The sequence below is a fragment of the Neoarius graeffei genome, chromosome 7 (assembly GCF_027579695.1).
Source record: "Neoarius graeffei isolate fNeoGra1 chromosome 7, fNeoGra1.pri, whole genome shotgun sequence".
NCBI lineage: Eukaryota > Metazoa > Chordata > Actinopteri > Siluriformes > Ariidae > Neoarius > Neoarius graeffei.
Window position 1 is genome coordinate 100,258,641 of NC_083575.1, and position 72,089 is coordinate 100,330,729.

The 72,089-nt window shown below is 42.2% G+C and overlaps 2 protein-coding genes across 2 annotated transcripts; both read left to right on the top strand.

The window, feature by feature from the left end:
• The first annotated feature begins 30,072 nt into the window (after positions 1-30,072).
• Positions 30,073-45,165, top strand: LOC132888961 (mucin-2-like). The gene is made up of 8 exons (XM_060925043.1): positions 30,073-30,119; positions 35,239-35,326; positions 36,809-36,965; positions 38,808-38,923; positions 40,340-40,399; positions 41,900-41,978; positions 44,337-45,012; positions 45,105-45,165. The coding sequence occupies exons 1-8, from the start codon at positions 30,073-30,075 to the stop codon at positions 45,163-45,165; spliced, it is 1,284 nt and encodes a 427-aa protein (XP_060781026.1).
• Positions 45,166-46,089: 924 nt separating this feature from the next.
• On the top strand, positions 46,090-54,076 carry LOC132889816 (uncharacterized). Its single transcript, XM_060926671.1, has 10 exons — positions 46,090-46,164; positions 46,250-46,404; positions 46,509-46,630; positions 48,270-48,331; positions 48,431-48,526; positions 48,761-48,939; positions 49,031-49,152; positions 49,252-49,313; positions 53,444-53,723; positions 53,981-54,076. Exons 2-10 carry the CDS (start codon positions 46,278-46,280, stop codon positions 54,074-54,076), a joined length of 1,146 nt encoding a protein of 381 aa, XP_060782654.1. The 5' UTR covers positions 46,090-46,164; positions 46,250-46,277.
• Positions 54,077-72,089: the final 18,013 nt, after the last annotated feature.

Genomic DNA, 72,089 nt, shown 5'->3' on the forward strand with positions numbered 1-72,089 from the left:
TTTCTCAGCCAGCATTGAGGAAAACAGTTGATAAGATGTCGCTGATGGACATAGTTACAAAAAACAATACCTCTGCAAAGACAAAACAATCATCTTTGCAAGTTGTCATCAAGGACACACAGACATCTGATCTGCCAGACTGCCAAGATTCAAAGACAGACTGCCAAAAATCAGAGACAAACTGCCATACAAAGAACTCACCAATTTCTCACTCTTCTGACTTCACTATGCCATCTTCATCTTCCACACGCATGGATTTCCCAAATAGTATGCAGAGATTGCTCCCAATGGCTACATTCTCTTTTTCCAGCCCAAATCTGTCGCGACAAACAGTGTACCCAGTTCATCAAAACTGTGTTCGCCCAGGACTTTCAGCTGGCTCACCATCTAAAAGATACATGTCATCTCCAATCCTTTCACCCTCAAACCAAATGGAACATTTAGAAAGTCTTGTTTGATGTACTCTGGGTCCCTGCAAATGGGTGTAGTTTTGAAAACCAGCTGGGACCCAATATGCCTATGCCATTCTTTATTCCTGTGTTGATAAGAAATAGAAAACATAGAGCACATTTAACCCAGGGGGTAAACCAATCTAATCTCCTTCCTGTTTTAAAACAATATCAGAGTGCACAAGCAGATATTACTTCTAGACTTTCTGTAAAGCTAGCTCTTCTGAACATTAGATCACTTTTAAACAAGTCATTTTTAATTAATGATATTATCTGCAAACACAATCTTGATTTTTTGCTTCTAACTGAAACTTGGCTGGATCAAGCAAATAGTGCTACCACCCTTATTGAAGCAGCTCCCCCAAATTTTAATTTTTTGAATATTACCTGACAAGGGAAAGGTGGAGGGATCGCAAATATATTCAAAGTCTCTTTTCAATGTAAACAATCCTCACTTGGTGATTTTACATCCTTTGAACACTTATGTGCACTTGTTACATGCTCTCCTAACATATTATTATTAACTATTTACAGGCCTCCGAGACATTCAGCCAAAGTCTTTCTTGAAGAGTTTGGTGAACTGTTATCAGTCATTTGCTTAGAGTTTGATTGTCTTATTATATCTGGGGATTTTAACTTGCATGTAGATAATACTGAAAACACTTATGCCAAAGAACTACTTGCACTTATTGACAATTTCAACCTAGTACAACATGTACAGGGCCCGACCCACTCTTGTGGTCATACCCTTGACCTTGTCATCACAAAGGGTCTTACTGTTTCTACTACTGTTGTTGACCTGGCCTTATCTGATCATTTTTGTGTTTTCTCTGATGTTTCTATGTCCCCTCACATTCAGAACAGCTCAACGACTATGGGTAGGAGAGTCATAAAAGACAACACATGTGCTCTCTTTGAGCAAGCTCTCTGTCAGAACTCAACCAAAATGTCAGACACTGTAGATGATTTACTGGAAATTTTTAATTTAAATATGACCCAAATTATGGATGAGATTGCTCCATTCAAAATCAAAAGAGTCAACGATAAGCAGAAAGCACCATGGAAGCAGTACCCGGCTGTTAAACTGCTAAAGAGAGAATGTAGAAAGACTGAAAGAAAATGGCGCAAATCTAAACTTCACATCCATTATCAAATCCATAAAGAGATGCTTTGTAATTATAATTATGAAATTCGTAAAGCAAGACAGTCTTTCTTCTCCAATATCATAAACAGGAATATGAACAATGCCCGTGTGCTATTTTCAACAGTAGAGAAGCTAACTAATCCCCCACCACAATTAGCACCTGAACTTCTCTCAGTTAATAAATGCAATGAGTTTGCATCCTTCTTCAAAGGTAAAATTGATAAAATATGGCAGAATATTGCTCATAATATATCTCAGCTGCAAAAAATTGAAAAACTGCAATCACCAATGACACAGATAGATAACTTCAACACAATGTCAGAATTTTGTTTAATTGATTATGAGACTCTTGAAAAAACTGTACAAAATCTCAGTTCCTCAACATCTGAATTGAACATTCTGCCCACCAACTTTTTTAAGTCTGTTCTTCATCTTATAATTACAGATGTGCTTCAAATTATAAATACATCCCTAGAGACTGGCGTTGTTCCTGTGTCCCTGAAAAAAGCCGTTGTAAAGCCCATACTTAAAAAAAAATAATCTGGATCCTTCAGTATTAAATAACTTCAGGCCAATATCAAATCTACCATTCATCGGGAAAATCCTTGAAAAAATTGTCTTCAATCAATTAACTGCCTTCTTGATATCAAACAGCCGTTTTGATAATTTTCAGTCAGGTTTTCGTGCCAATCATAGCACTGAAACAGCGCTGATTAAAGTTATAAATGACATATGTCTTAATACTGATGCAGGCAAAACATCGGTCCTGGTATTACTGGACCTCAGTGCAGCTTTTGATACTGTTGATCACAACATACTGCTATATCGACTTGAACACTGGGTTGGATTGACTGGTAAAGTTATCAATTGGTTAAATTCATACTTAAAAGATAGAAGCTTCTTTGTTACCATGGGAAATTGTTCCTCAACGTCAATGTCCTTGACCTGTGGTGTCCACCAGGGGTCGATTCTTGGACGATTACTTTTCAACCTTTATATGCTCCCACTTGGGCAAATTATCAATAACAATTCAATTTTGTATCACTGCTATGCAGATGACACCCAAATTTATTTTGCTTTATCACCTAATGATTATGCCCCCCTTGAATGTCTCTACCAGTGTATCGATCAAATCAACAACTGGATGTCACAAAATTTTCTTCAGCTGAACTCAGATAAAACAGAAGTAATTCTATTTGGAAAAAAAGATGAAAGACTCAGGATTACCACTATTCTTGACACAAAAGGGATTAAAACTAAAGAAATGGTTAAAAATCTTGGTGTTTTCATTGACAGCGAGCTAAATTTTGACAGTCACATGAAAGCAATCACTAAAACGGCATTCTATCACCTAAAAAACATTTCTAAACTAAGAGGACTTATGTCAAAAAATGATCTGGAAAAATTAATACATGCCTTCATCTCTAGTAGGGTTGATTACTGCAATGGCCTTTTCACAGGCCTGCCAAAAAAGACCATGTGGCAGCGGGGGCGTGGTCAAGCGCCGGTCTGTGACAGGAGGGTGGAGCCGGGGAAGGTGAGTGGCAGAATCGCGACACCTGAGGATAATTAACCTGTTTGTGTGTGTGTTTTCCCAGTAACCGCTCCCTATTTAAGGAGGCTGAGAGAGAGCAGAAGCAGCGCAACCCGGGATCGGATGCAGAGTGTGTTTATGTGTGTGTGTTTTGGCTTACGCTGTTGAGACTGAAAAGTTTGGGAAAATAAATAAGCTGCCTCTGCATCTAAACGTTGTCCTGCCGTCCTCTGTGCTCCACCCACACATTATCCGCACTACAGTGGTGCCGAAACCTGGGAAAAAGGTGGAGCACCAACACAGCAGCCCCATGGAATCCTCCCCGTTCGCGGACTTGGTCCACGCCCTCGCCACGGCTCAGCAGAGCCAGCACCAGGCACTTGTCATGCTCCGAAAGGAGCAGGAGCGCCGCTTCGAAGCCCTGGTGCTGGCCCAGCAGGAAGATCGAGAGGCGTTCCGGCGTCTCCTCGCGTCGGCGGGGTCCACCAGCGCCCCGGCTGCGGGCCCGTCTCCCCTCACCGTGACCAAGATGGGCCCGCAGGACGACCCCGAGGCGTTCATCACATTGTTCGAGCAGGTCGCCGAAGCCTCGGGGTGGCTGATGGAGCAGCGCGTGGCACGCCTCCTCCCGCTCCTGACGGGAGCGGCGCAGCTGGCCGCACTACAGCTCCCCGCCAATCGCAGGCTGGCCTACGCCGACCTTCGCCGGGCTGTCCTCCAGCGCGTGGGGCGCACGCCGGAGCAGCAGCGCCAGCGCTTCCGCGTGCTGCGGATGGAGGAAGTCGACAGCCCATTCGCGTTCGGCCAGCAGCTCCGGGATGCCTGCTGGTGGTGGCTGAGGGCCGAAGATCGCGACGCCGAGGGAATCATCGACCAGGTGGCGCTGGAACAGTTCATCGCCCGCTTACCAGCTGGAACCGCGGAGTGGGTCCAGTGCCACCGCCCGGCGTCGCTGGATCAGGCCGTGGGACTGATCCGGCAGCAGGACAACGGACGACAGCATCTTCTTTCTCCTCTTCTCTCTCTCTTTCTCCCCCCCCTCCTCCCGTGTCCCGTCCTCGCCCCATTCCCCCACCACGGAGGCGGGGGCTGGCTCCACCCCAGCCGGCCCGCTGCACCCGTGGTGCCCTCCCATTTCTCCCTTCTGTGTCTGTCTCTCTCCCCCCTCAGGTGAGTGAGCCCCAGAACACAGCTGCAGAGGGAAGGCCCGGGCTGGTTTGCTGGCGCTGCGGGGAAGCGGGCCACCTGCAGCAACAGTGTGCAGCGATGGAGGTGGGGGCGGTGGTGCGGATCCCCGACGCGCCAGAGGCTGCCCTCGATCGGGCCGGAGCGTATCGCATACCGGTAAGTGTACAAGGGGCTACGTATCAGACGTTGGTGGATTCAGGTTGCAATCAGACCTCGATCCGCCAAAGCCGGGTGCAAGACGAGGCATTGGGGGGAGCACAAGGGGTGAAGGTGTTGTGTGTGCACGGGGATATTCACAGCTACCCGTTGGTGTCGGTCCACATACATTTCAGAGGGGAGAAATCGATAGTGAAGGCGGCGGTTAATCCTCGCCTTACCCACTCTTTGATCTTGGGGACTGATTGGCCGGGATTTTGGGGTTTAATGGCACGCCTAATAAAGACTGGGTCCTGCCGGTTAACAGGGGAGGGTCCCGGTGTCACTTTGGCTGGAGCTGCGGTTGCAGAGCCGTCTACGTCATCTCCGCGACAGAGTGAGGAGCCACCGGCCCCTCCTCTTTCTACTGGGGAATCCCTCGCGGATTTCCCACTGGAACAATCGCGAGACGAGACTCTGCGACACGCATTTGACCAAGTGAGAGTAATCGATGGTCAGACGCTCCAGCCGGGCGCCACCCTGTCCTTCCCATATTTTTCCATTTTGAAGGATAGGTTATACCGAGTGACGCAGGACACTCAGACGAAAGAGCGAGTCACCCAATTGCTAATTCCAAAGAGCCGCCAGGAATTGGTATTTCAGGCGGCTCACTTTAATCCCATGGCTGGACACCTCGGGCAGGATAAGACACTCGCCCGGATAATGGCCCGATTCTATTGGCCGGGGATTCACGGCGACATCCGTAAGTGGTGTACGGCGTGCCGCGAATGCCAGTTAGTAAATCCAGCGGCCATTCCAAAAGCGCCCTTGCGCCCCCTACCATTAATCGAGACCCCGTTCGAAAGAATTGGGATGGATCTCGTCGGGCCATTAGATCGGTCAACACGAGGGTACCGCTTTATATTGGTTCTGGTGGACTAAGCAACACGATACCCGGAAGCGGTGCTTCTTCGCAATATCTCAGCACGCAGTATTGCGGAGGCCCTCTTCCACGTCATCTCCCGGGTTGGAATCCCGAAAGAGATTCTGACTGACCAAGGCACCTCGTTTATGTCACGAACATTGAGCGAACTGTATGGGCTACTGGGTATTAAGCCGATCCGCACCAGCGTTTATCACCCACAGATGGACAGTTTAGTTGAACGGTTCAACCGCACCCTCAAGAATATTATCAAAAAATTCGTAAGTGAGGACGCACGTAACTGGGATAAGTGGCTCGAACCCTTGTTGTTTGCAGTGCGAGAGGTCCCCCAAGCCTCCACGGGGTTCTCCCCGTTTGAATTATTATATGGGCGTAAGCCGCGTGGCATCTTAGATGTACTGCGGGAAAATTGGGAGGAGGGACCTTCACCGAGCAAAAACGAAATTCAGTACGTTATGGATCTGCGCGCAAAATTCCACACGCTCACCCACCTAACTCAGGAGAATTTGCGGCAGGCCCAGGAACGGCAAGCCCGCCTGTACAACAAGGGCACGCGCCTTAGAGAGTTCACTCCGGGAGATAAGGTACTCGTCCTGTTGCCCACGTCGAGCTCCAAATTAATCGCCAAGTGGCAAGGACCCTTTGAGGTCACACGGCGAGTCGGGGACGTCGACTATGAGGTTAGGCGAACGGACAGGGAGGGGGCGCTACAGATCTACCACCTCAATCTGCTGAAACTCTGGAACGAGGAGGTCCCCGTGGCGTTGGTGTCGGTAGTTCCGGAGAAGGCGGAGCTGGGGCCGGAGGTCCAAAAAGGGTCATTGGCATCACGTACCTCTCCGGTCCCCTGTGGAGACCACCTCTCCCCGACCCAACTCACGGAGGTCGCCCAGTTGCAGGCCGAGTTTTCGGATGTGTTCTCGCCCCTGCCCGGTCGCACTAACCTCATAGAACACCACATAGAAACGCCCCCGGGGGTGGTAGTGCGGAGCCGTCCTTATAGATTACCTGAACACAAAAAAAAGGTGGTTCGGGAAGAACTTCAGGCCATGCTCGAAATGGGCATCGTCGAGGAGTCCCACAGTGACTGGAGCAGCCCGGTGGTCTTGGTTCCCAAGGCCGACGGCTCGGTCCGGTTCTGTGTGGACTATAGGAAAGTCAACGCGGTGTCTAAATTTGACGCGTACCCAATGCCTCGTATTGATGAGCTGCTCGATCGACTAGGCACGGCTCGCTTTTACTCGACATTGGATTTGACGAAGGGATATTGGCAGATCCCCTTGACTCCATTATCCCAGGAAAAAACGGCCTTTTCTACACCGTTCGGCTTACACCAGTTCGTCACACTTCCTTTTGGGCTGTTTGGGGCGCCTGCTACGTTTCAGCGGCTGATGGACCGGGTCCTCCGGCCCCACGCCACCTATGCGGCCGCTTACCTAGATGATATCATCATTTATAGTAATGATTGGCAGCGGCACCTACAACACCTGAGGGCCGTCCTTAGGTCGCTGAGGTGGGCGGGACTCACTGCCAACCCGAAGAAGTGTGCGATTGGGCGGGTGGAAGTACGGTATCTGGGCTTCCCCTTGGGCAACGGGCAGGTGCGTCCCCAAATTAATAAGACAGCAGCGATTGCGGCCTGCCCGAGGCCCAAGACCAAAAAGGGGGTGAGGCAGTTCCTGGGGCTGGCTGGCTACTATCGTAGGTTTATACCTAATTATTCGGACGTCACCAGCCCACTGACTGACCTCACTAAAAAGAGGGCGCCAGATCCGGTCCAGTGGACAGAGCAGTGCCAGCGGGCTTTCTCTGAGGTAAAGGCTGCACTGTGTGGGGGGCCACTTTTACTCTCCCCTGACTTCTCTCTCCCTTTTGTGTTGCAGACCGATGCGTCGGACAGAGGGCTGGGGGCCGTTTTGTCCCAGCAGGTGGAGGGGGAGGGCCGCCCGGTCCTGTACATCAGCCGGAAGCTGTCAGTGCGTGAGGGGCGCTACAGCACAATTGAAAAAGAGTGCCTGGCGATTAAGTGGGCGGTCCTCACCCTCCGTTACTACCTGCTGGAGCGCTCTTTCACTCTCTGTTCGGACCACGCGCCCCTCCAGTGGCTCCACCGCATGAAGGATGCCAACGCGCGGATCACCCGTTGGTATCTGGCACTCCAACCCTTCAACTTCAAGGTGGTCCACAGGCCGGGGGCGCAGATGGTCGTGGCGGACTTCCTCTCCCGTCAAGGGGGGGGGGGAGTCGGCTGCGGGCCGGACGAGCGCCCGGCCTGAGTCGGGCGGTGGGGGTATGTGGCAGCGGGGGCGTGGTCAAGCGCCGGTCTGTGACAGGAGGGTGGAGCCGGGGAAGGTGAGTGGCAGAATCGCGACACCTGAGGATAATTAACCTGTTTGTGTGTGTGTTTTCCCAGTAACCGCTCCCTATTTAAGGAGGCTGAGAGAGAGCAGAAGCAGCGCAACCCGGGATCGGATGCAGAGTGTGTTTATGTGTGTGTGTTTTGGCTTACGCTGTTGAGACTGAAAACTTTGGGAAAATAAATAAGCCGTCTCTGCATCTAAACGTTGTCCTGCCATCCTCTGTGCTCCACCCACACATTATCCGCGCTACAGACCATCAAACGACTTCAGCTGGTGCAAAATGCAGCGTCTAGGGTTCTCACATGAACAAAAAGAACAGAGCACATTACTCCAATTCTAAGGTCCCTTCACTGGCTTCCAGTAAGCTACAGAATTGACTTTAAAGCATTGCTGCTGGTGTACAAATCTCTAAATGGTACAGGGCCCAATTCCCTCTCTGATATGTTGCAGCAGCCTAACCCAATCAGATCTACCAGATCAAAACAGAAAAATTTACTATTAAAACCTGTTGTTAAAACAAAGTGTGGTGAAGCAGCTTTTAGCTACTATGCAGTGCAGCTATGGAACCAACTGCCAGAGGACATTAAAAATGCTCCTGCTGTTTGCAGCTTCAAATCTAGGTTAAAGACCAAGCTGTTCTCAGATGCTTTCTGTTAAATAATTAATATTGTCTTCTTTACATGTTTTATAATCTGTACTTTTACAGTTTCTGCATGTTTCAAATTTTACTTAACTTTTATTCTATTTTATTCTGCTGTTTTTTTTTCTCCCCCTATTTGAACTTTGTGGCAGCGGGGGCGTGGTCAAGCGCCGGTCTGTGACAGGAGGGTGGAGCCGGGGAAGGTGAGTGGCAGAATCGCGACACCTGAGGATAATTAACCTGTTTGTGTGTGTGTTTTCCCAGTAACCGCTCCCTATTTAAGGAGGCAGAGAGAGAGGAGAAGGAGCGCAACCCGGGACCAGACGAGTGTGTGTGTGTGAATGAATGAATAAGATTATTAGACTGAAAAGTTATAAAAATAAATCACCTTGTCTGCCTCCAAACGCTGTCCTGCCGTCCTCTGTGCTCCACCCACACTCGATACACGCTACAGTGGTGCTGAAACCCGGGACAAAGGTGGAGCACCAACACAGCAGCCCCATGGAATCCTCCCTGTTCGCGGACTTGGTCCACGCCCCCGCTGCCACAAACTTCTACTTCATTTTATTATTTTATTTCTACTATTGTTTAATTCTTATTATATTTTTCCCATTTATTTTATGTAACTTTATTTTCTATTGTTTACTGTTTTGCTTTTACTTCTGTAAAGCACATTGAACTGCCACTGTGTATGAAATGTGCTATAGAAATAAACTTGCCTTGCCTTCTTCAATAACTTTTTTTTATTAAACTCATATCAATATCATTCCAGTCAGTGGAGGTTTTACTTTCACTTCTCCTTACAATGTCTATGACCTCTTTTATGCCAACTGCACCAATGAATATAGATTTAGGATTTCTCTCCCATTGAGCAGCCTCCGCCCCTCCAGGTGTGTCTGTATCCTGAATCTTTTCTGCCAAATCTGGTCCCACATTTACAAAGAATCTATTAAAACCATTTACCACTTCTTCCATATTATTTAGTGATCTGTCATTCTCAATATAATGATCAGGGTAGCTTGTGTTTGTGTTTTTAGCTCCATTCCTAATAATACTATTCAGTACATTCCATAGCCCCTTCATGTTATTTTTATTACTATCTAATAATTTATTATAATATTCCTTCTTACATGTCCTCATAATGCTGGTTAATTAATTCTTGTATTTTTTATATTTAATTTCTGCCTCTAAGGTTCTTTTTTTATGAATTGTCTATACAGTGTGTTCTTTTTTTTACAGGCATTTTTTAATCCTTTGGTGATCCATGGACCATTTGCTTGTTTTTGTCCATCATTGTATTTCCTTACAGGACAGGTTTTATCATATAGTGTTTTAAAGATATTTAGAAATCCACTGTATGCTTTGTCAATATCTTCTTCCTCATATACGACTCTCCAGTTCTGTTTAAGTAATTCACTCTTAAGTATCCTTATGTTTTCTTCGGTTCTTACCCGTTTGTATTTCAGCTGATTCATATCCTTAGGTTTCCAGTAATTACAGCGATAGACAATAAATACAGGCAAATGGTCACTGATGTCATTATATAAAAGCCCACTTTCTGTATTATTTTCCATACTGTTTGTAAATATGTTATCTATTAATGTGACACAATGAGAAGTAATTCTACTAGGTTTAGTGATTTTTGGGTATAAACCCATACTGTACATTGTAACATAACATTACACAGAAAATAGTAGGAGTAGTAATATATACTCACTGGCCACTTTAATAGGAACTTGTTTTTGATTCTCAGATTCCTGTTCTTGGCTGCAGGAGTGGAACCTAATGTGTTCTTCTGCTGTTGCATGCTGAGATACTTTTCTGCTCATTACGGTTGTAAAGAGTGATTATAATATATAGATTTAGGCACTGCCTAAAAGCGGAGCTCCCATCTGTTTCTGGGTTGTAGAATTTTCTTATATCATAGCCAGCCTCTTTTGTTTTATTTTTCTACCGTTATATTTACTATACTGTTTCCTTGTGTTGCACAAAATGTCGGGGAACAACAGTGGCAAGTTACTCACTACTATACTGCCCCGACTACTACTCTACTTCACTAGTTGTTGGGTTTCCTGTGGTGGCAGGCACACACACACAGGACCGAAACCATCAGAAAACAACTCAATGGGTTTTTTTATGTATCCACACTCTGTGCCTATGGGGCTCCACTTGCGTGGGCCAAAGGAGCTCCACTAATATGAAGATTTAAAATTTAATTACAGACAGGAGTGTGGTTCAGTTAAAGGTTAAACTGGTTTCCGTGGTGAGTAAATACTGATAGAGCTAGTTTTGGTGTGGGGATGTTCTAAAGCAGCCTGCAAAGCATGTAATCTCGAATGACGAATACACACGACTTGCAGTTGCTGCTCTCTAATAGCTCCAATATAGCTAGTCAGCCGTTTGACACAGAACACGACACATCGGGAGTTGTCATTTTCATCTTCGGCACTATGTCCATCTTAGAAAATCACTGCGCTAGCGAGATAATTTGCTCTCTGATGTTATTTCTGTGGATTGAGCATGACAGAAACCACCCCTCCCCTGCCCAGTTTTTTCCCTCTGCTGTACATCAAAATCATAGGTGACACATACTTGCCAACCCTCCCGATTTCAGCGGGAGGCTCCCGATTTTAGCCTCCATCTCCCGCCTCCCGATTGTATTTGTTAAAAACTGGATAATCTCCCAGTTTTGGGAAATCCCTACCGCCAAGTTAAAAATACTCCCGATTATGTCCAATCAGAATCATATGAGAAACACTGCTGACATCAACTGATTTTTAACCAATCAACAAACAGAACGACAGTCACTTCCGTAATGTAGGATTCACCCAGGCTGTCTGACATTTTTTACAAGCAGTCATTTATCATGGCCACTAAACCCAATACCAAACGGCAAAAACATGAATGCAGATACCAGGTTGCATGGGAGAATGAATTTCCATGGATAAGCTAATGTTCGACCAGCCAGTTACACATTTTAAGATAAAGACACCTTAAATCAGAATATAACAGACATTCGAGTGTGAAATTAAACTAGTCTTCCGTAGCATTTCAGAAACAAACTGTACAACTTCTAAAGTGCTTAGTGAAATTTTGCATGACAGAGAATGTGTTTGGTGAGTGTATTTGAATAGTGTGGTCATGTCTTAGTGCTATTTTGAATTTATGTTTGAAAGTTTTTAGTGAAAGTTTACAAGTGAATTATCTGGAAAGTGATTGATTTTGATCAAGTTTTGAGGTTTTAAGTGAAAGATTACTAGTGAGTGTATTTTGGTCGTGCTAAAATGTTGCATTCGAGTGAATTTCTTTGTGGAGTACATTTTGATAGTATGGTAGTATTTATAGCGCCATTTTTACATTTTGTTTGAAAACTTTCAAAGTTTGCAAATGAGCAAATTCCTTTGGTGCATTCCGATCGGATTTTGATAGGATTTCTAGTGCTTTTTAAAAATTTTGTTGGAAAGTGTTTAGTGAGAGAGATACATTTTAGTTGTACTAAGACAGTGCAGTATTTATTTAATTGAGTTGTTACTATTTCGGTTAAATCTTATTAAAATTTTATTTATATGATATTATAGTTCTGTGTATTTTTACATGAGCTTACAGAAGGAAAACATCTGATGCGATCCAATAATACTTTCATTCACTGACTATTTTAAGAAATGATAAACATTCTTCTAAAGCATCACTTGTGTTATTTTCTGTGGGTCTCTGTATGGATACAATATTCAGGCAGGAGATTTTTCAGCTCAAAATCTGATTTCAGACTTCCCTTTCATTGTTATTATATTAAAATTCAAGACGAGTATTATTTCAGATTTTTCACTCTGAGCTCTCTCATGCCTGATACATGAATCCCATAACCTATAGGAACTGACAGAACAATATCAACAATTCAAAAACTTCTTAATTGTATAAATTTCAAATGGTTTGCAATTAATCAGGATCCACTGTTTTTATCGTTTCAACCGCGCATCAGACCCTCGGCCAGCTGAAAATGTTGTTCACGCACTTTTCTCCGCCATGAGAATTTTGAAAAGTTGGCAAGTATGGTGACACACTTTCTTATTTTGAACACAGAGTGGCAAATTTCGCCGAAAAGTAAAGGAAATATATAAAGTTTTCAAGGTCTTTGGTTGAAATGTTTCCCCTCGTTGGCCAAGTTGCAACAGGAGCCAAACCATGCAGGCGACATAAAAGCTAAGCTAACGGAGCATGCACAGTGCGTAGGCAGCCTTTTGCCATGACTTTACCATCAGCTGGCCTGTCACTAGTGTATTGCTATTTTCGTTCCTTGTCCAGACCGTTTGAATTGATCAGTATAACTGGTTTCATAAGCCATGCTCGGCATTAATCACTGTTTGCCATCACTTCATTTTCATGCATTTAACTGTGCTGTGGGGAGAGCAGAGAAAGGCCTAGCATTAACTGTGCTGTGGGGAGAGCAGAGAAAGGCCTAGCATTAACTGTGTTGTGGGGAGAGCAGAGAAAGGCCTAGCATTAACTGTGCTGTGGGGAGAACAGAGAAAGGCCTAGCATTAACTGTGCTGTGGGGAGAGCGGGGAAAGGCCTAGCATTAACTGTGCTGTGGGGAGAGCGGGGAAAGGCCTAGCATTAACTGTGCTGTGGGGAGAGCAGAGAAAGGCCTAGCATTAACTGTGCTGTGGGGAGAGCACAGAAAGGCCTAGCATTAACTGTGCTGTGGGGAGAGTAGAGAAAGGCCTAGCATTAACTGTGCTGTGGGGAGAGCGGGGAAAGGCCTAGCATTAACTGTGCTGTGGGGAGAGTAGAGAAAGGCCTAGCATTAACTGTGCTGTGGGGAGAGCGGGGAAAGGCCTAGCAGTGTTTTTGGATACCAAATGTTTGTCATGTCTCATTTAAAATGCTCATTTCATGCTCACTGTCATTTACATCTCTCATCTGTGTTAACTTTCTCTAATATCAAGAAATGCAAATGTACACACGGGCTGTGAAAAACACTCATTTATTGGGTAAAACTTTGTGATTATATTTCCGTATTCACTTTACTCACCGGCATTCAAACTCCGGCACTTCCTGGTTTACGTGGGGGAAACAGAGGGAGTGTACCACTTAGGTCAGATAGAGGGGTTTCATGGGTGGATGGTGGGTTGAACCATTTTGACAGGGGTGGGATTTATAGCAAAATGTTTTGAAAACAAAAGATAGACGATTCATGAAAACACTGATTGGATTCAGGTCAACTTGTCAGATCCCGAAGGATTTTGCAGTGATTTCAAAATCAACATCAAGTTTATTTGTATAGCGCTTTTAACAATAAACATTGTCACAAAGCAGCTTTACAGAATTTGAACGACTTAAAACATGAGCTAATTTTATCCCTAATCTATCCCCAATGATGAAGCCTATGGCGATGGTGGCAAGGAAAAACTCCCTCAGATGACATGAGGAAGAAACCTCAAGAGGAACCAGACTCAAATGGGAACCCGTCCTCATTTGGGCAACAACAGACAACATGAATAAAACATTAACAGTCTGAACATAAAGTCAGCTTCACTGATGCTATAAACCCCCCACCGACAGAAACCCGAGCGCAAAACTGTTCACGACAACCACAGTCCCAAAGTCAGCAAGTCAACTGCAGCCCTAAAGTCAGCAAGTCAACTGCAGTCCCCAGCCACAAAAGCACCACTGCAAGAGTCCAGAGCGTCCTCCAGGCACGACCCCCAACTGTCCACATGGGGCCGTCCTCCACAGGAGCGATGAGATGAGAATCCAACCAGACACAGGGCACCAGGATGGATCAGGCAGGTCCGAGGAGCAGAAGAGGTCAGCATCTCGATCCCAGGACCGACATGTAACTCAGAGGGACAGATTTGGGGGAGAGAGAGAGAGAGAGAGAGAGAGAGAGAGAACACAGGTTGTTAGGTATACACAATGTCACCTGAATAAGTAGGAACAGTATACATATTGCACTGAGTACAAGCAGGGACTCCGGCAACTAACTCTGACAGCATAACTAAAAGGGGAGAGCCAGAAGGTAACACAAGCATGAGGGAGCCCCGGGACATGAAGCAGCAGCCACTACACCATCAACAAACTCGAGTGAGCAAGCGAGTGGGGACTGACAGCATCCATACATCCCAGTTTACCAAAACACTCTGTCTGAGGACCCTCCAGATCTACTCCTTTACCTCATAAACACCATTAACAAAAGGCTTGACTAAACAGATATGTTTTCAGCCTAGACTTAAACACTGAGACTGTGTCTGATTCCCGAACACTACTTGGAAGGCTGTTCCATAACTGTGGGGCTTTGTAAGAAAAGGCTCTGCTTCTTAAGTAGGCGTGACGGGTCATAGAGGACCAGAAGTTCACTCAGGTACTGTGGTATGAGACCATTCAGTGCTTTAAAGGTCAATACTAGTATTTTATAATCAATACAAAATTTGATTGGGAGCCAATGCAGTGTGGATAAGACAGGGGTGATGGGATCATATTTTCTAGTTCTAGTAAGGACTCTTGCTGCTGCATTTTGAACTAACTGGAGCTTGTTTATGCACTTATTGGAACATCCAGACAGTAAGGCATTACAATAATCCAACCTGGAGGGAACGAAAGCATGAACTAGTTTTTCCACATCATGTAGTGACATTAAATTTCTTATCTTAGCAATATTTCTGAGATGAAAGAAAGCTATCCAGGTGATGTTATCAATGTGAGTTTCGAATGAAAGACTGGGGTCAATAATCACTCCGAGGTCTTTTACTGCTGCACGTGAAGAAACAGAAAGGCCATCCAGAGTTACTGTGGAATCAGAAAACTTACTTCTAGCTGCATGTGGTCCTAGTACAAGTACTTCAGTCTCGTCAGAGTTAAACAGAAGGAAGTTAATAAGCATCCAGTGTCTAATGTCCTTCACACATTCCTCAATTCTATTAAGCTGGTGTCTCTCATCAGGTTTTGCAGAAACATACAACTGTGTGTCATCAGCATAACAGTGGAAACTAATACAATGTTTACAAATAATATCATGCAGAGGTAACCTATATAAAGAAAAAAAGCAGTGGACCCAAGACAGAACCTTGTGGAACACCAAACTTTACCTCAGTATGTCTAGAAATATCACCATTTACATCAACATGCTGATAGCGATCAGTTAAATAAGACCTGAGCCAAGAGATGGCCGTTCCCTTAACTCCCACAACATTTTCTAGTCTATCCAGAAGAATGGAATGATCAATGGTATCAAATGCTGCACTAAGGTCAAGCAACACAAGCAGCGAGACACAGCCCTGATCAGATGCTAACAGTAGGTCGTTTACTACTTTAACCAGAGCTGTCATCACTATTTAGAATTAAATTCCTACAACTCATCATTTCTATTAATTCATTTTTTACACGTTTTCTTTCTCTTTCAGCTTGTTGCTTTTCTTGTGAAATATTTCTTTGCCTTTCTCTCACTCTTTCATGGCTTCTTTCCTTTTCTTCCTCTGTCAAAACTCTCTTTCTCTTCCCGGTTTTGACTTCACCTTTCTCTCCTTGGTTCACTTGTTCTGACATCTTTTTAAAGTTTGTAAAAATGATTATTATTTTGTTGTGCTGTTTGAGTTGTTCTCAGTGGAAAAACCTGATAAATATGAAATTATCTGTAGACAAAAATAAGTTATGTAGGCATGCTTGTGCTTCTAGTTCCCACCAAAATCAAACAGCCAATCAGAATCACGATGGGCATGGATGTACGGACGTACATGGCTGGGATCCCTGTGTCCATGAAAAATCAACTCAGTGGGTTACCAGATTTTCTTAAATATGGACCTCCGCTATGAGTTACTATATCCTTCTTGGCAAAAAACTCAAAACAATCTGTCCATTTTCCTCTGACCTCTTTTATCAACAAGGCGTTTGTTTCCACCCACAGAACTATTGCTCACTCACTCAATGTTTTTTTTGTTTTTCGCACCATTCTGTGTAAACTCTAGAGACTGGTGTGTATGAAAACCCCAGAAGATCATCACTCACTCACTCACTATCCATTTTGAGTCAGTTGACATGTCAGACGTGTGTGTGACTAGCAGTCTTCAGCAGAGCTCTCCATTCAGCATGGTCTTGAGTTGCCTCCTCTGTGATATTCCATAGCTTCAAGTCAGCATGGACAGATTCTTTCCAGCTTTTTCAAGGTCGGCCACGGTTGTTCACTCCTTCAATTTCAAAGGTAGTACATCTGTTGATCCAAGAATTACTGAATTGGACGTGTCCAAACCAATGGAGATGTATGCAACTGAGGACAGTGTCAAGGCGACGGAGGTTCAGCATCCGCAGAAGAGAAGATTTGCTAATTCGCGTTCCTCATTTGACATTGCACATCCATAAAAGCATGGCTCTTTCATTACGCTCAAGCTGTTTTTGGTCATCTCTTTGGAGTGGCCAACATTCAGATCCATATAACATGGTGCTACGCACACAACTGCTGTATAGATGACCACAGGTATGAAGTGAGACAGCTTTGCAGGTTAACAATGGCAGCAGCTCTCTAAACTTTCCCCAAGCAGAACGAGTTCTGATAATCATTGCCAGTTCACAACCATGTCCTGGGCAGATATCATCACCAAGGTATACGAAGCTATCGACGATCTCTAGTTTGCTACCTGCCAACATTACCTCACTGCATGGTCTTGAATCAATCGGCCAAGCTCCTCCAAGACAACGCTGACACTTGTAATCTGGGTTTTCAACTAACCTCCCCTGCACACCAGAACATCTTTTGTGTACCCACATTTTGCAACCACTACAGACAATTGAATTCTGGCCAACCCCTTTTCTGCACACACCACAAGGGTATTTTCCAGAGATTCTCAGTGTGTTTAGATCATTACCAGAGATCATGACTTTGGTCTTCCTCATGTTGACTTTCAGGCCCTTTTCCTCAAGACCAACCTTCCAGTGGTTCAGCTTCTCAAGTACTGTAATTTATCGTTGAGCGGGGAGTAATAGGCGTGCACGATGTTATTCACCGCCACAACGCAAGGGGGCACGAAGTCGCGAAATCGCTAGGAGTAGTTGGTGGGTGTGGTTAGTGGAGTGTTTATCCTCTGGTTACTTATAATGACTAGAACTGGAGTCGTATAGATGTACGTACTTCCTCACTTCCTCAATCAACCGCTCTTCGTGCTGCTCCATCTTCACTCGTGTTTTTAAAAATGGCGGTCGTGAAAACAAACCAAACCGGGAAAGTAGGGAAGCAGAAGTGCGTGTACAGCGGATGTAGAGTGGACCAATCAGAGCCCTCTTGTCTGCGACGCTGTCTGCGAGGCTTCTGCGGTGGTCACAATTTTTGGGAGGTGCGCGCAGAGCATCTGCGAAGGTGGGGGGGCTACGCAGACGTTATCTGCGAGCACTGGGTTGTCAGCATAAATTGGCCTTTACTGCCTGGTTCCTCAATATTTGGTGAACTTGAGCTGATTAGGAGCCCAAGTGAGCAGTTTCACATATCCATCACAGAAGCTGAATGTTCAGTTTTCATACAACTCATACAACACACAAAATGGATACAGGACAAACCTGCCACTCTCTAAAGGATTTGCTTGACAACCATCCAGCAGAGATTTTCCACAATGTCAGTGTACTGCTAAAGGTTATTATAACCTTTCTAGTGACATCATGTACAGTGGAGATACTTTTCTCAGTGGCAAATTGGTTAAAAACAAGACTGAGAGCCTCAAATTCAACACCATGCCTGAACAACTTCAGCCTTTTTTTCTTTGGAATGGGAACTGTCAGACTCATTGCACTACACTGAAATCATATCTATCTTCAACAGTAAGCCACAACATCTACTCCTCATCCTGTAGGCCTAATTATGAATTAATATGACCCGAAGAAGACATCAAATGCAGGCCTAAAACAACTTTTTTTTTGCTGTAGTTAATTTGTAAGGCTGTTGTTTCACCTGTTGTGTGTCTCTGCATCATACCAAAATAGTGATGATGTTAGCGAAGTTGGTTGTGCAGTTTGTGGAAGTTATGTCTGTAATGTTCATGGCTTATCATGGCATGTAATATTCTTATGTTGTAATTTATATCTATCTATCTATCTATCTATCTATCTATCTATCTATCTATCTATCTATCTATCTATCTATCTATCTATCTATCTATCAGTCACGTATGTAATGTACTATAAAAGCTATTGAACTATATTGAATTGTGTGGTCCACCCAATTTTGTTCAGGCTGAGCCACAATTTACAACCCCATTTCCAGAAAAGTTGGGATATTTTCCAAAATGCAATAAAAACAACAATCTGTGATTTGTTAATTTACCTGAACCTTTATTTAATTGACAAAAGTACAAAGAAAATATTTTCAATAGTTTTATTGACCAACTTAATTATATTTTGTAAATATAAACAAAGTTAATATTTGATGCCTGAAACACACTCAAAAAAAAGTTGGGACAGAGTAAAAATCAGACTGGAAAGTTTATAGGATATTCAAGTAACACCATTTTGGAAGATTCCACAATAAGCAGTTTAGTTGGGGACTTGATTGGTTATAAAAGGAGCAGCACCAAACACTCAGTCTTTGCAAGTAAGGATGGGGTGTGGCTCACTGCTTTGTGCCAAAATTTGTGAGAGAATTTTTAGTCAATTCAAAAAGAACACTTCTCAACACAAGATTGCAGACAATTTAGGTACAGGCATCAAATTCTCATCTCATTATCTCTAGCCGCTTTATCCTTCTACAGGGTCGCAGGCAAGCTGGAGCCTATCCCAGCTGACTATGGGCGAAAGGCGGGGTACACCCTGGACAAGTCGCCAGGTCATCACAGGGCTGACACATAGACACAGACAACCATTCACACTCACATTCACACCTACGGTCAATTTAGAGTCACCAGTTAACCTAACCTGCATGTCTTTGGACTGTGGGGGAAACCGGAGCACCCGGAGGAAACCCACGCGGACACGGGGAGAACATGCAAACTCCGCACAGAAAGGCCCTCGCCGGCCCCGGGGCTCGAACCCAGGACCTTCTTGCTGTGAGGCGACAGCGCTAACCACTACACCACCGTGCCGCCGGCATCAAATTCTAACTTCATTTATATTTACAAAGTGTGTATTACATTCACAATGTATGAATTATGTCACATAGTAGCACCTAATTCCTGGAACCATATTTAAGCCAGTGCTTCCACAGACATAATTGTGATGTATTGATCAGTGGAAGGCGGCACGGTGGTGTAGTGGTTAGCGCTGTCGCCTCACAGCAAGAAGGTCCGGGTTCGAGCCCCGTGGCCAGCGAGGGCCTTTCTGTGTGGAGTTTGCATGTTGTCCTTGTGGGTTTCCTCCAGGTGCTCAGGTTTCCCCCAAAGACATGCAGGTTAGGTTAACTGGTGACTCTAAATTGACTGTGGGTGTGAATGGTTGTCTATGTGTCAGCCCTGCAATGACCTGGCGACTTGTCCAGGGTGTACCCTGCCTTTTGCCCGTAGTCAGCTGGGATAGGCTCCAGCTTGCCTGCGACCCTGTAGAACAGGATAAAGTGGCTAGAGACAATGAGATGAGATGAGATTTTAATTAAAAGAGAAAGTTGTTATTTAACAAGTAGCATCTAACAATGTGTTATAAAAAATGTACAGCATATTATAGTATATACATACAGTATACAGTGTACTACATTGTTCCTTAGGTAACTCATGATCCCATAGTTTGTGAATGTGTGTAAGATGGAGACTTATCACTTTGTGAATTCCTGTAAATGTGTAAGTGTGTGCAAGACAGAATGAGAAAGGAAAGTTTGAGTACAACAATAGATTTGACATGTGAACACACCCTAAACAACATGTAATTGTTACTGCATTGATAAGATGCCTTTTATGTTTATGTTTGTGTGTATGACTAAAACAGACAGAATTTGGATGTCTAAAAAGAAACACAGTAAGAACATTCCAGTACATCTTACATTTCAGGTAAGATGGAAACATTTGACCTTTGTATTGTCAGCATGTTGTGTGCAATAGTGATGTGATACAATGAGAGAGACAGTTGGGTCTAACAAAGGATGTAAAAAAGAGGCACTATATCAACAGGCTGCAGAGTGTTCTTATTTAATTTTAACATTTCACATATAACTTTCTTATTATTCTTGTCTTGTTTTTATTTAAGGTCACCAGTTCATTTAAGTCTACACACATCTCCAGGTCTTTCTTATTAATTCCTTTCACTGATTTTGTTGTCCATTATACTGTAATATTATTCAGCATTTTTTACTCTAAATTTGAAGTGGAAAAAAACTTCTTTCAAAACCAATATTAACTTAAGAAAACTATCAATAAACAGGTTTTATTTAAAAAGATTTGGGGTTAGGGTTAAGGCAATGAATAGACATTTATTAATGAATGTAAAAAAATTCTAAAAACTTTAAGAGAATATTTTCATGTTATAAATAGATATTACTGCACACATACACTGTAAAAGCAAGGGTTTTTGGACACCTGATCATCACATCCATATGCAGGAGCCTTCCACAAATTGTTGCCACAAAGTTCGAAGCACACAATTAAATATCTTTGTATGCTGTAACATTAACATATATCATGTCACTGGAACTAAGGGTCTAGCCCAAACCTGTTCCATTCGTCACCCTCTCGAATCCTGACCAGGTTATATGTGCTACGGCATTCTAGTTTGGAGAAAATCTTGGCTGAAGTTGTGAGGAGGACTTGTACCTGGGAGGAGGTCTACGGCACAGTCATAGGGATGATGAGGAGGCAGGCCACTGGCTTTACCCTTGCTGAACACTTCTTTGAAATCTAGGTAGCATGAAGGAACATTATCTAGTGAATTGGACATTGGGCTCTCCACAGAGTTTTATCACAACAGGTATCTTAAATGAGGGAAACTTGTGAATAGCTTTGGAACTCACCAAACTAGAAAGACTGATTACTTAGTGGGTCTGACCCTCCTGCGATGGGCGAACTGGACACTTAGCAATCTGATGACTGGACTCACCACAGTAGAAGCAGAGGCCCTCACGGTGTCTCCTATCTCTCTCAGACCATTGTAAGTGAGCATGAGAGACCTCCATGGGAGTTGGGGAGGTTTATCCCCAATGAGCAAGCCTGTGGTGACGGTGGCAAGGAAAAACTCCCTCAGATGACGTGAGGAAGAAATCTTGAGAGGAACCAGACTCAAAAGGGAACCCATCCTCATCTGGGTGATAACAGATAATGTGATTATAAATAACTCACTTCTATAACTGTGTTCTATAGAATCACAAAGTATAACTGTGAAAACAGGGAAAATCATTATAATTTTAACATGAAGACTCTTTCATTTAAGTTATAAACTGTTCATTGATGGAAACTTGAGTGCAAAACTCTTCATGACAACTGCAGTCATAAAGTTAGCAAGTCAACTGTAGTCCTCAGTCATAAATGTATTACTGTAAGTGTCCAAAGCCATCTTCCAAGTGCAACTTTTGACTGTCCGTATGGGGCCATCCTCCAGAGGAACAACGTGATGAGATTCCAGGCAGACGTAGGGCATCAGGATGGATCAAGACATAAGAAAACCCCACACAACACAATCAGATGGAGACGCACTGGAGAACCTACTCTGCATCAGCATTCTGAGGATTCTGTGCGGCCATGCCATGGTATCACTTAGGTTCCACACCCACCTGGAGGTTCTGCAGAAGTGGTGTGCAAGGAAGAAGAAGTGCAGTAAGTGAGCTGAGATTCACAATAGGTTCAAGGCTAACCAGAGCAGGCCCACACTCCCTTCTCTTCTCCTCTCCAACATGCGCTCCATACACAATAAACTGGACTTTAAGACTGCTTCTGACCTCTGAAAATGAGAAAAGATACTGCTGTGCTCTCATCTTCACCAAGGCATGGCTGTATGAAGGCATCAGTGATTCTGTGATCCGGCTAGATGGGCTAGCCGCCTTCTGCGCTGACAGAACTGCTTCCTTGTCAGGTAAGACACATAGTGTTGGCTTGTGTGTTTACATCAATAACAGCTAGTGTATGAATACAGTGATCATCTCTGTGTACTGGTTGGCACTCATGGAGATTTTAGCAATTAGATGCAGACCTTTTTATATTTCCATATAGCTCACTACAGTTATTATCACTGCTGTTCGCATCCCACCAAGCACTAATACTAATGCTAGCAGTGCCCTCAATGAACTCTATGGAATAATTAGCAAGCTTCTGACAGCTCACACCAATGGCTTCTTCTTTCTCACTGGCGACTTCAACACATCACTCAAGTCAGTTCTACCTAGATTTGATCAAAACATTGACTTTGCTACATGAGGGGATAACATGCTAGATCTTCTATACACAAACATCCAGCACACATAAGGCTACACCCCTCGTCCACCTTAGACAATTGGACCATATTTCCATACTTCTCACAGCTGCCTACAGACCCATTCACAAATGAATCAGATCAGCCTTGAGAGAGGTGAGATCTTGGCCACAAGATACTTTCCATATCTGCCCTACAAGACTGTACTGACTGGAACATGTTCAGGGAAACTGCCACCTATGAATGTTCAGTGGATCTGGAGGAGTATACAGCCCCAGTGACTGGCTACATCAGCAAGTGCATTGATGTCACTCTCTCCAAACTGTTATCTCCCATGCAAACCATAAACCCTGGTTTTCTACAGAGCTACACACCCTGGTGAAAATCAGGGATTCTGCCTTTAAGCCCAAAGGCAGAGAGCCTTAGACGACAGCTAGGACCAAACTGTCATGGGCCATCAAAGAGACAAAGTGAGCATATGCAGAGAAGATAAATGGTCATGTCATGGACTCAAAATGATATTCAGCACATGTGGCAGGGCATTCAAAACATCACAGACTACAAGTCAACACATCAGACCTGCAGCCATGAGCCCTCCATGCCAGATGTACTGAATGACTTCTTTGCACATTTTGAGACACAGAACAAGGAACCAGCAAGAAAGACACCCCCCTCCTCCAATGACCAGGTACTCTGTCTTTCTGCTGCTGAAGTCAGGAAGACTCTTCACAGAGTGAATCCATGGAAAGCAACAGGCCCTGACAACAAAACTAGCCAGGTGCTCAGGGAATGTACTCAGCTTGAAGACATCTTCACAGATATCATCAACACATACCTGAGCACAGCTGTGGTACCTGCATGCCTCAAAACCACAAAAATCATCCCAGTGCCAAAGAAACCTACCATGTCCTGTCTCAATGATTACCGGCCTGTAGCACTCACACCCATCATCATGAAGTGCTTTGAGAGGCTACTATTGAAGCACATGAAAACACAACTACAACAGGAATTAGACCCCTTACAGTTTGCCTACTGCTGAAACTGCACCAAAGATAATGCCTTTTCAACTGCCCTCCACCTGTTCCTCTCAGACCTGGTCAAAAAGAACAGAATGCTGTTCACTGCCTGCAGTTCAGCATTCAACACAATCATCCCACAGAATCTGGTGCAGAAGTTGGACTTGCTAGACATGAGCATCTCTCTCTGGAATTGGATCATGGACTTCCTGACTGAAAGGCTCCAGTTGGTCTTCTTAGGACACAATACATTCAGGGTCCTCAGACTGAGCACAGGCATCCCCAGGGTTGTGTGTGCAGCCCGATGCTGTTTACTCTGTTAACGCATGACTGCACTGTCCATCACAGCTCAAATTACATCATCAAGTTTGGAGACGACAACAGTGAGTCTGCAAACAGAGCAGAGGTCAAACACCTGGTGAAATGGTGTCAGGACAACAACCTGACTCTTAATGTCCAGAAGACTAAAGAGATGGTTGTTGACTTCAGAAAGAATCCTGCTGCTCACTCTCCACTGCACATCAACAACTCTACTGTTGAAACAGTCAGCAGTGTGAAGTTCCTTGGAGTACACATGGAAGAAAACCTCTCCTGGACCCAGAACACCACTGCCATCACCAAGAAAGCTCAACAGCATCTACATTTTCTGTGAAAGCTGAAGAAGGCCAGCCTCCCTCCTCCCATACTTCTACCAAGGGACCATTGAGAGTGTTCTCTGCTGTTATAACACTGTCTGGTCCAGGAACTGCAACTTCACTGAACAAAAGTCCTTGCAGCAGATAGTGAGGAAGGCAGAGAGGATCATCGGGGTCTCTCTCCCACCATCTCCCAACTCTATAAGAAGCACACTGTCCGCCATGCTAACAGCATAGTGCAGGACAAGTCCCTCCCATCACATACACTGTTCTCCCTCCTGCTATCTGGCAGGAGGTGCCGAAGCATCTGAAACCTCACTGCCAGACACTGCAACAGCTTCTTCCCCAGGCAGTCAGAGTCCTCAACTCACTGTTACCCCCAAAGAACTGAAAGTAGTCAAACAGCTCAAACTGAAACCACGGTTTCTCAGCCACCTCTCATCCATTTGAACTACACTGTCCATTTGCATATACATGCACAAAGCTCACTTTGCACCTGTCTTTTCTTGTTGTTGATATTGTGGTAAAACTTGAACTCTTCAAACTGAACTGCAGTCTCTTCTATTTTTACATTAAAATCCATTTCACACAAATGCACAATGTCACTTTGCACCTGTCCTTGTCTTGTCATTTATGTTGTTTATTGTATTTAGATAGCTATATGTTTAGATCACTATATGTTTAGGTAGTTAAATGTTTTCCTACATAGCTATATATAGAGGTATTTATAAACTGTTGAAGTTGCATTTGGAATGAGAAAACTGACAACTTCTCACATTTCAGACTCAGAGCCGTGAGTCGTTTTTATTAACACTAAAAGTATATCTCAAACATGGCGCTGCGCATGAACAGAAAAGCATTGTGTCAAAACATAACCAGGTTCCTTAAAGGGACTGCAACTATTATCGGAAGCACAACATTCAAGACGGTGAATTTATAAACAAGTGCTTAACAAAGAGCTGAGCAAAACCTGCATGACAATGCTGTAACAAACAGCTGAGCAACCTGCATGGCAATGCTGTAACAAACACAGTTATGAAGGTGAATTATGCATACATTCATGAGTGCACTACACACGTCCCCCCAGAATTCACCCTAATAGAAACATTAAAAAAAAAAATTAACGATGTGGGGGTTGGGCCAGCTCGACTGGCTTGGCTAGATCCAGGTGAGCTGGTTTAAGACGATCCACGGACACACTGTCCGGTTTGCCCCCAATGTCTACCACAAAGTGCTTGTCCCCTGCCTCCACAATACGGAAAGGGCCTTCGTAAGGTGGGTGGAGTGGTCCTCTGTGACCATCAACGCGAATGAAAACATAGCCAGCTGACTGAAGACCACTGGGGACATGAGAGTTCGGCAAACCGTGACAGGAGGTAGGCTTCGGCGTGAACAGCCTGGCATTGTCCAAAAGGGAAGAACGCTGGAGTGTGGCTGACCAAGGGGTCGTGGTGCTGGGGACGAAATCCCCTGGGACGCGCAGTGGCTGACCATAGACCAGCTCTGCTGAGGAGGACTGGAGGTCTTCCTTTGGTGCTGTCCTGATGCCCAGCATGACCCATGGGAGTTTGTCAACCCAGGAGCTGTCCTTCAGACTGGCATGCAGGGAGGCTTTCATTGATCTGTGAAAACACTCACAGAGGCCATTACTCTGGGGGTGGTATGCTGTGGTGCGGTGGAGTTTAACTCCCAAGCTTTCAGCGACCGCATTCCAAAGTTCAGACGTTAACTGTACGCCGCGGTCTGAGGAAATATCTGAGGGGGTGCCGAAACGGGATACCCAAGTGCCAATAAATGCCCGTGCTACATCAGCCGATGTTATGGACGACAGTGGAACAGCTTCTGCCCACCGTGTGGTCCTGTCGACCATAGTCAGCAAATGAGTGTAACCGTGTGAGGGAGGCAGTGGGCCGACCAGATCGATGTTCACATGGTCGAAACGTCGTTCCGGTACCTCAAACTGTTGTAGTGGAGCTTTGGTGTGTCGGTGGACTTTGGCACATTGGCACTCCACTCCATGCCCAATCCCTCACATCCTTTTTAAGTCCATGCCACACAAACTTGGCTGCCACCAGCCGTTGTGAGGCCTTGGTCCCTGGGTGTGAAAGACCATGTATGGCATCAAAAACAGGCCGCCTCCACTTTGCAGGGACGACAGGCCAAGGAGGGCCCATGGAGATGTCGCAAAGCAGGGTGGTGCCAGCATCATTAAATGATACCTCCCGCAGTCGCAGTCCCATAGAGGATGACCGGAGAGCCTGCACGTCCGGGTCTGTGGCCTGCTCCGCTGCCATGCTGCTGTAGTTCAGGTCGAGGTGGACTGCCCCTGCAACAGCATGGGAGAGGCAGTCTGCAACATGGTGGCTTTTTCCAGCGACATGTGCAATGTCTGTCGTGAACTCGGAAATGTAAGTCAGCTGCCGCTGTTGCTGGCCAGACCATGGCTCAGTGACTTTGGACATGGCAAAAGTCAGTGGCTTGTGGTCCACAAAAACGGTGAACCGGTGCCCCTCCAGCATTGAACGAAAGTGTCGGATGGCAAGGTACACACCAAGCAACTCCCGGTCGAAGGTGCTATACTTCCGTTCACTGGGGCGCAATTGCCTGCTGAAAAAAGCAAGAGGCTGCCAGGCGTGACCAACCCACTGTTCATAAACCGCACCCACCATGTAGTCCGAGGCATCCGTGGTAAGTGCGATTGGAGCAGAGGCGGCAGGATGGGCCAGCATGGCAGCCTTAGCCAGGGCCGCTTTAGTGTCAACAAAGGCCTTGTCTCTGTCCGGGGTCCAGTTCACAGCATGCTTAAGCTTGCCGCCTTTCAGGGCCTCGTACAAGGGTCGCATGATTTGAGCGGCCCTGGGGAGAAAACGATGGTAAAAGTTCACCATGCCGAGAAACTCCTGTAGGGCTTTGACTGTGACTGGGCGTGGGAAAGTGGCGACGGCCTCCACCTTTGATGGAAGAGGGATGAGCCCGTCCCTTGTGACTCTGTGTCCCAGAAAGTCTATGGTGGAGAGCCCGAACTGGCAGTTCGCTGTATTGATGATGAGTCCATGCTCACTGAGTCGCTCGAACAGAGTGCAAAGGTGCAACAGGTGTTCAGAAAGTGATGAACTTGCCACAAGAATGTCGTCAAGGTATACAAAAACAAAGGGGAGATCCCGTAACACTGAGTCCATGAGCCGTTGGAAAGTTTGAGCTGCATTCTTGAGCCCGAACGGTGTGCGCAAGTACTCAAACAAACCAAACGGCATGATCACTGCTGTTTTTGGGATGTCAAGGGGGCGTACGGGCACCTGATGGTATCCTCCGATTAGGTCCACCTTCAAAAAAATGACCTTGCCAGCCAGGTGAGCTGACACATCCTGTATGTGTGGAACTGGGTAGCGGTCAGGCGTTGTCACATCGTTGAGTCGTCAGTAGTCTCCACAAGGCCGCCAGCCACCCCCAGGTTTGGGGACGAGGTGCAGGGGAGAGGCCCAAGGACTGTTGGAGCGACGTACAATCCCTAGGCGCTCCATGACCTCGAACTCCACCTTTGCCACAGCAAGCTTGGTCGGCTCGAGGAGTCGCGCGTGGGCATACACAGGCGGACCAGTGGTGGCGATGTGGTGCTCCACACCGTGTTTGGCAGTAGTGGCGGAGAAGGTGGGCTGCGTGAGTGCTGGAAACTCGGCGAGCAGCCGCTGGAAACTGTCCGTGACAGACAGCATGCTAGAGAGATGTATGGAGTCAGAGTCACTGAGTGTGCATGCATAAGAACAAAAAGTGACGGCGTCGATCAAGCGGTGGTTTTTCACGTCCACCAACAGTCCGTATGCACACAAAAAAATCTGACCCTAGGAGGGGAACAGCAACCTTGGCAGTAACAAAGACCCAGCCAAATCGTTGGCCTCCAAAACACAGTTCAACGTGTCTAGTGCCGTATGTGCGAATGGGGCTGCCATTTGCGGCTTCCATGGGGGGGCCGTGAGTGTCAGCCACCACGTCCAACTGTGAGGCAGGTAATAGACTCCGCTGTGCCCCTGTGTCGCAGAGGAATCGTCGGCCGGAGATGGAGTCGTGGATGAAGAGCAGCCTGCCAGCATGGCCGATGCTCACGGCCACTAGTGAGCGCCGGCTTTGGCGTTTCCCACTCCACTGAAGCTGCACGGAGAATGGCATCATTTAGCCTTGGGGCCAAACTTGGCATAGTAGAAACATAAACCTGAAGACTGCTGCCGACGAGGGGTTGCTGCTGCGGCGAGCATGTGGTCATTTGGTGTTTCTGGCACTGCACCTGCAGGAAAGGTGGCTGCGCAGTGCTGCTGACTAGCCAGGAAAAATTTGTCAGCCTCTGCCAGGGCAATTCCATGTAAATGTCAACCTCACCATGCAAAAATAAAGCAACATGTAATACATCAAAACCACTCCCAGAGATATCACCTAGGCCTGTATTTTACAGATGTGAATAAGTTGAACCAATTTGTAACCAACCTAATATGTCACTGTCAGTCTTTCTTTCTTATAATGTAAAACCCAAGCTAAAATCAACTTTGATCATGTACAATTCTATATTATTGCCACAAGCCACAGAAATGTATGCTAAAATCCACAAAACAGCAAAACAATAGCCATCCTAAATATTATTTAAGAACTTTGATAGTTTTAGCTGATATTTAGAGAGTTTTTCAAAGGGTTATGGTGGTTAAATTGCTGATTTTCTAAACATATGCCATGTCTATTTCAGACGTGTCACACCCGTAACGGAATTTCATCACATCCATAACGCTGACTTTTCCTTCCGAAACTCTGCATGAAATACAAAATATTTTAAAGAAAGATGTTTTTAATATTCACCTTGGACCCCTCTATCAAATGGATATCTCCATTTCGACATTAGGTTTACAATTTCACAGAGTTTGATAAAAATGTACAGTCACCCAAGAAAAGTGATACTTTTTCTGTCACATCCATAACGCATCTTTTATTGGCATTTTCTGGCATGCCCTAGATGTACTATGGGAATTGTTCTTGTTCTATCACTTCTCCAGTATGGTACAGCCTTAAAATATGCAACACCTGTTTAAATACTGGGAGACAATAAAACATGCACTGGGTCATTTGTTGCCATTTTGAGTTCAAGTGTCACGTCCATAACGCTGGAATTGCTCGCCACCAGTTCTTGGCAATCAGTGATGGCAGTGTTGGCTAAAGCAGCCCTCACTTGAGTAGGCAGTTGGCGCAGGAAAAGGTGCAGGAAAAGAAAATCTGGTTTGTGTTCACCGAGCAGATCGAGCATTCTGTCCATGAGTTCGGAGGGTTTGCTGTCACCCAGCCCATGAAGGGAGAAAAGCCTGCTGGCCCTCTCAGCATCAGACAGCTCGAACATTTTAAGTAAATGTTCCTTCAGTGTATTATATTTCCTTTCTGCAGGAGGACGTTTAAGAAGGCTCACCACTCTCGATGCAGTAGAATCTCCCGAGGGCAGACACCACGTAGTAATATTTAGTGTCATCGGCGGTGATCTCACGCAAGGCGAACTGTGCCTCAGTCTGTGCGAACCACGCTGACGCCAAAGATTCCCAGAATTCTGGGAGCTTTAGAGACACAGTGTTGGCGGCCATGTCATTCTGGATACGTCGGGGTCACCAGTGTTGAAGTTGCGTTTGTAATGAGAAAACTGACAACTTCTCACATTTCAGACTCAGAGCCGTGAGTCGTTTTTATTAACACTAAAAGTATATCTCAAACATGGCGCTGCGCATGAACAGAAAAGCAGCGTGTCAAAACATAACCAGGTTCCTTAAAGGGACTGCAACTATTATCGGAAGCACAACATTCAAGACGGTGAATTTATAAACAAGTGCTTAACAAAGAGCTGAGCAAAACCTGCATGACAATGCTGTAACGAACAGCTGAGCAACCTGCATGGCAATGCTGTAACAAACACAATTATGAAGGTGAATTATGCATACATTCATGAGTGCACTACAAAATCTTGTTTTGTAATCATTTTTTCCTGTTCTTTTTCTTTATAATTGCACCATGGGGAGCCTGATGGAAATTATATTTCAATCCACCATATACTTGTATATGGATATATTGACAATAAATCTCTCTAGAATCTTGAATCCTTTTCATGTTTTAACAAAATATTTTATTTTTTTTAATATGACAAACGCTTATCACATTATAATAAGTATTTTTTCTTTTTATAACAATATACTATTTATCTTACACATACTTATTACAATATGTCTCAACCCAAGCATGAAGTAGAATCAAATCATGTAAATGAGCCTCACGGCATGGTGGTGTAGTGGTTAGCACTGTCACCTCACAGCAAGAAGGTTCTGGTTTTGAGCCCAGCAGCCGACTTGTCTGTGTGGGTTTCCTCTGGGTGCTCCGGTTTCCCCCACAGTTCAAAGATATGTGGTGAGGTTAACTTGGGGTGGCCTTAGTCTGAGGTGCCCTTGAGTGAGGCACCTACCCACCAACTGCTCCCTGGGCACTGTTAGCATGGCTGCCCGCTGCTCTGGGTATGTGTGTGTGCTCATTGCTCATATGTGTGTGCAGGTGTGTGCTCACTGCTTCAGATGGGTTAATTGCAGAGAGGAATTTCACAAGTGTACATATGATGAATAAAGTTGCTGTTGTTGTTGTTGTTCTTCTTCTTCTTCTTCAAAAGAGCCTCTGTTTTCAACACACCATGTCTTCATTCAGACATGAGTTTCAAGTTATAATCAAACAATAACATGTAGATTTAGGCACTGCCTAAAAGCGGAGCTCCCATCTGTTTCTGGGTTGTAGAATCTTCTTATATCATAGCCAGTCTCTTTTGCTTTATTTCTTTACTGGCTAACACTGGCCACGAAGCGGTGTGTATGACTGGTAATTACTAACACTGACCACTAGGCGGTGTGTATGACTGGTGGTACACATACACACCACAAAAAATCGACTCGATGGGTTTACCATTTTTTCTTAGGTATGGTGCTCCGCTGGAGCTCCGCTATAAATTATCTTGTTATAATGTGAAACATGTTAATAATAATGTATCATGTCATAACAAGAAAAATGCTGTATTGTTATAGCAAGAACAGTTTATTGTTATAACGTGATAAGATTGTATGTTGTAATAACATGAAAACGTCTTGTTATAACAATAAACCTTCACACTGTAATGTGATACTGATCCGTTTTCCTTTTTCTGGTGTGGCAGCAATGGCAGCAAAACTGAACATTAATGCAGTTTAATTTAAAGTATTAAAATGGAATTTTGTATAAAACTAAAATATGGGACATATTGTAGTCTTAATGCCTTCAGAAGCCTGCAGAAGTCACCTGACACCAGCCAAAACCGAGACAAATAAAATATTAAGAATATGCACAAATATGTAAACTTAGATAATTAATTAATGGTTGATAATGTGTATGATAATTATTTTTAATGACTTATTAGTTATTATTGTTAGTTTGCTATATAACAGATCCCTAATTATGAACCAATACAAGTGTTTATGAATAAAGTCCAATTCATTGTGGACAAACCACTTGAAAGTGTCTAATAGGGGCTTTATTGAACAAAGAACAATAAATTAGTTAACCCCAAATGTGTTCCTTAAATATACAGCATTACCATTATAATAAATATTACAATTAGATCTTGAGAGTAATGCAGTATGTATTCCAGTAATGCACATTTCTAACAAGTTGTACATAAAAATCACATCACTATAAAAGTGCATTTGTAGCTAAACTGACAAGTCAATAATGTGCTGTTGTCTGGGTTAGGGATGTAATTTTACAGATGAATACAACAACAAATTTGTCGTCATTGCAAATGAGGTCAAACTGATGAAAGATTTAGATAATTCTGTTTCTGATTAACATCTCTGAATGGGGAAACACCCATTATTGTCAAGTTGCATAACAATAGCATACTGTATTGTCATGAAAAGGTGAAGACACCTCCTGAGGAACACCTATAGTCACTCCTTATAAAGTCAGCTTACATTTTGGGTAAATCATTTTCCAAGACTGACTCTGTTGTCATTAAGGCTGTTGGTGAGAGAGCGTTACAGAGAACAAATTATCTTTTGAGATTGGGGAGTTATGACTTTAAAGAATGAAATAAGGTGATAAATATATATGTTTTTTGTTCACATTTTTATTGAGAAAATTTAGAGCATTGAAAAAAATCAATTTAAATGTTTAATTAGATGTTTTGAGCATTAAATAATATCTGTTGGACACATCCAAGACAACTAAAACTCTTATTTCACTGAATACCAACAGGTTTGCATTTTCTAAGTATAATGGCATCAGGTACATGACTCACTGGCCGATATGTAAGTAGACCTGATCTTTCATTTTAATACTGAATGAATCAGTATACTATACTGACAATAATATTGAAGGAATGCATGTATTATTATTATTATTATTATTATTATTATTATTATTATTATAATAAATTAATGACATGTTAAGTACATTTTAAAAATGACATCAATCATGATTTATGTTACAAACACAATGTAAACATATAGGGATAACATATGTTAGATTTCTTTTTTCAAGTATTCATTTTTTATCAAATATAATAAATGTTAAAAGTGTGTGTGTGTGTATGTGTGTGTGTGTGTGTGTGAGAGAGAGAGAGATAGAGAGAGAGAGAACTGAACTATAGCACAGAAAAATATATATATATATTTAAAAGGATTGCGTCAATAAATGGATGTTTTAAATGATGAGGGGATGGAATGGCTCGAATGTGAAGGAATCATCTTCATGAGATTTCTGTTACATGGTGTAATGAGTGCCAGAGGGAAAAAAGACAGTTAATTTGAGATAAACAACAAATGAATATTAATGTATTTATTTCAGTGCAAAAATTAATATAAGTTCTATACATGTAACAGTATGGATATGGCTGGTGCTTAGTGTGTACAGAACACAAGCAGCAACAGCCACAACAACAACAACAACAACAGCAGAAATGCATCTGTCACAAACTACAACATACGAGGAACCAACAACAAATGAAGAAACAACTAGTGAAACAACTGTACCATCTACTCCAACACCAACTGAATTGACCACTTCTACTTTGTACACAACACAAGCTGCAGAAACCACAAGCCCAACCACAGCAGAAACAACTGCAGCTACAAGTACTCGATCTCAAAGTTCTACAGTGGATGAACTAACAACAACAGAAGAAACATCTCGTCAAACAACTGTACTATCAACTACAACACCAACTGAACTGAAAACTTCTTTGTACACAACACAAGCTGCAGAAACCACAAGCCCATCAACAGCAGAAGCAACTATGGCTACAAGTACTCTATCGAAAAGTACTACACATGAGTTAATAACAACTACAGAAGCAACAGCTAGTACAAGAGTACCATCAACTACAACACCAACTGAATGGGGCACTTCTACTTTGTACACAACACAAGCTGCAGAAACCACAAGCCAATTAACAGCAGAAACAACGGTAGCTACAAGTACTCGATCTCAAAGTACGACAGTGGATGAACTAACAACAGAAGAAAGAACAAGTCAAACAACTGTTCTATCAACTACAACACCAACTGAATTGACCACTTCTACTTTGTACACAACACAAGCTGCAGAAACCACAAGCCCAACCACAGCAGAAACAAAAGCGGCTACAAGTATTCTCTCTCAAAGTACTACAGTTGAGCTACTGACAAGTACAGAAGCAACAGCTAGTACAAGTGTACCATCAAATACAACACCAACTGAATTGACCACTTCTAAATTGCACACAACACAAGCTGCAGAAACCCCAAGCCCAACCACAGCAGAAACAACGGCGGCGACAAGTACTCGATCTCAAAGTACGACAGTGGATGAACTAAAAACAACAGAAGAAACAACAAGTCAAACAACTGTACTATCAACTACAACACCAACTGAATTGACCACTTCTACTTTGTACACAACACAAGCTGCAGAAACCACAAGCCCAACCACAGCAGAAACAAATGCGGCTACAAGTATTCTCTCTCAAAGTACTACAGTTGAGCTACTGACAAGTACAGAAGCAACAGCTAGTACAAGTGTACCATCAAATACAACACCAACTGAATTGACCACTTCAACATTGCACACAACACAAGCTGCAGAAACCCCAAGCCCAACCACAGCAGAAACAACTGTGGCTACAAATACTCGATCACAAAGTACTACAGTTGAGCTAATAACAACAACAGAAGAAAGAACAAGTCAAACAACTGTACTAGCAACTACAACACCAACTGAATTGACCTCTTCTACTTTGTACACAACACAAGCTGCAGTAACAACAAACCCAAGAACAGCAGAAACAACATCGACTACAAGTCCTCTTTCTCAAAGTACTACAGTGGATGAACTAACAACAACAGAAGTAACAATGAGTCAAACAACTGACCTATCATCTACAACACCAACTGAATTGGCCACTTCTACATTGCACACGACACAAGCTGCAGAAACCACAAGCCCAACCACAGCAGAAACAACTGCTGCTACAAGAACTCAATCTCAAAGTACGACAGTGGATGAACTAACAACAACAGAAGAAACAACAAGTCAAACAACTGTTCTATCAACTACAACACCAACTGAATTGACCACTTCTACTTTGTACACAACACAAGCTGCAGAAACCACAAGCCCATCAACAGCAGAAACAACATGGACTACAAGTCCTCTTTCTCAAAGTACGACAGTGGATGAACTAACAACAACAGAAGAAACAACAAGTCAAACAACTGTTCTATCAACTACAACACCAACTGAATTGACCACTTCTACTTTGTACACAACACAAGCTGCAGAAACCACAAGCCCAACCACAGCAGAAACAACTGCTGCTACAAGAACTCAATCTCAAAGTACGACAGTGGATGAACTAACAACAACAGAAGAAACAACAAGTCAAACAACTGTTCTATCAACTACAACACCAACTGAATTGACCACTTCTACTTTGTACACAACACAAGCTGCAGAAACCACAAGCCCATCAACAGCAGAAACAACATGGACTACAAGTCCTCTTTCTCAAAGTACGACAGTGGATGAACTAACAACAACAGAAGAAACAACAAGTCAAACAACTGTTCTATCAACTACAACACCAACTGAATTGACCACTTCTACTTTGTACACAACACAAGCTGCAGAAACCACAAGCCCAACCACAGCAGAAACAAATGCGGCTACAAGTATTCTCTCTGAAAGTACTACAGTTGAGCTACTGACAAGTACAGAAGCAACAGCTAGTACAAGTGTACCATCAAATACAACACCAACTGAACTGACCACTTCTACATTGCACACAACACAAGCTGCAGAAACCACAAGCCCAACCACAGCAGAAACAACTGCGGCTACAAGTACTCGATCACAAAGTACTAAAGCTGAGCTACTAACAACAACAGAAGAAAGAACAAGTCAAACAACTGTACTAGCAACTACAACACCAACTGAATTGACCTCTTCTACTTTGTACACAACACAAGCTGCAGTAACAACAAAGCCAAGATCAGCAGAAACAACATCGACTACAAGTCCTCTTTCTCAAAGTACTACAGTGGATGAACTAACAACAACAGAAGTAACAACGAGTCAAACAACTGACCTATCATCTACAACACCAACTGAATTGGCCACTTCTACATTGCACACAACACAAGCTGCAGAAACCACAAGCCCAACTACAGCAGAAACAACTGCGGCTACAAGTATTCTCTCTCAAAGTACTACAGTTGAGCTACTAACAACTACAGAAGCAACAGCTAGTACAAGTGTACCATCAACTATAACACAAACTGAATCGACTATTTCTACTTTGTACACAACACAAGGTGCAGAATCCACAAGCCCAACCACAGCAGAAACAACTGTGGCTACAAATACTCGATCTCACAGTACTACAGTTGAGCTAATAACAACAACAGAAGAAAGAACAAGTCAAACAACTGTACCATCAAATACAACACCAACTGAATTGACCACTTCTACTTTGTACACAACACAAGCTGCAGAAACCACAAGCCCAACCACAGCAGAAACAACACGGACTACAAGTCCTCTTTCTCAAAGTACGGCAATGGATGAACTAACAACAACAGAAGAAACAACTCGTCAAACAACTGAACTATCATCTACAACATCAACAGAAATGACCACTTCTACATTGCACACAACACAAGCTGCAGAAACAACAAGCCCAAACACAGCAGAAACAACTGCGACTACAAGTACTCGATCTCAAAGTACAACAGTGGAAGAACTAACAACAACAAAAGAAACAAGTCAAACAACTGTACTATCAACGACAACACCAACTGAATTGACCAATTCTACTTTGTACACAAGACAAGCTGCAGAAACCACAAGCCCTTCAACAGCAGAAACAACTGTGGCTTCAAGTCTTCTATCTCAAAGTACTACACTTGAGGTTCTAACAACTGCAGAGGCAAAAGCTAGTACAAGTGTACCATCAACTATAACACAAACTGAATCGAATATTTCTACTTTGCACACAATACAAGCTGCAGAAACCACAAGCCCAACCACAGCAGAAACAACTGCTGCTACAAGAACTCAATCTCAAAGTACGACAGTGGATGAACTAACAACAACAGAAGAAACAACAAGTCAAACAACTGTTCTATCAACTACAACACCAACTGAATTGACCACTTCTAATTTGTACACAACACAAGCTGCAGAAACCACAAGCCCAACCACAGCAGAAACAAATGCGGCTACAAGTATTCTCTCTCAAAGTACTACAGTTGAGCTACTGACAAGTACAGAAGCAACAGCTAGTACAAGTGTACCATCAAATACAACACCAACTGAATTGACCACTTCTACATTGGACACAACACAAGCTGCAGAAACCACAAGCCCAACCACAGCAGAAACAACTGCGGCTACAAGTACTCGATCACAAAGTACTACAGTTGAGCTAATAACAACAACAGAAGAAAGAACAAGTCAAACAACTGTACTAGCAACTACAACACCAACTGAATTGACCTCTTCTACTTTGTACACAACACAAGCTGCAGTAACAACAAACCCAAGAACAGCAGAAACAACATCGACTACAAGTCCTCTTTCTCAAAATACTACAGTGGATGAACTAACAACAACAGAAGTAACAATGAGTCAAACAACTGACCTATCATCTACAACACCAACTGAATTGGTCACTTCTACATTGCACACAACACAAGCTGCAGAAACCACAAGCCCAACCACAGCAGAAACAACTGCTGCTACAAGAACTCAATCTCAAAGTACGACAGTGGATGACCTAACAACAACAGAAGAAACAACAAGTCAAACAACTGTTCTATCAACTACAACACCAACTGAATTGACCACTTCTACTTTGTACACAACACAAGCTGCAGAAACCACAAGCCCATCAACAGCAGAAACAACATGGACTACAAGTCCTCTTTATCAAAGTACGACAGTGGATGAACTAACAACAACAGAAGAAACAACAAGTCAAACAACTGTTCTATCAACTACAACACCAACTGAATTGACCACTTCTACTTTGTACACAACACAAGCTGCAGAAACCACAAGCCCAACCACAGCAGAAACAAATGCGGCTACAAGTATTCTCTCTCAAAGTACTACAGTTGAGCTACTGACAAGTACAGAAGTAACAGCTAGTACAAGTGTACCATCAAATACAACACCAACTGAATTGACCACTTCTACATTGCACACAACACAAGCTGCAGAAACCCCAAGCCCAACCACAGCAGAAACAACTGCGGCTACAAGTACTCTCTCTCAAAGTACGACAGTGGATGAACTAACAACAACAGAAGAAACAACAAGTCAAACAACTGTTCTATCAACTACAACACCAACTGAATTGACCACTTCTACTTTGTACACAACACAAGCTGCAGAAACCACAAGCCCAACCACAGCAGAAACAAATGCGGCTACAAGTATTCTCTCTCAAAGTAATACAGTTGAGCTACTGACAAGTACAGAAGCAACAGCTAGTACAAGTGTACCATCAAATACAACACCAACTGAATTGACCACTTCTACATTGCACACAACACAAGCTGCAGAAACCACAAGCCCAACCACAGCAGAAACAACTGCGGCTACAAGTACTCGATCACAAAGTACTACAGTTGAGCTAATAACAACAACAGAAGAAAGAACAAGTCAAACAACTGTACTAGCAACTACAACACCAACTGAACTGACCTCTTCTACTTTGTACACAACACAAGCTGCAGTAACAACAAACCCAAGAACAGCAGAAACAACATCGACTACAAGTCCTCTTTCTCAAAGTACTACAGTGGATGAACTAACAACAACAGAAGTAACAACGAGTCACACAACTGACCTATCATGTACAACACCAACTGAATTGGCCACTTCTACATTGCACACAACACAAGCTGCAGAAACCACAAGCCCAACTGCAGCAGAAACAACTGCGGCTACAAGTACTGTCTCTCAAAGTACTACAGTTGAGATAATAACAACTACAGAAGAAACAACAAGTCAAACAACTGTATTATCAACGACAACACCAACTGAATTGACCACTTCTACTTTGTACACAAGACAAGCTGCAGAAACCACAAGCCCTTCAACAGCAGAAACAACTGTGGCTTCAAGTCTTCTATCTCAAAGTACTACACTTGAGGTTCTAACAACTACAGAAGCAAAAGCTAGTACAAATGTACCATCAACTTTAACACAAACTGAATCGACTATTTCTACTTTGTACACAACACAAGGTGCAGAAACCACAAGCCCAACTGTAGCAGAAACAACTGCGGCTACAAGTACTGTCTCTCAAAGTACTACAGTTGAGCTACTAAAAACTACAGAAGCAACAGCTAGTACAAGTGTACCATCAAATACAACACCAACTGAAATTACCACTTCTACTTTGTACACAACACAAGCTGCAGAAACCACAAGCCCATCAACAGCAAAAACAACACGGACTACAAGTCCTCTTTCTCAAAGTACGGCAATGGATGAACTAACAACAACAGAAGAAACAACTCGTCAAACAACTGAACTATCATCTACAACATCAACAGAAATGACCACTTCTACATTGCACATAACACAAGCTGCAGAAACAACAAGCCCAAACACAGCAGAAACAACTGCGACTACAAGTACTCGATCACAAAGTACAACAGTGGAAGAACTAACAACAACAAAAGAAACAAGTCAAACAACTGTACTACCAACGACAACACCAACTGAATTGAACACTTCTACTTTGTACACAAGACAAGCTGCAGAAACCACAAGCCCTTCAACAGCAGAAACAACTGTGGCTTCAAGTCTTCTATCTCAAAGTACTACACTTGAGGTTCTAACAACTACAAAGGCAAAAGCTAGTACAAGTGTACCATCAACTATAACACAAACTGAATCGACTATTTCTACTTTGCACACAATACAAGCTGCAGAAACCACAAGCCCAACCACAGCAGAAACAACTGCTGCTACAAGAACTCAATCTCAAAGTACGACAGTGGATGAACTAACAACAACAGAAGAAACAACAAGTCAAACAACTGTTCTATCAAGTACAACACCAACTGAATTGACCACTTCTACTTTGTACACAACACAAGCTGCAGAAACCACAAGCCCAACCACAGCAGAAACAAATGCGGCTACAAGTATTCTCTCTCAAAGTACTACAGTTGAGCTACTGACAAGTAGAGAAGCAACAGCTAGTACAAGTGTACCATCAAATACAACACCAACTGAATTGACCACTTCTACATTGCACACAACACAAGCTGCAGAAACCCCAAGCCCAACCACAGCAGAAACAACTGCGGCTACAAGTACTCGATCTCAAAGTACGACAGTGGATGAACTAAAAACAACAGAAGAAACAAGTCAAACAACTGTACTATCAACTACAACACCAACTGAATTGGCCACTTCTACTTTGTACACAACACAAGCTGCAGAAACCACAAGCCCATCAACAGCAGAAACAACATGGACTACAAGTCCTCTTTCTCAAAGTACGAAAGTGGATGAACTAACAACAACAGAAGAAACAACAAGTCAAACAACTGTTCTATCAACTACAACACCAACTGAATTGACCACTTCTACTTTGTACACAACACAAGCTGCAGAAACCACAAGCCCAACCACAGCAGAAACAAATGCGGCTACAAGTATTCTCTCTCAAAGTACTACAGTTGAGCTACTGACAAGTACAGAAGCAACAGCTAGTACAAGTGTACCATCAAATACAACACCAACTGAATTGACCACTTCTACATTGGACACAACACAAGCTGCAGAAACCACAAGCCCAACCACAGCAGAAACAACTGCGGCTACAAGTACTCGATCACAAAGTACTACAGTTGAGCTAATAACAACAACAGAAGAAAGAACAAGTCAAACAACTGTACTAGCAACTACAACACCAACTGAATTGACCTCTTCTACTTTGTACACAACACAAGCTGCAGTAACAACAAACACAAGAACAGCAGAAACAACATCGACTACAAGTCCTCTTTCTCAAAGTACTACAGTGGATGAACTAACAACAACAGAAGTAACAATGAGTCAAACAACTGACCTATCATCTACAACACCAACTGAATTGACCACTTCTACATTGCACACAACACAAGCTGCAGAAACCACAAGCCCAACCACAGCAGAAACAACTGCTGCTACAAGAACTCAATCTCAAAGTACGACAGTGGATGAACTAACAACAACAGAAGAAACAACAAGTCAAACAACTGTTCTATCAACTACAACACCAACTGAATTGACCACTTCTACTTTGTACACAACACAAGCTGCAGAAATCACAAGCCCATCAACAGCAGAAACAACATGGACTACAATTCCTCTTTCTCAAAGTACGACAGTGGATGAACTAACAACAACAGAAGAAACAACAAGTCAAACAACTGTTCCATCAACTACAACACCAACTGACTTGACCACTTCTACATTGCACACAACACAAGCTGCAGAAACCACAAGCCCAACTGCAGCAGAAACAACTGCGGCTACAAGTACTCTCTCTCAAAGTACTACAGTTGAGATAATAACAACTACAGAAGAAACAACAAGTCAAACAACTGTATTATCAACGACAACACCAACTGAATTGACCACTTCTACTTTGTACACAAGACAAGCTGCAGAAACCACAAGCCCATCAACAGCAGAAACAACTGTGGCTTCAAGTCTCCTATCTCAAAGTACTACACTTGAGGTTCTAACAACTACAGAAGCAAAAGCTAGTACAAATGTACCATCAACTATAACACAAACTGAATCGACTATTTCTACTTTGTACACAACACAAGGTGCAGAATCCACAAGCCCAACCACAGCAGAAACAACTGTGGCTACAAATACTCGATCTCACAGTACTACAGTTGAGCTAATAACAACAACAGAAGAAAGAACAAGTCAAACAACTGTACTATCAACTACAACACCAACTGAATTGACCTCTTCTACATTGTACACAACACAAGCTGCAGTAACGACAAACACAAGAACAGCAGAAACAACATCGACTACAAGTCCTCTTTCTCAAAGTACTACAGTGGATGAACTAACAACAACAGAAGTAACAATGAGTCAAACAACTGACCTATCATCTACAACACCAACTGAATTGGCCACTTCTACATTGCACACAACACAAGCTGCAGAAACCACAAGCCCATCAACAGCAAAAACAACTGTGGCTACAAGCACTCGATCTCAAAGTACGACAGTGGATGAACTAACAACAACAGAAGAAACATCAAGTCAAACAACTGTACTATCAACTACAACACCAACTGAATTGACCACTTCTACTTTGTACACAAGACAAGCGGCAGAAACCACAAACCCATCAACAGCAGAAATAACTGTGGTTACAAGACTTCTATCTCAAAGTACTACACATGAGTTTCTAACAATTACAGAAGCAAAAGCTAGTACAAGTGTACCATCAACTATAATGCAAACTGAATCGACTATTTCTAATTTGCACACAACACAAGGGGCAGAAACCACAAGCCCTACCGCAGCAGGAACAACTGTGGCTACAAGTACGCGATCTCAAAGTACGACAGTGGATGAACTAACAACAACAGAAGAAACAACAAGTCAAACAACTGTTCTATCAACTACAACACCAACTGAATTGACCACTTCTACTTTGTACACAACACAAGCTGCAGAAACCACAAGCCCATCAACAGCAGAAACAACATGGACTACAAGTCCTCTTTCTCAAAGTACGACAATGGATGAACTAACAACAACAGAAGAAACAACAAGTCAAACAACTGTTCTATCAAGTAAAACACCAACTGAATTGACTACTTCTACTTTGTACAAAACACAAGCTGCAGAAACCACAAGCCCATCAACAGCAGAAACAACACAGACTACAAGTCCTCGTTCTGAAAGTACTACAGTGGATGAACTAACAACAACAGAAGTAACAACGAGTCAAACAACTGACCTTTCATCTACAACACCAACTGAATTGGCCACTTCTACATTGCACACAACACAAGCTGCAGAAACCACAAGCCCAACCACAGCAGAAACAACTGCGGCTACAAGTACTCGATCACAAAGTACGACAGTGGATGAACTAACAGCAACAGACGAAACAACAAGTCAAACAACTGTACCATCAACGACAACACCAACTGAATTGACCACTTCTACATTGCACACAACACAAGCTGCAGAAACCACAAGCCCAACCATAGCAGAAACGACTTCGGGTCCAAGTACTTTATTGCAAAGTACTACAGTTGAGCTACTAACAACTACAGAAGCAACAGCTAGTACAAGTGTACCATCAACTACAACACCAACTAAATTCACTACTTCTTCTTTGTACACAAGACTTGCTGCAGAAACCACAAGCCCATCAACAGCTGAAACAACTGTGGCTACAAGTACTCTATCACACAGTACTACACTGGAGGAACTAACAACAACAGATGAAACAAGTAGTCAAACAACTGTACCATCAACTATGACACCAAATGAATTGACCACTTCTACATTGCACACAACACAAGCTGCAGAAACTACAAACCCAACCACAGCCAAAACAACTGTGGCTACAAGTACTCCATCTCAAACTTCAACACTTCAGGAACTAAAAACAACAGAAGCAACAGCTAGTACACGTGTAGCATCAACTACAAGCGCAACTGCATTGACCACTTCTATGTTGTACACACCACAAGCTGCTGAAACCACAAGCCCAACAACAGCAGAAACAACTGTTTCTACAAGTACTCGATCTCAGACTACTACAGTGGATGAACTAACAACAACAGAAGAACCAACTAGTCAATCTACTGTACAATCAAGTACAACACCTTCTGAATTGACCACTTCTACATTGCACACAACACAAGCTGCAGAAACCACAAGCCCATCAACAGTAGAAACTCCTGCGGCTACAAGTACTCGATCTCAAAGCATGACAGTGGATGAACTAACAACAACAGAAGAAACAACTCGTCAAACAACTGTACTATCAACTACAACACCAACTGAATTGACCACTTCTACATTGTACACAACACAAGCTGCAGAAACCACAAGCCCATCAACAGCAGAAACAACTGTGGCTACAAGTCCTCTATCTCAAAGCACTACAGTTGAGCTACTAGCAACTACAGAAGCACCAGCAAGTACAAGTGCACCATCAACTACAACACCAACTGAACTGACCACTTCTTCTTTGTACACAACCCAAGCTGCAGAAACCACAAGACCATCAACAGCAGAAACAACTGTGGCTACAAGTACTGTATCTCAAAGTACTACACATGAGTTAATAACAACTATAGAAGCAACAGCTAGTACAAGTATTCCATCAACTACAACCCCAACTGAATTGACAACATCTAATTTGTACACACCACAAGCTGCAGAATCCACAAGCCCATCAACAGCCGAAACAATTGCAGCTACAAGTATTCGATTTCAAAGTTCTACAGTGGATGAACCAACAACAACAGAAGAAACAACTAGTCAATCTACTGTACGATCAACTCCAACACCAACTGAATTGACCACTTCTACATTGCACACAACACAAGCTGCAGAAACAACAAGCCCAACCACAGCTGAAACATCTGCTGCTAATCGTACTCTATCTCCATCTTCGACACTTCAGGAACTACCAACAACAAATCTACCAGCTAGTACAAGTGTACCATCTACTACAACCCCAACTGAATTGACCACTTCTACTGTGTACACAACACAAACTACAGCAAGTACAACATCACCAACAACAGAAACACCTGGCACTTCAAATACTCTGTCTCAAAGCTCTAAACTTGAGGAATCAACCATTACTGAAACAGCAACTGGAACAGCAAGTGGATCATCAAGTACAGTGCCAACTGAATTGACCATGAGTAGTGTTTTCACAAACCAAGCTATAGCAACCACAGCACCAACAACAGAAACAACAGCCTCTGCAAATAGTGTATCTCAAAGCCCTAAACTTGACGAAGCAACAGTTGCAGAAGCAACGACTGGTACAACAAGTGGATTCTCAACTTCAATGCCAACTGAATTGACCATGAGTACTATGTACACAACACAAGCAATAGCAACCACAGCACCAACAACAGAAACAACAGCCTCTGCAAATAGTGTGTCTCCAAGCCCTAAACTTGATGAAGCAACAGCTACAGAAGCAACGACTGGTACAACAAGTGGATCCTCAACTTCAATGCCAACTGAATTGACCACAAGTACTATGTACACAACACAAGCAATAGCAACCACAGCACCAACAACAGAAACAATGGCTTCTGCAAATACTGTAACTCAAAGCCCTAAACTTGATGAATCAACAGTTACAGAAGCAATGACCTGGACAACAAGTGGCTCATCATCTTCAATGCCAACTGAATTGACCATGAGTACTGTCTACAGAACACAAGCTATAGAAACCACAGCACCAACAACACAAACAACAGCCTCTGCAAATACTGTATCTCAAAGCCCTAAACTTGACGAACCAACAGCTACAGAAGCAACAACTGGTACAGCAATTGGATCATCAACTACAATGTCAACTGATTTGACCACTACTACTGTGTACACAACCAAAGTGACAGCAACCACAGCACCAACCACAACAAAAACTACAGCCTCTGTCAATAATCTATCTCCAACTACTATGATTAATGAAAGAGTAACTACAAAGGCAACAGCCACCACTACAAATGTTCTGTCAACTACACCCCCAACAACAATATTACCCATTACCTCCATATCCACACCACAAGCTACTACAACCGCAGTTAAAACAGCTGAAAAATTTACTACAGTTGAAGAATCAACACCTACAGGGCAATCAAGTACTCCTGCAACTGTACCATTGACCACAACACAAAAAACAGAATTGACTGCTCCCACTGTATTTACAACACAGGCTAAAAAAAACACAGAACCAACAATTTCAGAAGCAACTGCATCTTCAACTACTCTATTTTCACCTACTCTAATTGAGGAACCAACAACTAGACAGGGAAAAACAACAACTACAACTGTACCATCAACTACAACACTAATAACAGAATCGACCAGTGGAACTGTATACATATCACAGGCTGCAATAACTACACAATCTACAAGAGCAGACACAACTGGGCCTACACCTACTCCAGCAGCTAAAACTGAGGAATCAACTCCGCTTGTAATCACTAGCAATATAAATACAACTCCCTCAGTAATGTAGGTATCTTCTATATATGAATAAAGAATTAAATATTCAGGCTGAAATCTGTTTAGGAAAATTTATAACCCTTTGTCTTTTCAGAATTGGTTCAGCTGTGGTTCAGACCAGGATGGTCTTCAGTTCCTCCTCTTCTGTTCCCAGTGAGAGTTTGGTTCTTACTACAACCCAGACTCTTCTGAGTGCTCGACTCCTACATCTCAATGACTCTGTAAAAGTGTTGAACTTCACTTATGAAAGTATGTTTTCTTTACCATTAACACAATTACATCATGTACAAATTACTGTCTCATCACCACAAAGTTTATCAGCTATTCTAAATCACTTTTGATTTGTTCACCAGACATTTCAGACACCTCTTATGCAGTCACATTCACATTCAGCATCAGTAGCATCAGCATGCCAGAGAAATCTGCCAACAGGAATGATACCTACAACCATGTGAAGAGCATCATCAATAATGCTGTGAGTGTACATCACTATGAGCATAACAACATTCTAACAAATGTCCATAAATAGTATCAGATCCTACTGCAGAGTTTAAAAAAAAAGTTGCAAAAATCAAATAGTTTAAAAGTCAACATAGTAAACCCAGGGTTATCTGAAGCAAGGCAGACTCACAGTGGGGTAATCAGGTGAAGATCAAAACAGTATAAAGTAGATGCAGACAAATCAGCAGAGCATATTGCTGTGAGTTTACATGACTATATGCATAACAACAATAAACAATGAAACAACAAGAGATATCAGAAGATGATGTTGTACCCCATTGCAGAATTTAACTCTTTCTTGCAGTACACTGGTCTTCCATTCCTCTGGCGGAATGAAAATCAACCGATCGGACGTTTTCAATCCGTATAAACAAATGAACCCTGTTGTCATTCCAATCTGTTATAAGATTAATGAGGACACTGCTGGGTTTATATGTTTAGAGTATCATGTCTCTGTATTCAGCTGCTGGTGAGCAGGACAAGGGGGAAAGGGGTGTGAGCCCCCTGCTGGGCAAACAATTCACACCTCTCCACAATAACATTGGTACAGAGATAAAACAGAGAGTACAACTAATTTTCTTTAATAGTAAAACACCAAATACAACTGCCACAATAAAATTATAACAAAATAAATATTTCTGAAAAAGTTTCATATGAGCCAATAACCACTACTGTGGAGCGTGACGTCACAAATAAATTCAATGCTGAACACATGCACCCCTAAACCATGCGGAAAGTCCCTTTTTTGGCTGCTGGTGAAAAGAGTTAATAAAAGCAGTTGCAGTGGGGTAATCAGCAAAGGTAAAAACATGAGAAGGCAGATACAGACAAAAAAGCAGAGCAAGATCATTTAAAAAAAAATACATGGGACTGCACCAAGGGAACTGGAAATAGCTAGTAATTGTGAGATTGTGAAGTAAGATTGTGAAGTAAGTTTTTTTTTTCCCATTCAATAAAGACTGCAAGCAGGCACAAAACATAGAGAGAGAAAGATTTTATTATAGAAGCTTCATCATACATGGTGTTGTCCTCTCTGAATATGAGAAACACTCGGCTCACAGTTTTCCCCAACAAAAACTTTCCCATAACAGAAAGATGTTATTATGAATCTTTGACCTGAACACACACACACACACACACACACACACACACACACACACACACACACACACACAAATTACACTTGGCCCAAAATAATGATGAAACCCTTAACCATTCTTTAGTAATGCACAACAGAGATAGTGGAGAGACTTCACAATGGCAAACATCAAACACACTCCGTAAATATGGTTGGTGGTCGGTAGGAGAAGTGCAGGGGGTGACTGTTACAAACATATTTTTCTGTTCAGAATCTATTGCAGTACAGCATATTGTATCTTTATACATGTGGTATATTAACATTTACTGTAGGTCCACTTAACATTTACACCTAAAATTATTTTTGAAAATCAAATTTAAAATGTAATGTGAATTCTATTTTCTTCATCTGAATGCCTTTGAAACCCATTTTATCTGTAAGCGAAAAAAAATCATTATACAAACATTTTTGTATATTTTATTTTGCAGTATTTTGTATTTTGCATTAAAACAATTATTTATCTTTCTGTCTCCAGCAAAATGCACTTCTAAATAAACCTGGTGCAGAACCATTCACACCCCATAAGTTTTCTTTCACGTAAGTTCAAATAAGTATTCATTTCTCCTTTGGGAAAATACTCTCTCATTGTAAAGTAAATTATATTGTGATGTTTATACTTTTTTCAACTCCTAACAGGAGTTCAAAGAACCAGGTTAATGGTGACATGGAGTACTATTTCCAAGATGGAGACACCAAAACACCAGCAGCCTTCCTGAATGACCTTAAACCTGTGTAAGTGTCTTGATATTAATTTCTCTAGTTAGAATTTTAGTCAGTGCATTTTCACTTTGTGTTAACTGTCTGCGTATTCAGATATACTTAATGAAAGATTTTATTATTTTGTTCTAATCTTTCAATATTCATTGGCCCTCATTTACCTAATGACCTGACTATTCTGATTTAAATCCAACCTCATTCTATATTTATTTTTCATTAAATTTTAGCATTTCTTTTCTCCTACTTCAGATTGGGGAATGTTGTGATATACATTCGTCTAGTTTTTAAGAACTTGGCCAAAGTACCGAGTGAGGCTGATGTTCTCCAAGCCGCTAATGCTTTCCTGGACTCAAAGATCAGAAGAGCACGAGATCTTGCAACACAAAAACTGAATGAGCCTGTGAGCATACAGAATGTCACCTATCAGAGTGAGTCTCCTTTATATTAATCAATCCCTAAATTGTAATTAAAATATATTAAATATAATGTATATAATTTTGTTCATTACCTACCTTTCAGAAATGGGCAACAACTCGTACAATATTAGCTTTGCGTTCCGAATCAGCAATGTGACCATCTCCAAGGATGTGCAGCTGAGGAACGAAACATATACTTTAATCCAAAACACCATCAACAGCCTGGTATGTGTAAGCCATTGTTCTCCATCACAAAATTACTTTACACAGTAAAATAATAAGTTAAGAAAAATACTAAGACCTTTCTACCCCCTCTTTTTTTAGTTGAACGATATTCTGAATGTCAAAGGTAGTACTCCATTTGTCTTCCCACGAGCAACTTACAGGTAAGTGCCTTCTTACTGCATCTCAAGTCCAGATTAAAATTTGTAAATAATGTTGTTAAAGAAGGAAATAGAAGATTCAAATTTTTACAAAATTTATCTCTGCTGGAGCCAATACATTAAACTGGATGGTTTCATTACACTGAGTAATATGAGCAGAATTTTCAGTTTTGGCTGAAAAGTGGTGGAGTAAATTTCATCGTAAAATGAGCAGATGGTCACAAATGTTAGCGCTAGTAGCACTTGAGCAGTGGTGGATCAATGGTTAAGACTATGTCCACATTAGTACATATTAGTTTTAAAATGCTTCACTTTTGCTATGCTTACACCTAACATCCACATTACTCCACAATTTTTGAGCCCCTAAAACAGAGACTTTTGGAAATGCTGCTGGCCCCATTTTATTTTGAAAACTCCAGGGTAGCATTTTAGTGTAGATAGAGCAAAAATTGAGATGCTTGAAAACAATAACAGAGACACCCACATTCACTTCTTGATTAAGTCTTACAGTGGTGCTTGAAAGTTTGTGAACCCTTTAGAATTTTCTATATTTCTGCATAAATGTGACCTTAAACATCATCAGATTTTCACACAAGTCCTAAAAGTAGATAAAGAGAACCCAGTTAAACAAATGAGACAAAAATATTATCCCTGGTCATTTATTGATTGAGGAAAATGATCCAATATTACATATCTATGAGTGGCAAAAGTATGTGAACCTTTGCTTTCAGTATCTGGTGTGACCCCCTTGTGCAGCAATAACTGCAACTAAACGTTTCCAGTAACTCTTGATCAGTCCTGCACACTGGCTTGGAGGAATTTTAGCCCGTTCCTCCGTACAGAACAGCTTCAACTCTGGGATGTTAGTAGGTTTCCTTACATGAACTGCTCGCTTCAGGTCCTTCCACAACATTTCCATTAGATTAAGGTCAGGACTTGGCCATTCCAAAACATTAACTTTATTCTTCTTTAACCATTCTTTGCTAGAATGACTTGTGTGCTTAGGGTCGTTGTCTTGCTGCTTGACCCACCTTTTCTTGAGATTCAGTTCATGGACAGATGTCCTGACATTTTCCTTTAGAATTCGCTGGTATAATTCAGAATTCATTGTTCCATCAATGATGGCAAGCTGTCCTGGCCCAGATGCAGCAAAACAGGCCCAAACCATGACACTACCACCACCATGTTTCACAGATGGGATAAGGTCCTTATGCTAAAATGCAGTGTTTTCCTTTCTCCAAACATAACGCTGCTCATTTAAACCAAAAAGTTCTATTTTGGTCCCATCTGTCCACAAAACATTTTTCCAATAGCCTTCTGGCTTGTCCACGTGATCTTTAGCAAACTGCAGATGAGCAGCAATGTTCTTTTTGGAGAGCAGTGGCTTTCTCCTTGCAACCCTGCCATGCACACCATTGTTGTTCAGCGTTCTAGTGATGATGGACTCATGAACATTAACATTAGCCAATGTGAGAGAGACCTTCAGTTGCTTAGAAGTTACCCTGGGGTCCTTTGTGACCTCGCCAACTATTACACGCCTTGCTCTTGGAGTGATCTTTGTTGGTCGATCACTCCTGGGGAGGGTAACAATGGTCTTGAATTTCCTCCATTTGTACACATTCTTTTGTTTAGCTACCAACAAGCTAGGCCTCCACCACGTGTAGTTAGCTACACGAGGCTAAACACATGGTCAAGTCCTACACACACACACCCCTCACTGCTTGTATATATTGATTTATTTTTCTTTTTATCTTTGTATAATAAATTCATTTATTAAACAAACTGTGTTTATTTGTGTGAACAACAATATATACATGAAGTCCCCAATCTCCCTCGAATTCAAAAGGGTGCATATAAAAGTTATGTAATGTGGTAAGTGATTGTAATAATTTGGAAATATACCATAATTTAGCTGTTTGGTAATTTATTATTAAGCACCAGGATTAATGGTATGATTCACTAAATGATTCATTGAACGATTCACCAAATGATTCACTAAACGATTCATTGAACGATTCACTAAATGATTCACTGAATGAGACTGATTCTATGGTATGATTCAATTCAAACGAGTCAAATTAAACGATTCAATGGGATTGATTCATTTTAATTATTGACCTTCAAAATTTAATGAGACTGATTTAACGAGATTGATTGATCACTTAATTTCAATAATTAACTGATTGCACCCACACACTCCATTTGTACACCATTTGTCTGACTGTGGATTGGTGGAGTCCAAACTCTTTAGAGATGGTTTTGTAACCTTTTCCAGCCTGATGAGCATCAACAATGCTTTTTCTGAGGTCCTCAGAAATCTCCTTTGTTCGTGCCATGATACACTTCCACAAATGTTGTGTTGTGAAGATCAGACTTTGATAGATCCCTGTTCTTTAAATAAAACAGGGTGCCCACACACACCTGATTGTCATCCCATTGATTGAAAACACCTGACTCTAATTTCACCTTCAAATTAACTGCTAATCCTAGAGGTTCACATACTTTTGCCACTCATAGATAAGTAATATTGGATCATTTTCCTCAATAAATAAATGACCAAGTGTAATATTTTTGTCTCATTTGTTTAACTGGGTTCTCTTTATCTACTTTTAGGACTTGTGTGAAAATCTGATGATGTTTTAGGTCATATTTATGCAGAAATATAGAAAATTCTAAAGGGTTCACAAACTTTCAAGCACCACTGTATGAGTCACGATGTATCCTTCCCTGATTTTTCACGCTCCTGTCACATGTTCCTTTTCCAGAAGAAAATAAATGGCATCTACTGTTTATACGAGCATATGAATGCCCAGCAGACATGAATGATCATGTGATATGCGTTTCAGGCATGTTAGTATGGAAGGAGATTGTTTCTGATACAGAGCTAAAATTCTCATCTGGACAGAGAGCATTTTCATTTTAAAATGCAGTTTTAAAACTAAAATATATTCATGTGGGGGTGTTGTGGCTCAGTGGGATAAGGTGCCATGCGATAAATCCAGGGATCTGGGTTCAATTCCGACCCGAGGTAATTTCCCGATCCCTCCCTGTCTCTCTCTCTCGCTCACTTCCTGTCTCTACACTGTTCTATCCAATAAAGGTGGAAAAAGCCAAAAAACAATCTTAAAAAAATGTATTCATGTGGATGTAGGCTATGGTTTCCTGATCAGGAAATCAGAAGTTCAAACCCCAGCACCACCAAGCTGCTACTGTTGCAGGGCACCTAACCCTCACTGCTTCAGGGGTACAGTGAGGCTGACCCTGTGCTCCTAACCCAGCTTTTAACAAGCTGGGATTTGCCAAGAAAACTGTTTCACTTTGCTGTAATATACAGTATATGTGACACACAAAAGCTTTTTCATCTTAGGATGCAACCAAATTTCACTAGGATAGTATAAAAACATATAGAAGTAATGGAATTAATATATAAATTGCTTTAATATTGTGGAAGAATTAGAGATTTTCTTCCAAGAATGTTGGATTTATCTGTAGGCTTATTGAATAAATGACAGGCAAACAAAACTAAACGCAGAGCAATACTCAAAAATGTACAGTAGAATGCAATAACTCAGGTGATCAGCTAACCTTAGCTTAATCTTTGTAGTGCTTGGCTGAGGATCATAGGAATTCACCATTTCAACAGCAAATGCTGTCGACAAAATGCATCAAAACTATGATCTGTGATTCTGAGATACAGAATACAGCAGGTGACATAAAATTGCATCTCCAAATAATTAAAGCCACTGGGCTGGTTTTGCATACTGCCACAGCCAACAAAGACAGTGGTTTCTTAAGAATGCTTTTCAAACCAAAGGTCCACAGAACCCTTCCTCTTCCTCAGCAGTGAGACAGTGGGATGGTCAGAAATGGTCATAAACAACTGCTTTAGCACCACATTCTGGAGCACAAAAGTGAAATCACTGGCTGGCAAATGCCCCTCCCAGGGAGAACAATATCACACCCCGACACTTAAACACACTTATATAACTGTAGACGTGTGAACCACTGCCTCTATGGCACAGCGCACCATAGTTAATTTATTTACTGTATTTCCAGAGCTATATACAGATTCTCTCTATCTCTCTTTTCAAATCAGAATTTGAAGCTCAGTTTTTATTTTTATTTTCCTCCAGGTTTAATGGTACAGAAATTGTGGCTGATTCAGAACACATCTTTCTGGAAGGTGACACCAAGTGGACACCAAGTGGATTTCTTTCTGCAATACTCAACATTAGTGGTCTGACTTCCTTCACCACTCCTGCTGCTCAAACAGAACCCCCTTTCCATGTAGTCCTGAGGCCCACAGTCCAAGCACACAACACCACTACTGGAGGAAATTCTGCATGGATCCTGGGCATCATCATCCCCTGCAGTATTGTCATTATTCTCATACCGTGCTGGATTCTACTGTGTGTAAGTGTCACCAAGATCTCTTGTAAACCCTGAATTTGGCTGCTATTTGGCAAGAAATATAAATAATCTTTATATATTGATATATGTATCTGTATTTGTATCAGTTGCAGGCACTGAGTAAAGTTATTGATTTTATTTTTGATTAAAGACGTTATTTTTATTTTACAGCAGTGACAGGAATAAGAAAAGATAATCAGAATCACTCCTCTGTTCCCCTTCTCTCTCTCTCTCTCTAACATTCTGTCCATTTCTCTCAGTGTCTGCTGTGTGGCTGCTGTGCTGGTTTAAAGAGGCGCTTCAACAGAAGACGTTCCTACAATGTTCAATACACAACACGAAACGGACTTTTTTAAAAACAGAGTGTAAAACAACATAAATTGTAACTATTGAAATATATTTTAATATATAGCTTATTTATTTATTTAATTTATTTATTTAATAAATTCCATTTTATTTAACCTTCGTACCCAAAAATTTACTATTCTGAATTATTAAAATGAAGCTGTATACTGTATATCAAAGTGAAATATTCACAGGATAATGTATATAATTTTCTAAATCTAAAATGTGCATAAATATTTGAAATTTAGCTCATTTATTAAGGGCATTTACAATCAACCTAATAAAATTATGTCTCTTAATGGGTATTATTCTATTTGGATTTGTTTGTTTGTTTGTTTGTTTGTTTGTTTGTTTGTTTGTTTGTTTTTATCAGGCATCAAATTGCAACAAAGTAACATCATTTTAATTAAAATAATTAATATGGATGACAATCAATTAAGACACTCTTTAAATATTAATTATACATTTAGATAAATTATAAGGATCCATCAGAGTTGTGGGTGCAGATTTGATCACCCTACTGGACCTGTGCACCGTGTGCTCTGATTTGCACCTGTCTCCCAAAACCTGCCAACAGTTGGAAAGACTAGTCATGAAATGTGACTCACTGGAGGGGAAAAAGCAAGTCTACAGTACATATCCATGCAGAAGATGACAGTATGTGTAGCTGGTCCAGTGTATGCATAAGAGTGAGTAGAGAAGCAGGCCACTACTAGTCAAGTCAAGTCAAATTATTTGTATGGCACTTTTTAACAATAGACTTTTTTTTTTTTTTGCAAAGCAGCTTAACAGAAAAATATAGATTTTACACATATGAATTAATAAAATTATTCCTAATGAGGAAGCCTGAGGCAATAGCAGCAAGGAAAATTCCCTACAATGACATGAGGAGGAAAAATTGAGAGGAACCAGACTCAAAAGGGAACCCATCTTCATTTGGCTGACAAGAGATAGTGTGGTTGTAAATAACTATTTTATAAGTGTGTCCTATATGGTCAAAAAGTGCAATTGTGTAACCAGGAAATTCATTATAGTTTTGAAATGAAGTCTACTTCGTTGAAGTTATCAACTATTCACTGAGGGAGACTTGAGTGCAAAACTATTCATGGCAACTGCAGTCCTGAAGTTCTCATGTCAGTTGTAGTCCTAAGACATCATAGCAAAACTGTTTGTATTAAGTGTCCATGGCCGTCTTTTAAGTGTATATTTAATCTGTTCATATGGGGCCATCCTCCACAGAAGCAAAGCAATGAGAAACTCAGCCAAAAGTACAGTGGTGCTTGAAAGTTTGTGAACCCTTTAGAATTTTCTATATTTCTGCATAAATATGACCTAAAACAACATCAGATTCACACAAGTCCTAAAAGTAGATAAAGAGAACCCAGTTAAACAAATGAGACAAAAATATTATACTTGGTCATTTATTTATTGAGGAAAATGATCCAATATTACATAACTGTGAGTGGCAAAAGTATGTGAACCTCTAGGACTAGCAGTTAATTTGAAGGTGAAATTAGAGTCAGGTGTTTTCAATCAATGGGATGACAATCAGGTGTGAGTGGGCACCCTGTTTTATTTAAAGAACAGGGATCTATCAAAGTCTGATCTTCACAACACAACATTTGTGGAAGTGTATCATGGCATGAACAAAGGAGATTTCTGAGGACCTCAGAAAAAGCATTGTTGATGTTCATCAGGCTGGAAAAGGTTACAAAACCATCTCTAAAGAGTTTGGACTCCACCAATCCACAGTCAGACAAATGGTGTACAAATGGAGTGTCTGTGAGGATTCTCAGTCATCCAGGTCATAGTAAACTGTGGGTGGTAAAAAGAGCAACTGCGCTTGCTTGAAGATTCTTGAAGACGTTTCACCTCTCATCCGAAAGGCTTCTTCAGTTCTGTCTGACTAATAGGGAGTATCAGGTATTTATCCTCTCATAGATGAAAAGCAATCCTAAGGTGTCGTGGAGTCATCCTGTTGGTGTGGGTCACTGGGGGCTGGGTGTGAACGGCCTAGAGAGTCATTGGGGTGATCAATGGATTGTTGGTTCTCTCTGTCCTCCTGTGAGTCACTGAAAACAGCTGGGTTTTGGTGTGCATTCAGTTGTCTGGGAAGTGTGCCAAGACTGCATTGTAGGTGGCTGATAAATTATGTCTTAGACCACCACCTCTGTTCAGTGATGGCCATTCCAGGTTGATAATAATGGCTTCTTTAACTCCTCGCTCATACCAACGATCTTCTCTGGCGAAAATGCATACGTTGCAATCCTGAAATGAGTGTCCTTTGTTGTTAAGATGAAGATAGACAGCAGAGTCCTGGCCTGAGGAACTGGCTCTCCTGTGTTGAGCCATGTGCCTGTGAAGCGGTTGTTTTGTTTCCACAATATACGAGTCTGTGCATTCCTCACTGCACTGAATTGCATACACTACATTAGTACTGGCAGACTACAGAAACCACCTGCATTTCAACCTAAGATGCTGACAAACCAACATTATCCCCACTAGCCTACGCCTGTATTCAACTGTCAAAGGACACAGAGCTGAAATAATCCTCCAGAAAGCCCAGAAGCAGCTTCTCAATGAGAGAGTGAGACAAGTATATTTCACCATCGATGCTCTCCAGAACAAGACTGAACTGATGTTTGAAGAGTTGACAGTACTTCTTCCCAGTGAAGTTTTGGAATGAGTCTCTGAGTTCACTGAGAAGGCACAGATTTCACAACATACCAAAGGCAAGGAATGACAGATGTGCAAATTTCAAACATTGCTGTCTAAAACCACCTCCTCCAGCAAGACAGAAGTGCTGACTTGGAGAAAGAAATCTGACCAGGCTACACAACTGGACATACTGTAGAAGAGAAATGGGTGAAGAACTTATCCGACAGGGTACTCACCCAACCAGAGAAAGATGTTTTCTCCAAGGGACTTAACTTTGCAGTTTCACCAGAGTGGATACCAGTGGTAGACCTCATCACAGCCACAGAGTCAGCCATCAGAACCAACAACCTGACCAACACAGAGGCAGAACAACTTAGACTGAAGATATCAGCTGCTCTGTTCAGTGCGAAAGCACCCCCCTCCAACCTCTCCAGCCAAGAAAGGAGGGCTCTTACATTGCTTCAAAGAAACTGGAACATCACCATCCTTCCTGCTGACAAAGGGAGATGCACAGTGGTGCTAAACACAGCGGACTACCACTCCAAGATGACCAGTCTCCTCAGCGACACAACCACCTATGAAACCTTGAGGCAGGACCCCACCAGTTGTTACAAAAAGAAAGTTGTTAGCTGCCTGCAACAACTAGAAAAGGACCAAGCAATTAACCGATCTCTGTGCTACAGATTGTACCCTGGGGAAGCCGTTCCTCTCATATACGGACTCCCCAAGATTCACAAGGAAGGAGCTCCACTCCGACCTATCACCAGTGGTATAAACTCTGTCACCTATAACATTGCTAAACACCTAGCCACCATCCTGGCTCCTCTTGTTGGGAACACGCCACATCACGTCAAAAACTCCCAAGATTTTGCTACTAAAGTTGCAGACCTCAAACTAGACTCAGGTGAAACCATGGTTTCCTATGATGTCACTTTTCTTTTCACCTGCATTCCCACCACAGAAGCAGTCAAATATGTTAGAAAATGACTCCAAGACAGTCAAGTCAAGTTTATTTGTATAGCGCTTTTAACAATAAACATTGTCGCAAAGCAGCTTTACAGAATTTGAATGACTTAAAACATGAGCTAATTTTATCCCTAATCTATCCCCAACGAGCACGCCAGTGGCAATGGTGGCAAGGATAAACTCCCTCAGACGACATGAGGAAGAAACCTTGAGAGGAACCAGACTGAAAAGGGAGCCCATCCCCATCCGGGCAACAACAGACAACATGACTATAACATTAACAGTCCTAACAAAGTCAGCTTCATTGATGCTATAAACCCCCCACCGATGGAAACCAAAGTGCAAAACCGTTCACGACAACCACAGTCCCAAAGTCAGCAAGTCAACTGCAATCCTAAAATCAACAAGTCAACTGCAGTCCCCAGCCACAAAAGCACCACTGCAAGAGTCCAGAGCATCCTCCATGCATGACCCCCAACTATCCACATGGGGCCGTCCTCCACAGGAGCGATGCGATTGAACTGGCCGATAACACATGATGATAATCACCTGTGTGTGATCACTGCTAATTTACTTAGTTTCTACAGCAAGCTTACATGCGTCCTGCCAGCCAGGGCTCATACCCCCTCCCTCTCCTATTTTAATTCTAAACACGCCCATTCATTCGATTCCATGGTGTCGCCATTAGATGGCGCTTCTCTCATTAAAAAAACTTAGCCTACAGTCATTCCGTTTAAAGGCAAAAATGCATATTATGCAAGTTAAACAAATACATCAGATTTGAAACTGCCAAATGCCAGGAGGACAGGCGGCACATACAGTAACAACAACATTTTAAAAAGTTGCTGACTGTATAGCCTATTATAGTTTACTAAAAATGATGATTCTTCCCAAAATGATTAGGATAGATTAGATATTGGATATGAAATCATTTTATTGACTGTTTTTACACATTGCTTTGGCAGAGATTTAATGAAGTAACACTATGTAGCAGTTCTTATGAAGGGGGTGGAGCACAGAAAACGGCAGGACAGAGATCAGGTTCAATAAATAGCTTTATTGCTACACTTTTCAGTGGAACATACACACACAGCCAGACACACGCGCACACACATCAGGTGTCTGGTTCGGGAGAGATCCTCTGCTCTCTGCTCTCCCTCCCTAAATAGGGCGCGGTCACTGGGAAGACACACACAAACAGGTTAATTGCCGTCAGGTGTAGTGATTCTGCCACTTACCTTCCCTGACTCCGCCCTCCTGTCACAGACCGGCGCTTGACCACGCCCCCGCTGCCATACACTACTTCACTACTGTACTAAAATGCTGTATATGTACTTTACTGGTGTAGGCTATTATTTTTTTCTCCTACAGTACTTCCACTTTTACTTCACTACATATTTTTGATGAGTTTGATACTTTTACTCAGAGACATTTTTTATTTGCTGCATCGTTAATCGTTACAATTTGTGACAACCCGAAAATTGCAGGGTAACCCCAGCCCTGCGCAAGCGATGCTACCGGCGAAAGAACCGGCTACACGGGGCTCCGTTTCAGAAAGCAGGTTTTGTGGAAACTGAGTATGTTGACTCAGAGATGAAGAAAACTCTGGGTTTTCGGTTTCACAAAGCTGGTTCAGACTGAAGCCTGCAGACTGGTGTGTCCTTTTCTTAAAGAGCCAGTTAATATTGAAGCACATACTATATCTCCGTGGGGAGAGTGTGATCAGACCCGGCTAGATAGTTTATCGTTATGTTTGAGTGTTTCCGTTTTTCTGTACTATCAATCATTCATCTGAACAATATCCTCAGCCCTCGTATCATTTTGTAATAGGCCTACATTCTTTGCGTTGCTTTTTGGCAACATCAGTGATGCTAAGCATGTTTCCAAGGCAACTGTCTGTCAGGCTGCAGGAGCAGGCAAAACTGCGGGTCTTGGTAGTCTGGTGGTTACTGCACATGTCTTGTAACTCCTGAAACATGGTTTGATTCTTGCCTTGGGTTTTTCACCCTCACTCCTCTCTCCCTGTTTTCTGCCAACCTCTACACCAGCTACTGTTAAACAAAGGCAAACTCACTCAAAAATAAATATTAAAAAAAAAAAAAACACGCAACTCTTGCAATGAAGCACTGTGCACTTTTTAGTGTTACATGTAGGTCCTGCTTTCAAATAGGCTAGACAATATTAAATGGTGGCAATGTTGGAATGACTGAAAACGGACTTTTTTTTGCTTATAAGACTTTACTAACTACTGAAATCTATTACAAGTTGAATGTAGCCACTGATTAGTGTTTCATGAAGTAGGCCTTATAGGGCACGCTAAACAACATGCTTGTGATGAAAGTATAGCTTAATTGTTTGAATCCGTATATCATTCGTTCTTTCTATTTTCAATCAGCAATCAAAAAATTAAAAAGTGACCGGTTATTTTGTTAATTGTTTTTATTTTAACACAAAAAACAAACAAAAAAAAGACTGGTTTTTCATTTTTTTGATATGAGCCTAAAATTGAAATATGAAAAACCAGTCATTTTTTCATTTTTTGATTGCCAATTAAAAATGGAAAGAATGAATGATACACAATCCATGTATCAGTCGTTCTTTCTTTTTCAATAATACGCAATGACTCGGTCAAGATCACAAGATCGCAAGATCGCCCAGACTGCCATAGCTGCATCACCAAAGGCACCATCTCTTATGAGCAGAACAGGATTGCAGAGGTGCAAAGGAAGCATGAGCTGCGCAAGTCCAGAGCCAATTTCTCTGCCTCCAATCCCTTCAGACTACCTGTGCCCCACCTGCGACAGAGCCTTCCGAGCTCGCATCGGACTGATCAGCCACAGTCGGACACACCGCATCCCATCTTCTTCTACCACGTGATGTCCTTGGTCATCGTCAACAATGATGGATGAACAACACCACCTACTGTTTGTGTATATAATCACTGTCTTACCTTCTGCTAATTTGCAGGCCTCTGAGAGTAGACGAGTTCAGCAGCCGAACTAAGTGACTTGTAAGTGCTGAAGAGTGACTTGGAAGCAACGCTGAAACAAGGGTTCATGGGCAGAGACCACTGTGAAACCCACCAAGGTTCTTATAACTGAGTCTGGGTTTTTTCGAAGCAGAGACGTCCATGAAAAGCACTAAATCTGGATTTTACAAAGGAACCTCACTGAGATCAGAGTGAGGCAAGCAAACCTGGGAAACAGTAGATATGCTACAGTGAGTCTCACTGTCATCCTCAGTGGGTAACAGCATTGCAGGGTTTAAGATAGAACAGAGTTTCACTGTGACATTAAACATTTCAAGCAACACAGCATTGTATCTGAGCCAGCAAGCTGCTGAAAAATGAGATGTTTTTGTTTGAAGAGAAAAGCAGAACCACCATGTGGAATAAATAATGTTAACTCTGAATAGCCCATTATGTTTCATACTACAGCCTTTTCAGCTATAACAACAGCTCTGAGACATTGCGGTAATCTCACTGCTACAGGACAATAATATGCAACTGGTCGTAATTGCCTCCATACTGTTGTAATCCTGATGTCATACATCCTCTGAATTCTCATCAACTGTCTGGAAGACAAGACAAGTGGGGTCTAGGATCCCCAGTGTAGGAGTGCTCCCTTACCATGAATCAGTAAACTGATGAGAGACTCAAGAATAGCATAATTAGGAATAAATGCATGATATGAAATGCAGTCTTGCATGATGGGCCTCTCTCCAGCACACCTTATCTTTTCTGTGCTCCTTTATAGCCTAAACATTGAAACCTTGAAACTAAGTACATGCCATATCAGGGAAAAAAAATCCAAATCTCTCTCTCTCTCTCACACACACACACACACACACACACACACACACACACACACACACGTGCTTTCGAAAACAAAAATATTTCTGCTTAGGTGGTAGAAATTGCGCATTTAAGCTTCATTCTCATCTCAGTCTCTCATTTTATTCTCATCTCATTATCTGTAGCCGCTTTATCCTGTTCTACAGGGTCGCAGGCGAGCTGGAGCCTATCCCAGCTGACTACGGGCGAAAGGCGGGGTTCACCCTGGACAAGTCGCCAGGTCATCACAGGGCTGACAGACACAGACAACCATTCACACTCACATTCACACCTACGCTCAATTTAGAGTCACCAGTTAACCTAACCTGCATGTCTTTGGACTGTGGGGGAAACTGGAACACCTGGAGGAAACCCATGCAGACTGGAGAACATGCAAACTCCACACAGAAAGGCCCTCATCGGCCACAGGGCTCGAACCTGGACCTTCTTGCTGTGAGGCAACAGCGCTAACCACTACACCACCATGCCGCCTGCATTTAAACTTGGATGTTTAAAATCTTCTTAAAACACTTAAAATTTTCCATTACACTTACTATGTGTACTATTTGGTGCTATTTGTGAAATAATAGTATGTGGGTTAGGAACATTGGAAGCTCAAGCACTTACAGCCTGGAGGTATTGTACAAATTTTCACTGTGTGTTTCTTAACTGGGAAAATTTCCCCTGCTGCTTTCAAGGAATTGAACATGGGTCTAATGCCCTCTATAACTTCAGGTTTCAGGGGATACTGAGGGTTTAAATTCAGACTTTGAGGTGATCACCACTGGCTCATTACCCTTTATCAGCCCTACATCATGTTTGCCCTGTGCCCAGAAATGTTTAGAGACCTCTGCTAAACATAGAGAATCAACTGTAAGGTTAGTAAATTGCCATTCAGTCTCTAGCACAGATTTTTCACAGGTTAACAGTTTGTGTCTCTCTACAGAGATAGTAAAATCCAGATTCATTTGAAATGCATTCATGGTTTTACTGTACAGTAATTTTGGATCTGTGGTATGTTACCACTAACACCCATGGGCCCAAATCCTTCCACCTGTCCCCCTGCTATTTTGCCAAGGACACATGTAGAGCTGTGTGTGAACTAAATGTCAGTTGGTAATCGCTTGGTGGTTGCACAAATGCAGTACACCTGTGACTATCCCAAAATAACTTCAACAACAGTTCCTTAGGTTGATTAGGGTGTTTTCTACTTTCCTTAAACCAGTTCTGCTCAAACTTAACATCTGGGTACCTGTGACTAATGCGAGCAATGAAATGTAGGTTTTCTGTTCGCATATAATCATTGGGCTATTGTGTGTTTTTGCCATCTCAATCAGCTCATGATTCATATTCAGAACATCTGAGGGCACCAGCCTCCACTCATACACACAAAGGGGTGGAGATGGATCTAATTTAACCATTACTCATAACTGTGCTCTCCTCATCTGGGATACACACTACATGTACCCCCTCTGGGGTACTTAAAAGACTTATGCCTAATCTGTGCATCAAATCTCTCCCTAGTATATTTGCTGGGTAATAATAAAACAATAAAATAGAAACTCAAATGTTTCAAACTCACCCAGTCTACAGAGTGGCTCAGTACATTTCTCAAAGACCTGCTATCCAGAGGTGTCCAGAGTGTTTCCAGAATCAGTTGCTGATTTTGTTGCTGTGTAGAAAACTCTGGGGATCTAATGACAGTGTCCCGCTCCTGAATCTACTAAAAAATCTAAAAGCTTATTGGAGACAGTTAGAGAAAATATTGGCAAGCATAATTCATCAGTGTATAATGCACATGTATCTCATTTGTTTTGGGGCTCTCCCTACTCTCTGTGCAAGCTGTATAGCAAGCAATGAGAGCAAAGCAGATTCTTCATTGCAAGAAGCTTGAGCTACTAGGACTGGCAGTCAGTCAGTCAGTCTGCTATCTCTGAGATCTTGGGACTGCTCTTGGATAATGTGGACATTGGTCATGCCAGTGATTAAGTGAGCCACAGATGAAGCAGCCATCTCAGTGCTGTTGACCTCTTCCACGTTCTCCACGCTGCTGTTTTACTTGCACAACTTGCATCTCCAAAATCATTGTACACATGGTCTTGTGAAGAGTGCCATCTTTTTTTCTCTCCGTTTCTGCTGCCTCTGCAGATATTTCTGTACTGCAAGTCTCTGCAGATATCATGTTATTGTCTCATCATCCTGCTGCTTACAGGTTGGTATTTGTGTGGTGTCCATTTGGACTGGAAACCTCATTCTGACAGCATCCTGCAATCCAGTAACAAACTCTTGGTAGGCCCCGTTACTGGCGTGCTTCCAGTCTGGGTGATTTGCATGCTCCTCTTCTTCAGGAAACTTGTCCTGGATCTTACTGATGTCCAAACCCAGTTGCTGTATAAACACTCGGCGTAATTCATGGTTGGTGGAGAGGAATATTTTACAGATGTTGTCAAGTTGCTCAGCACATCGAAGTCCATGCTGCCTAGGGTCCTTTATTTCAGCAGCAATCTGCATAATCATCTCTGGACTCCAGAGACAGAAGGCCATAGCTGGGCCCTCAGGACCTTCTGGACCTGCTACAGCAGTCACTGGCATATGGATGACTGTGCAAACCTCCCCATCTTTATCAGCACGAACTGGGGAGCCTTCAGTTCCCTTCTTTATTGTGCGGGACCTTGTGTGCGATTACACTAGAGTAGACGTCACTACTTGTGTGGAGCTTTCACCTTGTTCAGTTTCCTGTATGGGTTGATTATGGTCCTGCATTTGTTGACCAGCAGAAAGTGACACAGGCACTGTTTCTGGAGGCAAACAAGAAGACGGAGGAGGAGGGGAAGGAAATAAATCCTGCAACGGGTTGAGTTTTGGATGAATACCACCAGCATTCTTCTGTGAGAGCGGAGCTGAAGCTGTAAAAACACAAATTCTGATTAGTTCCCTGCCATTCTACCTGACCCTGAAGTGTATGTGAATTTGCCTGTTTCTCTCATCATAGCTTGTTTGCCATATTTTAAATGCACCCCAATCAACATGTATTCTATTTTTTTCCTTTTTTCCATTATCTTCCTCTACTCGTTTAAACCTCTCCTCAAGATTCTGTATCTGTTGTACACTTAAACTACCGCCCTCAGGAAATCTGCATTGCTCTACCCACATCTTAAGTTGCTTACATGAGTCTGGTCCAAAATTAGTTATCATATATTGAACGTTTGGACAGGAAGGATAGGTTTCAGGATGGTTTTTTTCTTCAATCTCTGCTCACTTTGTTCCCATTAGCCCCATTGTTAATATTGCAGAGAAACTGTAAAGACCATTTTATGTTTTACTCTCACGTTCCACCCCCGAAACATGTCATGATCATGATTATTTACTGCTATTCATCAATAGATAGGTAGGTTTCTAGTCCGCCCAAAACCTTACTTGAAAAAAGCAGAAAGGGATTTTCCTCAACCTAGCACGTATTCACCCTTTCACAAATACGCACCCAGATGGTCAATTACTTGCCACCTGCACATGCGCCTTACTACAGCACTATAGTTCTCTGCAACACACAATCATTTATTATTGATTGATTACTTGCTTTATTCCGAACAGTAAAGATATAAAAACAAAAACAAAAAAAATAAATAAATAAAAAAATGCAATCATCAAAACATTGTCAGAAACAAACAGAATGGCGTAGCTACAAGGTAGCAACATAATATTCAATTTACAAGAACAACAAAAAAAACACCTCACCACGAGTTTGTTGGATGTCTGTGGCAGCAGGGGATCCCATCCTCTAAAGAATCAATCGGTCTCTGGACAGCTCATCAGAGTTGCTGGGCGATAATTTCCCCAAACTTGGATCTGGTAATGTCCCCACTACTCGTGACATCCCATCCTCATTGCCAAAACTGTGGTGGAAAAGTGTAATAAAATCCAGACTGTTAGGAAGAAACAAACAGAAATATGAATTTATTGAAAAGATGAATTCAAAGTATACCACTTGCAAGGGGGCTTTCTCGAATGAAAGAATTTCACCCAGAGAGGAGCACTCTGCCTTTCCACACCCATTGTTATATACTTGTCAAAATAGCACAACAGATATCTTCTTAATCTCAGGGTGTCCAGCCTTGGCACTCTCTCTATCATTAAACACTGTTCCAACATGTTTATACTAACCTAGAAAATAGAACACAAACAGTATTTTATTCTGACACCTACAACCAAGTGAAGAGATTAATTAAAATAAATAAATAAACATTGTGAGTGGACATGACCATGTGCATAGCAATGCTCCACTCACTGGCCAGAGATGGGTTTGATATATTTGCAGAATTTTAGTTAAAAACAGGTGCAATAAATAAATAAATAGTCCAAAAAGTTACACTGAACACAGAAGTGCAAAGCAATTCAGGTGAAGGTGACCTCCTGTGGCTGCTGGGAGAAGTACAGATAGTGGTTATTACCACAGGTGCAAAAGAAGGCAACTGGACGTGTTCAAAATTCTTGAAGATGTTTCACCGCTCATCTGAAAGGCTTCTTCAGTTCTGTCTGACTAGTGGCGAGTTCTGGGTATTTATCCTCTAGTGGCACCTATGGTTTACAGTGACTTACAGTGACTGAGAACCTTCACAGACATAGTGGCTGTTACATTTGTCTGTTCACAATGTATTGCTGTTCAACATCTGTATACATGTAATGTATTTACAAATTCCAACAATCATTTACTTAACATTTACACATTAAATTATTTCTAAAAATCTAATTTCAAATATAATGTGGTCTCTATACCCTTCAAATGAACACTTTTAAAAGGTTCAAAAATCACCAAAATGGGATGGTCTTCAAATAAAATTGAATATTTATCTCTTTTGTTGTTTCCCACTAAACATACTTCTAAAAGAACCTGGTCCTACCTCAGAGCTTTTTCTTCACATAATTTCACAGCAGTATTCATTTCTACTCTGAAATTAATTTATTAACGACCGGAATTTATTATTAAAAGCTATAAAAAGCTTGTGTAGATTGTGTGAAATTCTTTGCAGGTCACATCACATTCATATTACATTAGACAGTTTTTACTATACCCTCTTAGCACAACATTAGTTTCTCAGCTTGTCACATATACTGGCCTTCAGGCTTCACTTTTCCTGTCATTTTGTTTTGAGGGGAGATATGAGACATTGAGCGGAGACATGGAAAATTATGTTGGCAGACTTGGGACAGGGTGGCACGGTGGTGTAGCGGTTAGCGCTGCCGCCTCACAGCAAGAAGGTCCTGGGTTCGAGCCCCGTGGCCGGCGAGGGCCTTTCTGTGTGGAGTTTGCATGTTCTCCCCGTGTCCGCGTGGGTTTCCTCCGGGTGCTCCGGTTTCCCCCACAGTCCAAAGACATGCAGGTTAGGTTAACTGGTGACTCTAAATTGAGCGTAGGTGTGAATGTGAGTGTGAATGGTTGTCTGTGTCTATGTGTCAGCCCTGTGATGACCTGGCGACTTGTCCAGGGTGAACCCCGCCTTTCACCCGTAGTCAGCTGGGATAGGATCCAGCTCGCCTGCGATCCTGTAGAACAGGATAAAGCGGCTAGAGATAATGAGATGAGATGAGACTTGGGACATAGTCAGAAGACATGGGACAAAAATAAAATCCCTAGGCCTGTGTGTTTATTTTTTATTTATTATTAAAACTTGTTCCATATGAACTGTATGAACACACAATGCTGGTACAGCGATAGAAAAATGTCAGTTTATCCAAAACATGACTTGACAAAACAGGTCCGTTCTCAAGAAGGAATGAAATAAGCTTCATCCTCATGCAGGGACACGCCCACATTAACAAACATTTTAAACAATTTTATACTTATAAACTACAATAAAAAAAATCTGTGACATGATGAACTGTCCCAACTCTCCCCATCTAGACAGTTTGGGAAAAACAAAGACTTAAAATGCCCCCCCCCAAGAATTTAAGTTTAATAAATGATACTATATATGCCAACTCTCAACTACAGACTTTAATTCCTAACAAATCCTGAATTCACCAGCAAACATTACACCATAGAATGGAGGTGGAGGAGAAAATATAAGTTTTGGTTGACAGAAATATTTAACTGCACATACCTTGCTGCAGTGTCCAAAGGAAGTACCTTCATGGAAGTACCATACCTTCATGGCTGCAAAGAAAGTAGGTTACTCTGTTTCAACATCTAACTTCTGATGTAATCTAAAACCTGATTGACTGAACTTAATTTTTGAGAATACAATCTGTCCCATGTCTCCCTGCTCTCCCCTACCAGGTAAATGCTTGGTAAAAGCTAAGTTACACTCAATCATAAACACAAGAGACAGTATCTTAAAAATTTACTCTAGAACATGAAATATTCTTACCTGAGTGCAGAGCTTCCTTGAAGAGATATCTGTGGAGACTTATTTACTGAAGGATCAAATTAAATGAACTATCAAAGTATCAAACTATTAAAACCCTGTCATTCATCTCAGTCATTACTTAATCTTTGTGGTTTTCCCTAGTTCTTTGCGAGTACATCAAGACTCAAGCTTCCCCCCCCTTTTTTTTTTTTGGAGTGTTATGTGGTGCTGGTGTTGCTTGCGGTAATTACGTTTGTCTAATGATGTGCTGCTGGTCTTGTTAATGCCTCTCCAATCATATCCCATAGGTGGCGCGTTGGTGCATTGGCGTTGGGCTGACTGGGCAGCGGTCCTCCAACTATAAAGACGCCCTAACTTCGTGATGTCTCTCTCTCGCGCGCGCGCTTCCTCTTTGAGTAGACGCCGGCACACGCGCGTGCCTTTTAATGTTTTGTTAGTTAGTTTTGGTTTCTGTTGTAAATAGCTTTAGCTGGTGGTGGTGGTGTTAGCTAGTTGAAGTTCCGGGTGGTTGTTCCTGCATGTTTTGTAGAACAGTCAGTGTAGGTCAGTCAGAGGACCGGAAGCTTTCACTGTTATTTTGTGCCTCGCGACTGCGCGTGGAGCACGGGAGTGAGGAAAGCTGGAACGAGGAGTCAGTTGTTTTGTTTTTCTTATTTCCTCTGCTAACCGCCCTGTCCTATTATTCCACTGTGCTGTTAAACACCTTTTCTTGTAATATATGAAAAATATCAAGTAAAAGGGAAAAACGTTAATATATCAATTGTTGTCCGGCTGCTTTTGTGTGTGATGTCCTGTGGGAGGTCGTAACATGGAGGCTGCCTGCATTTCATGTTCTTTTGGTTAATGTTTTCTGGATTATCCCTGATTGGCTTAGTTTGCCTGTGTTGCTGGAATGCTCACTGTGTATTGAGCTGTACTATTTAGTCTGCTTACTCTTAGATTCAGGGATGAGAATTTTCCACCGATCGGCGGATTTCCGACTTTTTCAGACCAAAATGACCGTTTTTGAGATCGATGTAAATCCGTTGAGAAATTTTCGGGGGTGGGGGTATGATTAAACGATCTGTGGTCACCTTTATAACGCAGACATCCCAAGTCTCCCAGAACTTCAAATCAAAATCAAATCAAGTTTATTTGTATAGCGCTTTTAACAATAAACATTGTCGCAAAGCAGCTTTACAGAATTTGAACGACTTAAAACATGAGCTAATTTTATCCCTAATCTATCCCCAATGAGCAAGCCTGTGGCGACGGTGGCAAGGAAAAACTCCCTCAGACGACATGAAGAAACCTCGAGAGGAACCAGATTCAAAAGGGAACCCATCCTCATTTGGGCAACAACAGACAGCCTGACTATAATATTAACAGGTATAACCCTCAACTGTCCTCATGGGGCCGTCCTTCACAGGAGCGGTGCGATAAAACTCCGACCAGACACAGGGCACCAGGATGGATCAAGCAGGTCCGAGGGGCAGAAGAGGCCAGCATCTCAATCCCAGGATCAACATGTAACTCAGAGGGACAGATTGGGGGGGGGAGAGAGAGAAAGAAAACACAGGTTGTTAGGTATGCTCTAAAAATGACAAGTATTAAATCTGTGTGGTAGGCTCGCAGAGACGAGAGTCTTTACATCAGGCATAACACACAACAATGGCATGTTAATATGGTAAAAAATATATCATGACCTGCTATGGCTGGATGCTTGATTGGGTGATGGGAGCACACTCCTCAGCAATGATGAGATGCAGATGGGACCCTTAGGGCTGGCCAAGACAATTCAGTTACATTTCACCGGGTCTGGGACATGTGACAGAATGTCTGACGGCCGATTCCCTGCAGGCTACGATAGCCAGCCAAGGTCTCCACCCTCTCCACCAAAAGATTTCCTGTTGACTCCCTGTAACTCAGAGGGACAAATTTGGGGTGGGGTGGGGTGGAGGGAAAGAAAACACAGGTGGTTAGGTATGCCCAGTGTCACCTGAATAAGTAGGAACAGTATACATATTGCACCGAGTACAAGCAGGGACTCTGGCAACTAACTATGACAGCATAACTAAAAGGAGAGAGCCAGAAGGTAACACAGGCATGAGGGAGCCCCGGGACATAAAGCAGCAGCCACTGCACCATCAACAAACTCGAGTGAGCAAGCGAGTGGGGACTGACAGCATCCATACATCCCAGTTTACCAAAACACTCTGTCTGAGGACGTTCCAGATCTACACCTTTACCTCATAAACACCATTAACACAAGGCTTGACTAAACAGATCTGTTTTCAGCTGAGACTTAAATGCTGAGACTGTGTCTGATTCCCGAACATTACTTGGAAGGCTGTTCCATAACTGTGGGGCTTTGTAAGAAAAGGCTCTGCCCCCTGATGTAGCCTTCACTATACGAGGTACCAGCAGATAGCCTGCACCTTTTGATCTAAGTAGGCGTGGCGGGTCATAGAGGAGCAGAAGTTCACTCAGGTACTGTGGTGCGAGACCATTCAGTGCTTTAAAGGTCAATACTAGTATTTTATAATCAATACGAAATTTGATTGGGAGCCAATGCAGTGTGGATAAGACAGGGGTGATGTGGTCATATTTTCTAGTTCTAGTAAGGACTCTTGCTGCTGCATTTTGAACTAACTGGAGCTTGTTTATGCACTTATTGGAACATCCAGACAGTAAGGCATTACAATAATCCAACCTGGAGGTAACGAAAGCATGGACTAGTTTTTCTGCATCATGCAATGACATTAAATTTCTTATCTTTGCAATATTTCTGAGATGAAAGAAAGCTATCCGGGTGATGTTATCAATGTGAGTTTTGAATGAAAGACTGGGGTCAATAATCACTCCGAGGTCTTTTACTGCTGCACGTGAAGAAACAGAAAGGCCATCCAGAGTCACTGTGTAATCAGAAAACTTACTTCTAGCTGCATGTGGTCCTAGCACAAGTACTTCAGTCTTGTCAGAGTTAAGCAGAAGGAAATTAATAAGCATCCAGTGTCTAATGTCCTTAACACATTCCTCAATTCTATTAAGCTGGTGTCTCTCATCAGGTTTTGCAGAGACATACAACTGTGTGTCATCAGCATAACAGTGGAAACTAATACAATGTTTATGAATAATATCGCCCAGAGGTAACATATATAGAGGAAAAAAGCAGTGGACCCAAGACAGAACCTTGTGGAACACCAAACTTTACCTTGGTACGTCTAGAAATATCACCATTTATATCAACATACTGATAACGATCAGTTAGATAAGACCTGAGCCAGGAGAGGGCCATTCCCTTAACTCACACAACATTTTCTAGTCTATCCAGAAGAATGGAATGATCAATGGTATCACATGCTGCACTAAGGTCAGGCAACAGAAGTAGCGAGACACAGCCCTGATCAGACGCCAACAGTAGGTTGTTTACTACTTTAACCAGTGCTGTCTCTGTGCTATGATGAGGTCTAAATCCTGACTGATACATTTCATGGATGTTATTCCTATGTAAATATGAGCATAACTGCTGTGCCACAGCTTTTTCAAGGATCTTGAAAATAAAGGGGAGGTTTGATATTGGCCGATAATTGGACAGCTGACAGGGATCAAGGTCAGGTTTTTTAATCAGGGGTTTGATAACTGCTAGTTTAAAGGATTTGGGTACATAGCCAATCATAAGAGAAGAATTTATTATTTTTAGAAGCGGTTCAATTACTTCAGGCATTATCTGTTTGAATAGATGTGTTGGTAAGGGATCTAGTACGCAAGTTGAGGCTTTTGATGTAGAGATTAATGAAAGTAATTCAGTTTCTTTTAGGGGAGTAAAACATTCTAACTGATGATCTGATACAGTTATATTGTTAACTACAAGGTCACTTTCATTGTCTAACCTTAAATTAGTAGTTTGAATTTTTTGTCGGATATTCTCAATTTTGTCATTAAAAAAAATTCATGAAGTCGTTGCTACTACATACTGCAGGTGTGCATGTGTTGATAGTGGACTTATTCCTGGTTAATTTTGCTACAGTATTAAATAGGAATCTAGGATTATTTTTGTTATCTTCTATTAGGGAGGAGAGATATGTTGATCTCGCAGCACTAAGAGCTTTTCTATACTTCAGGAAGCTCTCCTTCCAAGCTAATTTGAACACTACCAATTTTGTTTGACGCCATTTACGTTCCAGTTTTCGAGTGGTCTGTTTTAATGTGCGAGTGTCATCA

Coding starts and splice junctions, on each gene's coding strand:
- LOC132888961 (XM_060925043.1), top strand. CDS start 30,073: ATGGCGCTGCGCATGAACAGAAAAGCAGCGTGTCAAAACATAACCAG. Junction 30,120..35,238: donor GCGTGTCAAAACATAACCAG/GTTCCTTAAAGG, acceptor TCAATCTCAAAG/TACGACAGTGGATGAACTAA. Junction 40,400..41,899: donor CAGCAGAAACAACATGGACT/ACAAGTCCTCTT, acceptor ACCTCTTCTACA/TTGTACACAACACAAGCTGC.
- LOC132889816 (XM_060926671.1), top strand. CDS start 46,278: ATGGTCTTCAGTTCCTCCTCTTCTGTTCCCAGTGAGAGTTTGGTTCTT. Junction 46,405..46,508: donor GTTGAACTTCACTTATGAAA/GTATGTTTTCTT, acceptor TTTGTTCACCAG/ACATTTCAGACACCTCTTAT. Junction 48,527..48,760: donor CTGAATGACCTTAAACCTGT/GTAAGTGTCTTG, acceptor CTCCTACTTCAG/ATTGGGGAATGTTGTGATAT.